At 38.6% G+C, this 72,089-nt stretch overlaps 1 protein-coding gene across 1 annotated transcript; it reads right to left on the minus strand.

Moving 5' to 3' along the window:
* Nucleotides 1–25,268: 25,268 nt before the first annotated feature.
* Nucleotides 25,269–32,188, minus strand: LOC134806429 (seminal metalloprotease 1-like). The gene is made up of 6 exons (XM_063779707.1): nt 32,048–32,188; nt 31,190–31,414; nt 28,458–28,567; nt 27,483–27,693; nt 26,751–26,887; nt 25,269–25,442 (listed from the first exon to the last, which is right to left on the minus strand). The coding sequence occupies exons 1-6, from the start codon at nt 32,163–32,165 to the stop codon at nt 25,347–25,349; spliced, it is 897 nt and encodes a 298-aa protein (XP_063635777.1). The 5' UTR covers nt 32,166–32,188; the 3' UTR covers nt 25,269–25,346.
* Nucleotides 32,189–72,089: the final 39,901 nt, after the last annotated feature.

Below are 72,089 nucleotides of genomic sequence, written 5' to 3' on the forward strand. Positions count from 1 at the left end.
ATCTATACGAATTTATATTATGATCGTCAAATAGGAAAATAACAATTGATTATAATTATACAAATGTCAAGCAATACACAATTTAAAAACCATTATAAGCAATCGATTAATTAACTAAATTATTAACAATGCTAAATTATTATTAATTTTATATTATTAACTATATAGTGTAGTCGTTTTTCATATTGGTGAGCAATAAATAATATTTGTATTTGTCGTATAGATGGCAGCACTTTCTCTCTCGCTTTATCTTAATCCCGTAGTGTCGTGGAAGATAAATAAAATTGATTTAATATGACAGGGTTCTAAGTAGCCTGAGAATCAAATTGGTGAACTGTAGGTACATACTTCGTTTTAGGTTTTATCATGATTATGTAAAACTAATATCATTCGTTTGACACATTTATTGCCACCCAGCCATACGACATCCGCACCAGGCCACAAAAATTTAGTCATATATAGCTGTAGTACCACGATCCCGACTATCCCCGATAATTTGGAAAATACCCGATAGTCGGGTTTTCGACAATGAATGTGTTAACTTGACTGATCACTGATCAGTACGTTTTTTCCGTTATTAATAAAAAAGTGAACCTTCTTTCCATTTTGTCTGCAATCGCATTTTGCTTATGGAGCTAAATAGCCCCAGTTTCCCCACTAGTGCAGCGAACCGAAACGAATGTTGCTGTAAATAGGCATATTTAGCGATGATTCACGCTGATGCGGACCCGGTGTGTGTGTATTTGTGTAAGCAAGACAGCGTTATGCATTATAACGATGTCCTGCTCGCACACAGGAGCGGAGTGCCGAAAATGCAGTGAAATTGTCACTTCGCCTTCGCCAAATCTTGCAATTAAACTGTTACCTAAGAGAAGTAACTCCTCAGATTCCCATATGAGTCGTGGTGAAAACTAGGACCACGCAGATGATGATGATGATCATAGAACAATAATACACATGAAGACCGTTATCGATTACACATACACACCAAGGCTAGCGTGCATCGACCGTGAAACTGTCCATCTATTGTATATTGCTGGCGCGAGGTATTTCTTGGCCGCCAGCGTAATGTGACCTCGAGATTTGTAACTTGACCATGATAATTGTGACGTGCCTTAGGTTTGTGGCGTGATATTGAGATTTATGACGTATACCTTGATATCTTACACGCTTCAGACTTTTACTTAGCACTTTAGATATGTTCATTTAACAAATCAATCAAAACAAAGGAATAAGGCTGAAACAAAAACTAAACAGTGGCACGTCAAATTTTGTACGTACGTTTCGATAAAATTACCTTTTTGACCTTTCTTGCAGTAATGCAACTGACAGTATTACTTCAGCAGTATTGCAGAATGACACTACTCTGCCGACTGCATTTCTGCCGCAAGTGTCAAAATCGATGTTTCTACCCGGATGTTTGATAATGGCGGCAGCAATGCAGTCGGCAGCAGTAACGCTGGTGTAGTCAGAATTCGAACGGTACCTTTAGGCAACTTTAGGATAATCATATTACTCGTACATTATGATACAAGTGTGCTACATTGGTCATTACACACGCACGAGGCGATATGTGCGCGCGAACTGAAAGCGAGCGACCAATGCACACGTCTTCATACTACGTTTCAACACACTTGCGAGGAAAAGAACGAAACTTACATAGGTATTCATCAAATTTTAATTGTTAACCCTTAAATGCATAGTGTTGCCAAATGTCCACAACGCATTAGACAGCTCACAGATTTTAAAAAAAGGCTTACGTTCTTGAACGCACCTTTATACCAAGCGTCAAGTAGTAGGGTGATGATTTAAGGGTTAAATTTACGCAATCTTTTTAATTTATAAAAATTACATTCGTTTTAAGACGGAAAGTCGGAAAGCTTGGAAAAATCCAGAAGTTGATAATTTTTAGTATGTGATTTTGAACGGTGTTTTCGGGGTTTGTAATTATTTTATATTTAAAAACTTTATCATAAGTATATCACAAATAGTGTACCTTTCTAATGGTAGTAAAAAAAATCATATATCTATTACTGAAAATTACATATTTACATAAATATGAACTTCAAACTTCAAAAAATAATTTATTTAAGTAGGCTTAATAATAAATTAATAAGCACTTTTGACATGTCATACAAAGTATACGTAAATATTACAATCATTGTTTAAAACACAAATAATAATAATAAAAAACAATACAATTGGTAACAATTAACAATAAATAAAAAGACAATGTCAAACACAAAAAAAAATATAAAAGTCAGCGGAAACAATATAAATAATAGGAGTGCGTAAGTCAACTCAGTCCCAGGCATTTTTGTCATTTACATAATCCTTGATATTATAATAGGCTTTACAAATTAATCTATTCTTAATATGTTTCTTGAATCTATTCAATGGAAGTTCAGTTACACTACTTGGCAGTTTATTGTAGAACCGCACACAGTTACCCTTAAAAGAGTTTTTAATCTTTTGCAGACGTGTTGCAGGCACTGCCAGTTTGTCCTTGTTTCTGGTATTAATGTTATGTATGTCACAATTCCTTTTGAAGTCATCTATATGTTTATGGACATATACAATATTTTCATAAATGTATTGGGAGTATACGGTCAATATATTAATCTCCTTGAACTTATTTCTAAGCGAATCCCTAGCACTCATTTTATAGATCGAACGTATGGCGCGCTTTTGCAGAACAAAAATGGCATTGACATTAGCAGCACTACCCCAAAGCAAGATGCCGTATGACATGATGCTGTGAAAGTAGGCAAAGTAAACCAATCTAGCTGTCTTTTCGTCTGTTAGGTGGCGTATTTTACATACTGCAAACGCTGCAGAACTGAGCTTGTTTGCGAGAACATTTAGGTGGGAACCCCATTGCAGCTTGGCATCTAATGTTAAACCCAGGAACACTGTATTGCTGGTTGGTTCTAGTTCCTCATCTTTGACGGTGACAGTCGTTTGTGTAGTTTTGACATTGGTAGTTACGAACCTTATATATTTAGTTTTCTTCCCATTCAACAATAGGTTATTGATGCTGAACCATTGTACTACATTTGATATAGCACTGTTTACGTGAACGTTGGCATCTTCGTGTCGTTTGACCTTAAAGATGAGGGAAGTATCGTCAGCAAACAGTACTATATCATGGTGATCCTTCACTAAATACGGTAAATCATTTATATAAATGAGAAACAGGAAGGGCCCCAATATGGAGCCCTGGGGTACGCCCATCGAAACCAGTGACCCAGGGGACCGTTTTCCATTCACGTCCACTCTTTGGATCCTCCCATCCAAATAGGATTTTAACAAATTCAGCGCTTTTCCTCTAACTCCGTAGAAATAAAGTTTCCTAACGAGTGTTTCGTGACTAACGCAGTCGAACGCCTTAGATAAGTCACAAAAAATGCCAATGGCATCATGTGACTCCTCCCAGGCTTCGAAAATATTTTTAACTAATTCTATTCCAGCGTCAATTGTCGATCGACCGCGAGTGAATCCAAATTGCTTATTGTGCATCAAATTGTTATTGTTAAAATGACTAAGTAACTGTGACAATATTAATTTCTCAAAAATTTTGCTTAGTGTAGGCAGAACTGAAATGGGCATGTAGTTAGTGGGATCAGTGGTAATACCCGTCTTAAATATAGGAGTAATTTTACTCTGCTTCATCAGGTCTGGAAACTCGCCACAGTCGACGCAATTGTTGAATATTTCTACTAAGTGAGGCACTAATAATTCAATTAGGGATTTAATTATGTGAACAGAAACCCCCCAAAGATCACTAGCTTTTTTGACATTAATAGAGCGAAATGCCTTAAGTACTTCTAGGTTAGTCACATGATCAAACTTAAATTCTATTAATCACTTTGGCAAATTTTTTTCTAACATTTCAGCGGCAGAAAAACTTGATGAGTTAAGATGCTTAGTCGTGGTAACTGGTACATTAGTAAAGAAAGTTTCAAATTCAGTGGCGACATCTGTACTAGATTCTATCAATTTCCCGTTTACGTTTAACCGGTATGTGGTATTTGTCCTGTTTTTACGACCAGTTTCCTCATTTATTATTTTCCATGTCGTTTTAATGACGTTAGTACTGTTTTTTATCTTATTGCTCAAAGAATTACATTTAGCTATACGACAATTCAATTTGAAGCTTTTAGAAAACTGTTTTACATATTCTTTAAATTCGTCACCCGTTCTATGATTTTGATATGATTCAGCTAATTCAATTTCTAACACTGATTTCGCAGTGAAAATCGAAGTTATATGTTTTTTTACTATTTTTCCTAGAATCGGCAAACAATTATGTGATACATATATTAATTTCGGGCAAAAAGAAAAAATCATGCATTTAAGGGTTAAAACAGTTAGTTTCCACACATATTATTAGCAATATGATACCTTATTGCTAATAATATGTGTGGAAACTTAAGTCAGTCGGATTTTCATACATTACCGCACAAGTGCTAATATAATGAAAAAGCACGCGTGTTTCTATCTAGGATTTTAGTTTATCTAATATCTAGGATTATGAGCCTCAAAACGGTTCAATAACTTCCACGTTACGAGCAAGTGTGTTGAAAAGTGATTTATTTACCCTTGCTCGTCTACCAACTAGAACTACACTTTTGTTAACTGCGAGCTATCACAGCAGATGACCGGCAAACGATACTGGACCTTCTTAAGTCGTAACAGGGTCTACAATCAATTGTTGATTCGATACACTAATAGGTGAGCCGCGAAATGCTAAGGTCACCAGTCTTATGGAAAATTGATAGGCGGTATATTTATCATTATCTATGGCAAGCCTTTTCTCGTTTTTTTTTTATCTGTCGTTTGTATAATAAATTGTTTGTTTATATACAGTCTGACAAAAAGAGTAGAAATTAAAAAGTGGCAACACCGCATGTAGTGTCGTCCCGTTTTCTTATATAAATTGGTTTGAAAGGGACGACACTACAGTGTTGCCACTTTTTAATATCTACTCTTTTTTGTCAGAATGTACCTACATACAATTTATAGTTAAACCAGTGCAATTAAAAAAAAATTTCGTTAAAAATATTTCAAGACACTATTATCTAAAATAACTTGGCAACAAACTATGTAGTCATAGTTTGTTGCCAAGTAATTTTACGCTTCATAAGAAATTTAAAAATACATAATAATATATATCTAACACATAATATAATTGTTGGCTCATAAAATGATAAAATGGTTACCCCAATATCGTTATTTTCCTTATATTCCAAAAGGATTCGATCAAAGGAATACCGGAATCGAAAATTACCAATTTACCATAAATCGGCTTACGATTATTTTGCCTTAAATTAATTTGAGAAAGTTAAAATTTCAAGAGTTTACTCAAGTTAGAATAATTACCACACAATTTGCGGATCTACGACTTTTGATCATTACATTCATTACACAGACTCTTCCTTCTTTAATTAAAATTAATTCATTCGTTAAAGTTTCATTCGTTCATTTTTCAGTTCAATATTAAGAAAATGAAGAAGAGCTAATTAGACTACAAGAATATTACACTGAAGTTAATTCTGATTTAACAATTTGTTATGATTTAGATTGATACGACCTTCTTCTCGATCTATCGCTGATTCTTATTTATAGTCTGTCAAGCAAACTATTATATGTCAGTAGCAATGTAAGTAGGGCCACACTCAAAGAGCAGTATTGCGCTAAGAAAAGCAGCAATGTATATCGAACCAAAACATGTAATTATCATAACCTCAAATTTTACAAATATTTACGATCAACAAGCATGATTGTACATTGTAGGCACCTTGACTTTGCTTAAGTTCATGCACAATCTTATTTAATATATTGGTATTTAATGGTGACGGCAGAAATTTCTTTTGCAACGATTCAGAATGTAAACAAACAAGATGGCTGTCTTTCACGATCCACATTCCAGAGATAAAACATAGATCACACTCGATTTTGGAATTAATTCGAAAACAGTGTTGCTAACCCGCGATTTTTCAAATTTGCCGACTTTTGCTACTGACAAGATTTACAGCTGCAGCTTGCTGCAGATATATCAATCTGTTATTGTTTTGATACGACCTTGATGATCGTCTCGGTGATTGGCACGCATCTCATGCACGACTTTCAGTTCATTTCGTATGCAATTTATGCCTAATCGTTTGATTTTTCGATGTTTTAATTATTATAAGAATTAGGAGCGAAAAATAAAACCCCTAATATTTTTTAGAGAAAAGGTTTGAATAACCTTTTTTGTAGGAAATTTTATGCAAATTATTCATGTAATAAAACATTTTTTGCTATTGGCCATCGTTTACGAGGTATTTACGAATGACTAAAAAAGGGGACCTTAGAATTTATTTTCTCCCTTCCATATTTTTTTGAATATTGATCCTATCGAAAAAAAGTAGCACTTATTTTATAAGAAATCTGTAACAGATTATTTACGTTTTTGCTGTGCGCTACCGTTTACGAGTTATTTACGAAAAACTAAAAAAAAAAGATTGTAGAACAAATTATAAGTAACTCTCCCACCTTAATATGAGATCACTCTGACCCACGCTTAATATTATTTTTTATCTCCCATTTATCAACAGATTTGTATAATAAACTATATATTTTTTAAACGTAATAAGTGTAGTTTTACGACTATATTTTTTTATTTCAGATTCCTGCTACACTTTAAAAAAAATGGTAATTATAAAATAATCAAAAATACGTTTTATAGTCTTTTCTACTTTATTCTTTTTTTTTTGTTAGAAAGTGCATTGTTATTGTTCATCATCATCTTCAATTTATCCGAAACTGATATATTACATGCCCTAATAGGTATCGTTTTAGAGAAATGTTGCTCCAAGTGATGCGCCGCAGCGTCGAACTTCCCCCCTCCCCTGTTGGCTCTCGACGGCTCCCGGTCTGCCTGTATCTGCTCAAGACCAGCTAAGAATCAACGGAGCCAAGTTTCAGCGCATAGTCACAAAGTGCAAGGTCCCCATACAACGGTGTGCACTAACAAACCAGTACGGTTACCATCAGTTTGTCACTGACATAAACGCCGTCGAGAACGTAATTTACTTTCTATACATCCCGTTTGCACTAATATGCGAGTGCGAGCGAGATGTATAGAAAGTAAATTACGTTCTCGATGGCGTTTATGTCAGTGATAAACTGATGGTAACCGCACAGGTATTATAATAATTAACAAATCTAACAAAGACTTCAATGACTTGATATAAATCTAATCGTGTCAAAATATTTTCATTACCTAACGTTATTTTCCAGAGAGCAAAATAAGGACTAAGTATTTACGTTTGTACGAAATGGCGATTTTGTGCGGTCGTCCCCTTTCGTTATAATATGTGTTTCTATAATGTTTTCTTTATTGAGGTGCGTAATAAAACAAAATTGTATTGTATTCTTTTTTACCCTAATAATTGTTATCATCATTCATTAGATCGTAGCTGTATTTCTACAGGGAAGTAAAAAGACTCACGCAAAGCTTGCATTAGCAAGACAAATCGACGGTTATTTTGGTATACTATACAACTATAGGGACCTGTTCACATTGGCTACGCGAGCTCGATTCGAGTTCTCGGATGCCAGTATAACGTGACCTTGGTATTAGCAACTCCCTTTTATTGCCGGTGTAGCGCAATCTTTATACTTAATAACAACTGGCGACTGAGATCGTAATGCTATCTACTTTACCCTTGTTAAGTCCAACCAAAGAGTGAAAGAGATGGCATTATGACATGACTCGCCACTTAGTTTTGCGGCAAGTATAGTGTCACCGGTTAGCCCGGCCTCGACATTGCGCGATCGGCGGCGATGGCGGCGGCAACCATAGGTGGAACGAAAGGTCCGATCGCTGGGTCTCGCTCTAACCTCCGCTGCCGGCTCATTGGAAAAATCCTAAATAAAATTTTCCGAGAACTTTTTCAACTTTTCGGAAACTTTTCGCTACTTGTAAATTATTTAAAGATATTATTTTACATTAGTAAAGATCTGTTCTAACCTACGGCGGCCAAACTTGGTCACTCACAGAGATTCAGAAGTCCAAAGTGAAGGTTTGCCAACGCGCCATGGAGCGCAGTATTCTAGGTGTCGTGTACTCTACAACCCGTATTGCTGACGTAGGCGAGAAAACCCCTAGGCTAAAATGGGACTGGGCCGGTCACGTCTACCGCATGCATCCGGAGAGGTGGTCTAGCTTAGCCACCAAATGGATGCCGGTAGGCGGACGTGGACGCGGCAGGCCCACACGGAGATGCGGGTTATTCCCACTAGTTCCTACTAGTTAGTTACTAGTGGGATTAACACGAGATGGCGAGATGACCTGGACAGCTTCCTGAACAACTGGCCGGAGGAAGCACTACATCGGGAGTCGTGGAAATTAAGGGGAGAGGTCTTTGCCCAGCAGTGGGACACTCAAATAGGCTAGAAAAAAATAAAAACCAGTCAAGTGCGAGTCAGACTCGCGTTCCAAGGGTTCCGTACATTAAGTCCGACTCACGCTTGACTGCACATTTTTAATAGGTTTTCCTGTCATATATAGATAAAGAACTATGTTGTGTATTTTTTTCAAAATTTTAGACCCAGTAGTTTCGGAGATAAAGGGGGGAATGGTCAATTTTCGTCTAGTTTCTAAATATATATTTGAAATTCTCAAAATTAGTTCATTCATTTGATATGTAACACGATATAGTTTGTAAATCTTTATTTTTTAACTTTCTCCTTTACCCCCCCAAAGTGGCCCCCATGTTTAAAATTCATTTGTTTACGTTAGATGTCCATCTTTGGGTCACTAATTTACATATTTTTTTTTTTGTTTTTTTTTTTATTTTTTTTCGTAAGCACAAACAAACAATCGGAACAGTACATAGTATAAAAGAAAACACAAAATAAGATTAAAGTGCCACGAAATGGCCCCATCTCAGCATGTTGCTGGTGGCTTCCAGCGCTGATCTTCCGATGAGACCATCAAGTGAGAAGAATCACGGAAGGTAACAGACAAGAAGAAAAAAGACAGAAATAACATACAGTAAACAGTTAGTTAAATAAGAAAAAAAGTTACACAGCAAGAAGATACAACATAACGACTATTTACAATTAAGATTAATTAATACAAAAACAAGCATCGTGCTCTAAATCGCTGTATCGATCCGGTCCGACCATATCTTGGCTGAGCATTACAGCTGTATATACTACTAGCGCCAACGGTGGCTACACTAACTAAAAAGCAATGTCAGACCAAACCAATATCGAGCGTTCATGAAATCTACGTTAAAAAATCTTGTAAGATTAGCTTATTAGCAAAACAGCAGCAAAACAGCAAAGCAGCAACAGGATGACGAATTTACGAAAATGTACGAAATACTAACATAACAGCACTCTACTAAGTATGGCGTAAAGGAATGATGAACCCTTGTCAGGCCAAAGGAACAAAAGTGGAACAAAAGGAACATATGTGTTGTGTACCAAATTTCAACTTAATTGGTCCAGTAGTTTCCAAGAAAATAGGCTGTGACAGACGGACAGACAGACAGACGCACGAGTGATCCTATTGAGGTACGGGTTTTGAGGTACGGAACCCTAAAAAGATCCATGAGTAATCCCTATTTTCGCTGATACTCTGTAAGCGATAGTAATAATAATATTGCGTGATGCGTAACGAAATAATCGTTACATTTCGTTTGTGTTACACCCATTAAACGTACACACCCATAAGTACTTGTTGAATTGTATCAATATGAGTACCCGTACCATGAGTCACTGACATAATTATACGCTAACATCTACGTAATTTACTTTCTATACATTTCGCTCGCACTAATATTTATGTCAGGTGCGAGCGAGATGCATAGAAAGTAAGTTACGCTCACGCTAGCGTTTATGTTACTGCCAAAGTACCCGAATGCATTCGAGAGCGTGACGTGACGTACGCGTTTGCGTTAAGTGTCATTTTGTATGGGATTTTGAGTTTCCAAAACGTCCCGCTTGGCGCGCTGTTTAAAATCCCATACAAAAATAGACATAACGCCAACGCGAACGCACGTCACGCTATCGAATAAAATTAATACTAGGGGTTCTGGTGGTAGCCGCAGTAGGTATATCTTAATCTTTAGGGTTCCGTACCCAAATGGTAAAAAATGGGACCCTATTACTCCGCTATCCGTCTGTCTGTCTGTATGTCTGTCTGTCTGTCTGTCTGTCCGTCTGTCTGTCCGTCTGTCTGTCCGTCGTCTGTCTGTCCGTCTGTCTGTCCGTCTGTCTGTCCGTCTGTCTGTCCGTCTGTCTGTCTGCCAGGCTGTATCTCATGAACCGTGATAGCTAGGCAGTTGAAATTTTCACAGATGATGTATTTCTGTTGCCGCTATAACAACAAATACAAAAAACAGAATATAATAAATATTAAAATGGGGCTCCAATACAAGAAACGTGATTTTTTTGCCGTTTTTTGTGTAATGGTACGGAACCCTTCGTGCGCTAGTCTGACTCGAACTTGGCCGGTTTTTTATTATTAAGGCGTGCTTTTCCCGTACGAGCTAAGCGAACCAGTTTTTTGAATCCATCGGAAATATAAGAAACAATGTTTTAAAATTGTGAAAAAAATATATCTTATACTTAAGGATCTGGCAGATATGTTTTGGATCTCAAAAACATGATTAGATAAACTTTGCTCGATAGAAAAAAATTCCAAAGTTACGCCTTTTTTTAACAATAAATCAATCTCAGAGCTACAATACAAACTTTTTTGACTTGTTTTTTACATAAATGTATAGGTAATAAGATAATCTAGATGATTTGGATCACTTTGTCTCGGTAACATCATTAAAATAATTTCTATGTTTCAATACCTACTAAATCCGCAACCGCCATCACTCGCGAACGCACTTACGCCCTCTTCAGTCGCGCGGCAGCGCTTGTAGAGGACGGACCTGCGTTAGTGTGTTCCGCGCGGTCACGTGATTTTACCATTTACAAACAATGGGAAACAAAGCATATGAAACGTAAGAAAAAGTCACTAAGTGCTATAAAAACACACTTTCTGATAACAGAAGCATCTAATACTTTACGAGGTGCTTGAAAGCGCCTAGCTTTCCTACATCAACAGTTAAAATATTTCAGTATTTTCACTAGGTCAGCAACCAATTTCAATGTAGGTAAATAATATTATATTCCTAGATAATATAATTGTGAGTATGTAAGTATGCTATATTTACAGTATTTCACCTTTACTGATATACCTACGTCCGATCTGCAAAATGATTACATTCCTTCGTGCTCTTTGACTCCTTTGAAAATCAGAAATTATTTATTTGGATTGATACAGTATGGGGATGTTACAATATATGTATAGTGTTACGCTTTTAGTATGAGGGTGCTGATGGCGCCCGGCTTTGGATCGCATGCAACGCGCCACGCCCGTCAAGCGTGCAAATTCATCATCATAATCATAAATTTAAATAAATATAAAATGTCAAATTGAAATAATTGAAAAAATTACCCTAATAGGCATATCGCAATACAATTATTTAAGAACTAAATACATATCACTAATTTTAATATTTGACCACGGTCGACATGAATTAAATATAATTGAGAGTTCAAGGTACAGGCAGTTCATCTTGCGCTTGGTTGTATTAGTCTTGTTCGAGAAACTGAACACGGTGAAAAATAGAGATAATACTCCTAAAAATACGTGTGATACCTCATTAGATTCGTCATAATGCCTAGAAAAATGCATTCGAAGCGTGTAGTAGCACACACAAAATATCAAAAGTTATAAGCAAAAAAAGGGGGAAAAAGTAGAGATCTTTAATTTCCCCAATATCTCAAAAAGTATTCATATTACGGTGCGAGATGGGTGGGGGGTGCTCGACCAAATGTCATAGAGGGCCCCAAGACAAAACAAACTGCATTTAAATTTTTTCAAAATGGCGTACTTTTTTTTTAATTTTTTTCAAGTTGGTCCGAGCGCGCTGAGATTTGACATGCGGCGAGCTTGGGGGCCCAAGATTACCATGTGAAAAAAAATTTTAGGAAAAATCCAAAATGGCGGCGGACACGGGCCAAATTCAAATTTCCAAGTAGGTTAGGCGAGCCCGAAGGGCGAGCTTCAGGCTGGGAGGCCGAAGACCGACCCCGCGGAGGGCCGTCAGGCCCGGAGCTTTATCTTGAATGTCCAAGCATGCTCCACCCCCAATAATTTTGGGCGAGGCCGAAGGCCGAGCTGCGGGAATGACGAACAAAGCAAAATCCTATACAAAAAGTGTGTTAAGCGAGCCCGAAGGGCGAGCTTCAGGCAGGGAGGCCAAAGGCCGACCCCAGTGGATGGCCGAAGGCCCGGAGCCTCCACCCCGACTCCCAAAACGCGAGGCCGAAAGCCGAGCTGCGTGAATGCAGTTCCTCCAAACGTCCTACAAAGTCAACTTTCTTGATAAGCGGAGCCGGCGGGCCGAAGGCCCGACAGCGAAGCGTCAAGGCTCGCGAAGGCCGAAGGCCGAGCTCCGCGTTGGGCCGAAGGCCCGAAGCGTCACACGTGAGGAGGAAGTTGGAGCTGAAACACGACCCAATAGGAAAAGTTACGATTTCCCAAGCACGCGAGGCCGAAGGCCGAGCTGCGGGAATGAAGTTCTCGCATGCGGATCTTTTCTTTCTATCAAAAGTACAACTTTATTTATTTCTCCCTTTGGAAAACAAACTACTACACAACAATAACAACAGCAGGAATGGACTGCTACCAACAATGTGGGTTAGGTTAGGTTAGAACTGCGACCCTCACAGGAACAGACTGCTACCAGAAAAGTGGGTTAGGTTAGGTTACAAATGCGACCCTCACAGAAACGGACTGCTACCAGAAAAGTGGGTTAGGTTAGGTTAGGTTAGAACCACGACCCTCACAGAAACGGACTGCTACCAGAAAAGTGGGTTAGGTTAGGTTAGAACTGCGACCCTCACATAACCAAGCAAGCGCAGCGTAGGACGTCCACCCACAAGATGGACAGACGACCTTGTTAAGGCCGTCGGAAGACGCTGGATGCGGGTCGCTTCCGACCGGAATGGAGGTCCAAGGGGAAGGCCTATGTTCAGCAGTGGACGTCTTATGGCTGAGATGATGATGATGAGTCAGTTACAACTTAATTAAAAAAAATATATATAATGTACTTAATAAAATGTAGGTACCATCGGTGCGCGAGTTTGACTCGCACTTAATTGAATTATTTTCTTGAAAACATTGTTTCGTTAAAATTGTGTGATCATTAAAGTAGGTATAAAGTCGATAGGTATTGTAAACAATAATTTATTAAGTTAGGCAACAAAAGTATTGGAAATTGTGATAATGAGACCCACCAAAAACATTTTCATGTAAAATGTTGCCAAGACGAAACCATAAGGCTTGCACTGACAAAAAGTTATCAGAAATATACTTTGAAACTGTTTTTTTTTAAGTACTACTGATCAGTAACAAGTAACAACGTTTTAATTTCACGGCAGCGTTATTGAGTTAAAGGAATCTGTAAAGTAAAATTATTGATTAAGGTTAATATTCTTTATAAATAGAACCCTTAATTGACCGTCTCCTTTAAAATTGTTACTTTCCTTTAGGTACTTTAACTCGAACACGCTGCCATGAAATTAAAACGTTCTTTACTGATCAATAATAAGTACACATGTCTATATACAAATAATAATTCTACATGAAATGATCAGAAATACGTAATGCAAAAAATACATACGTACATATACAATAAAAACTCTAAATGGTGACCATTTTCCGGTCTAGTTAAAATACTGCCATCATAAGATCATTATACTGTGACCCGTCTGCTATGTTTACCGTGCGCGGCGCGCGCTCACGATCTCGGCGAGCGGGTCGCGGGACGCGCGGGCGGGGCTTCACGGTTTGCCGCGCACCTCACCCCCTCAGATTCGTTGATGAGTCGAATCATATCGCCTTAATACATACCATAGTTAGGTAGTTAGTTAGGTATAGTGGGCATTTTCCGCAAGTCGACAACCATTGTGCCTATATTGCGTGATACATAATACATATCATATAGGTATAGGTGAGCATTTCTCATAAAGTTTGTACATTTCGATCACATCTTAGATTTCTATAAAAATTGGTATGCTGGTAAAGTACATGAAGCTGAACAACTTCCACCATATTTCCCAAAATGTCCCAGAAAGTTTCTATGAAACATTCCTTTTTTGTTACCAGATTTCCTTACACATTTGTGTTCAGCTTCATGTACTTTACCAGCATACCAATTTTTATAGAAATCTAAGAGGTGATCGAAATGTACAAACTTTTTGAGAAATGATCAGGTATGACATGGATTTGGTCACGGATTATTCTCGATATAGCAAAGGAATACCTCGAGCGACTTTACGAAATTACGTTTTTGGTATAAAAGTTAATCTAGCGGATAAGTAATATCCATCCATCAGATAACTCGAAATGTAGACTACTTGACATAGACTCCTTCATTACCCCGAGTTTGAAACTGACATATTCATTAAAACAAAAATATTACTATAAATCAAAAATATAACGTGCTAGTCAATTAGTGCTAACCCGTTAACTTACTTGCGTATTTTATGCAACTAATATTCCCACCGTCCGACAGCAAAAATAAATACGCAAATAAATATAACACATCAGTAATGAAATTGCGCTTATGCTTTACAGAACATGGAACTCTATCTATCGAAAAAACTTTATCAAAATCTGAGAAAAATTTAAAAACGACAGCAAAATAATAATAGCACAAGAACCAGTTTTTTACGAAAGTGACTCATCTGATCTAACCCAAAGGGGAAACTAAGCCATATTGTGATTATTCCGGTTTCCTCCAGAATCTCCAGATGTTTTCTTTCACCGACAAGTGATCTGTGAACCGAAAAGATATTAAATGTTTGGGCACTTAAATATGACTTTATCGAGAACGTGGCATCGTTCATAAAATGAGTAACTATAATCGGCTTTGCAAAAAAGGAATATATCTTTACGAGAATCTTGTTATATTTTTCACCGAACGAAAGCGATGGTTACCGTTTCATGTAAAGGAGCCCATAGATTACTAGTTCGCCGAACGATATCAGTTATAGTGTTATATATAGTTTGAGTGAGCCACTGTTCCCGGCCTCTTTCTACCGAGACACTGTTCCCTCTTTGACCCTACTGTAAAATGTGCCTATTTTATTCCCCACTCGCTAATTGTGTTCCAATAGTTGTTATAAAAGAAAACTATAGGTAATCACAATCAAAATTTAAATAATAGAATATATTTCAGTGTATTTCAGTCTAAGATAATATTATAAAATACAATTTGCGTTTATTTATACAAAAAGTTAATGGTACTTTTATAAAAAAACATACATAAATAACTTAAATATATCTAAATAATAAGGTATTTTAATCTAAAAAACCTCCGCGGGTTTCACCGGGTGCAAAGGTGCCCATCATACTTGCGGCGTTACCACGTTGGATAGCGATGGCCAGCCTTTGCACCAGGTACGAACCCGCGCGAGCATCAGAGGTCCTCCCTAATTCTACGTCCCACCTCCCTTATAAAACCTATGGCGTCAGACTTATCATTTAAATAAGTTTTGTGCTCATGATTTATGAGTACAAGTATCATAAAATAAAAAACCGGGCAAGTGCGAGTCGGACTCGCGCACGAAGGGTTCCGTACCATAATGCAAAAAAAAAAAACGAAAAAAAAGCAAAAAAAAAAAAGGTCACCCATCCAAGTACTGACCACTCCCGACGTTGCTTAACTTTGGTCAAAAATCACGTTTGTTGTATGGGAGCCCCATTTAAATCTTTATTTTATTCTGTTTTTAGTATTTGTTGTTATAGCGGCAACAGAAATACATCATCTGTGAAAATTTCAACTGTCTAGCTATCACGGTTCGTGAGATACAGCCTGGTGACAGACGGACGGACGGACGGACGGACGGACGGACGGACGGACGGACGGACGGACAGCGTAGTCTTAGTAATAGGGTCCCGTTTTACCCTTTGGGTACGGAACCCTAAAAAAGACGTCTATTCAATCATAAATAAAATGCCAGAATCATAAAATATGTCGCCGAAAGAATTAACCTATATACGTATATACAAGCACAATTCATACATAAATCAACCTTTACAATAAATCACTTTCGAGCCGTAAATCTGAATATTTCAACCCGAAGGGAGTCATCGATTCCATTTCTGGATGATCTATCTGGGGTAGGATGTATTCGACCTTGTTATGTGTGTACTAGTAACAGCCATATTTTAAAATCGGTTTTTCGTTTGAATTCTAAATATTCTCATACACACTCAGAACTTTACTAAAGTTATTGCGTAACCCTGTCCTCTGATAGCTCAGTTAAAAAACATGGAAATGTCGGGACGTGCCCCAAGCCAGCCGTGTGTTCCAAGTTGAATGTAAAGGTGACATTCCATTTCCAACTGCAGCTGCAATACTGTCAATTTTACTATGGAAATTGACAATGACAGCGACGCGTTCAGTACCGGTAGTGGCACGCTGCGGTTAGAAATGGAATGTTACCATAAGAACTTGGCTTTTGCGTCGTTCGCTCTTTCAAATATAGTTATTGCATGTTTATTTGTAGTTTTTAGTTTTAAAATATACTGTTGTAATATTTATGTTAGTTTTAAGGTATTTATCTATGGGCCAATAGTTGCCCGCAGTTATTTATTACAACTCAAGATATGTTATAGCCGTTATAGGCGTTCCAAAATTGAAGCGCTTACCTTGTGACAAATTGTACAAGTTGTCTTTAGTCGCACCTGGGCAAGCGAGAAATGTGCACGTGCTGACGAGCTCACCGAAAGAGAAAGAGACAAGCTCATGTTTAACGACGAGTATGACAAAGATGAATGAAGCGAAAATTAATAAAAAAATAACAGATTTCTTCTTAGGTATAAAAATAAATATGGAAGTATTTTTTGTGTTCCTTATGTATGAGTATAACATATCTATAGTTATATAATATCATTGGAAATTAATAAAAACCGGCCAAGTGCGAGTCGGACTCGCGTTCCAAGGGTTCCGTACATTACCCAACTTTTAACATTGTTTTTTATTGACGTCCAAATTTTTTTAGATTCCTCACGTCGTGGGCTATCAGAATATACCCCATGTACGTCAGCCGATTTTTCATAGTTTTCGAGTTATGATTTTTTAAAGTTTTAACTTTTGTTAAGAAATTCCGGGATGAAGCAATTAATTTATATAAAAAAAAACTTGAAGTTTTTTGAATGTTTCTTTTTGTAACATAATCCTTGACAAGCGGCGCAGTTGCTAAAAAATCAGCAACTTCACTTGGCTGTTGTGAGTTGGAAAAAAAAGGAAACGACAAAATTTTACGTTCAAGCATGTCAAGCTTAGACTTTGCGCTTACCTAAATAAATAAAAAATACAAGCAATTTCAAGGACTTATGGTTATTGTAGAAACTGCTAGACCCTAAGTTTTTAAAAAGGTAAAATAGTGATACTTAATAGTCTAATTTGACAGAGTCGCCGGTCAAAGGAACTGAGGTGGAAAGTTTCCAAATTAGTAATTCACTAAATAAAATCCTCTTGTTATTCCTAACGTTAATCAAACAGAAATTACCACGAGAAATTAATATTGTGCCATGTGATTGCATCTAAATGCAGAAATTAATATTGTGATGTCATTGCGTGAAGCATCATTTTGCTTAACTTATTCATTATCTTAACTGGACCCGCGTCGCGACGGGTTGTTATCTACAAAGGGTTAATTTTTACCTGCTCCAATACCTACTGTTATTTTATGGGGTCACTTCCCCATCGCTATTTCGTGTTATCAGTGCAAATACCACCAACAATAATTACCTAGTAGGCATAAAAGCAAAGCAAAGCTTCACCCCGGAATTTCTTAACAAAAGTTAAAAAATTCATAACTCGAAAACTGCTTCTTCTTCTTCTCTCGTGTCGAGGTTCCTCTTAAATTTAAACAGTGGATGCCCAGAAAGCAGCGGTGCTGACAGCCCTGACCGTCGCGTCCCTCAGGTCAGATTCCGAGCAGGAGTACGGGCACGCGGGGCACGCCAGCAGGTGAAAATTGCTAAATATCGGCTAACATACATGGGGTATATTCTGATAGCCCACGACGTGACGAATCTAAAAAAAATTTTGTACGTCAAGGTTTGGACCATCTTGTATGTGAAACGCGATTGAATTGCCTTTAATAAACCCGTAGGGGTCGGATCAAAAACTAAGTAATTAGTCCGACTCACGCTTGACTGCATATTTCTAATAGGTTTTCCTGTCATCTATAGGTAAAGAAGTATTTTGTATATTTTTTTCAAAATTTTAGACCCAGTAGATTCAGAGATAAAGGGGGGGGAATGGTCATTTTTTGGCTATTTTCTTAAATAATTTCTAAACTATTTATTTTAAAATTACAAAAAATATATATTTGAGCTTCTCAAAATGAGCTCTTTCATTTGATATGTAACACGATATAGTTTAAAAAACATTATTTTTAAATTTTCTCATTTACCCCCCAAAAGTGGCCTCCGTGTTTAAAATTAATTTGTTTACGTAAGATGTCCGTCTTTGGGTCACGAATTTACATGTGTGTACCAAATTTCAACTTAATTGGTCCAGTACTTTTGGAGAAAATGGGCTATGACAGACGGACAGACAGACAGACAGACGCACGAGTGATCCTATAAGGGTTCCGTTTTTTCCTTTTGAGGTACGGAACCCTAAAAAAATAACAGATTTCTTCTTAGGTATAAAAATAAATATGGAAGTATTTTTTGTGTTCCTTATGTATTAGTATAACATATCTATAGTTATATAATATCATTGGTTGCCTGAAATAAAGTTTTTGATTTCATTACATTTTCATAGCGAACCAAAGGTTAAAATGTCGAATACTGCCTCCAGGTGGGTAAGCACAATCCTGCACTCTATTTCCTGTCTCTGGCAGTGAAATATTAGCTTTCCAGACGAACAAATAGTTTATTGCTTGATCTTATATTGTGCGATGAATTGAAAATTATTTGTATGACTAGTGTAAGAGGGCAATAATTCGCATCAATGGTTCGCAATACGGATGATGACACATATTCAATTTCACAAAATCTAGTATAGATAGAAAATGAGCAATTTATTGAAACTGTAACTGTAACAATATGATGAAACTGTTGAAACTGTAACAATATTTTTTGTATGACCGTTTGTTTCATATTTAAATAAATAAATCACAATTTTGCGTTAGCCTTAGGAGGAAAGGGGGACGACCACTGCTCCATACAAACGTAGTCCTCATATGTCTCTCTGGATATTAGCATTATTTGTTGTAGGTAGGTAGGTAGGAGAAGGCAGAGGACCGACATGCATGGAAATCGCTCCACCGACAAGAGTCTTACCCCGACTCTTAAACTCTTTAACTCTTAAATAAATGTTTAGTTTAGTTTAGTTTAGTTTATTTATTTCATAATGATAAATTACAGTATAAATTATTCTTACGCTAATCTATATGAATTTACATTATGATCGTCAATAATTTAGCATGCAAACGTAATTATACAATGTCAACAATGATAATCAAATTACAAATTTATAATTTAAAAAGAAATTTGAGAACTATCGTCAAATTGAAAAAAACTCAATAAATAACAAAATACATGTCTAATATCTCATAATGATCGTCATACTAAAACTAAGAGCGGTAATCATAGGTAAGTAATAAGTTCAGAACGAATGTTAATCAATTTTACATAAGCTAAGTATAATGTCAAATAGTTATTTCAATTTTAATTCCATGTATTCGTCCACTGAATATAATGGGTTATTCAATAAAAAGTTCCTCAGTTGACGTTCAAATGCTTCCTCAGATATTTCAGTTCTTAATTCGGCGGGTAGACGTTGATGATGTTGTAGGTATATCAACCACAGCCTATGCCCCAACGTTTGATTTTGAAGCATTTAAAAATTTGTATGAAATCAATTTCGCTCTTAATTTTTACAATAACCAAAAAATCGAAAAAAGTCAAACGTAGGGCCATAGCTATGGTTAATATACATCAAATTGTGCCAAAATATTTTCAATAATGTGAATATCCAGAAAGGATAATGAGGACTACGTTTGTATGAAAAGGAGATTTTGCACGGTTCCTCCACTTTCGTCTTTAGTCTATCGGCACGGCCACGACTTTGCGCGACCGGCGACGGCGGCGGCGGCAACTATAAGTGGGAAGGAAAGGTCCGATCGATGTGTCTCGCTCCAACCTATGGTTGCCGCCGCCGCCGCCGCCTGTCGCGCAAAGTCGTGGCCAAGCCGTTAGGCTTTAGAACACTACGCATTTTCTGACGTTACAAGGATATTAAAAACAACATGTGACTTTTCCCGATGTCCCCTTTGGCCAACCTGCCACGCTTCTAACAACCATAAGCGACATTCGAAAGCCAGTTTCAATATGGAATCTATTCAGCGGTAATACAGTGCATATTTGAATGTCACTTACGGTTGTGGCAGTAATGTAGCATCAGTTCAGTTTACATAAATGTGGGTCGTTTCGGCATCAATTAGGGTAATTGATGCTTTCACGGGCTTCATTTTATTGATCTGCTCGTGTGGCCGTAATCACGATATTATTGTGAATTATTTAAAATTAAAGCCAACGTGTTTTTTCTTATAAATTAACGGGTATAGTAAATCTCACTTTCTAGAGATGGTTCGGAAACTAATTAATAACATATTGAAACCCGTGGTTTAGCTTGTTAAGGGTGCAGGGTGTTTGCTCGTGCATACTTTTTGTGAGTCTACACTTTTATGTACATGAACTACTGTGTTGCCTTTTTTGTGTACTTCTACCAAGACTGATAAAATCAGCCAAATTAAAAATAAAATACTTATCGTCAACTACTAGGTACCGTAAAATGGGGTGAGTAGGTGCAAAACTGACATTCAAACCTCGATAACATTTTATTTTTACATATGCAAACTGAATGGTGTATATAATAAGTGTTCCGGACGTTTGTATTTTAGTTTTTATTTTATTTTGGGTGGTTCCATTTCATAATTTTGACGATAAACGGGAAATCCCACCTAACCCCGTGGTCCCTCGTATTTGGGGTGAGTTGGGTTTTCATACAAAGGTGATTTTTTTTATTATGAGTAGTTCCATTTTAAATTGGAATACATTATTTTTGTAGCAGTAGCCTTAAAATCCCACCTCACCCCCCTTTCATTCCTTCTCTCCCCATTCATAACCCAACTCTCCCCGCGAACCATAGTCACCCCATTTTACGGTCGCTTGCAAAACTACTGGCCTGATTCGAACTTTAATATACCTACGTCAAATATTAGATACGATACGGATAGCATAAGTCTTTCTTCAAATAAAAACGTCACTTTTGACACTGCCATGTATGATCCATGTCGTATCTTTAGCAATTTTTTGACGTATCTTAATGTTCGAATCAGGCCGCTTTACTAGTTAACTATCTAGTTCTAACCTCTAGCAAAGAGAATAGATAGTATAGAGGGGTCCTCTCATAGTAAATTTTGTAGTCACAGTAAATTTACTGCCATCTATCGACACACGACTAAAACTCAAAATGAAAACGTATAAAATTATCAAAAAAATGTCTGTATATGGATAAATGATTTTATTCTTTTTATAACATTTTGATCCATGTTCATTCTCTGATATCTATGTGTTAAAATTGTTAAATATGAAACGGTGTCGTCACGCCATCTAGCCGAGCATAGGCCAAAGGTGTGTGCGCCATCTATCCGAGAATGACTTTTTCTTGATTTCCGAGGCACGTTTTTTCCTTAGACTTTTTTCATCTTATACGAAGTTACATATGTCTTTGCCTCTAGAGAGGTATCTAACATAATTATGTAGGTATAATATCGTATAATATATTGCAGTTTGTTTTATTTTCTAACTTGTTTAGGAAAAATCAATTATGTATGTTGGCGTTCAAAAACCAGTTATTGGTGCCAAGAAATAATTTTACTACTAAGAGATTCCATTGCCAATAACTGGCGGGGTGCCAATATTTGGCAATTTTATCAGACAAAATTCTACTTTTCAATAAAAATGTAAATAAATGAAATGCGTTTGTGAAATATCTGGAATAAACTGTAAATATTATGATTTGATACGGAATACTGTATCACGATTTATGTTACATGTCACATGTCCGATGTTCGCATCAGATTGATGATCAGGTTGAGTATCGTATTGAGTAAAAATATTTATCACCTTTTCTACATAATACTTATTACCAAAATATTACAAATTGGGTGACAATCTAAACATAGATGACGAATTAGCTCCGCATTACCTATCCGCAAGTGTAATACACTTAATAGGTAATGCAAAGCACGTTTTACAATACATATGGTCATTTTAAATTTACGTAGTTACGTAATGTGCTGATTATAATACACGATGACTTAATGTAGCACCAGATGTACTGTAAATAAACAAATATGCCTTTTTGCTCAGCGAGTCGTTCCCAAAAACTGATGGAACTACCTCAAGTACCTATAGTTTAGCTGGCATCATAGTTATTTCAATTATTTTGATTTATAGGGCGTTGTAGGGCTAAGATAGTCGGCTCTTTATCATTTGTCAATTGTCACCATGCCTGTCACGTTGAACAAAGTGCGTGCGAAAGTGACGCATGGCATGACAGGTGATAAAAATGCGACCATGATACCGCTTCTGAACTGGTTTCTTTTTATCTTTTTTAAAAATGTTATGTGATTATTGACTTTTCGTCACGTTTTTACTTTTCCTTCTTACTCCAAATTACCTCCAATTTAACTGAGAACCAGCTACTCAAATTCAATTGAATTCAATTTTACTCAACATTAAACATTTTCTTGTCGTAAAGCTCTTTAATGTAGCGTAAAATATACAGTGGCAAAGGTCGGGGTAAAAATATCAGGCCATTTGTCCTCGGCTATATTATTAACATCGCTAACTGGGGGCGAGCTTTCGCCGTAGTCATTCAATCTTTAAATATTATTGGTATTGTTAAACCAAACAATATTTTTTTCATTAAGTACTCGCATTGCAACTTACAAATATATTGTTGATGGAAAAAAACAACGCGACTATCAATGAAATCATTACAAACCTAAGTAAAGCTGACGAAATATAAAGTGAGCCGATCTTGTTCAAACTTGTTCCAGACTTCGGCTGACTTTTATATTTGGTCAACCTTACAGGCCTATTCGAATTTCGAGATAATCACAAGAACTTGAGACGATTTAGAGATCAACTAGATCTATGTACATTAGATATCGACTAGATGTGACTTGGATATCTAAGTCATACCTTGTCGAAATCGTTCAAGAGGACCTCCAGAATCGCGGAAACGTCAAATTTGACATATCTATCTTACAAATATCTTTAAATTATCCGTATCGTAACTTGTTGAAGTCTAGTAGAAATCTAATTCATTTTCCGAATCGAGCCGTTACATTATTTAAAAAGTGCGAGTGCAAGTGAAATTTAGTCGATGTTATGAAATTATGACGTAAGACTATAGTTGTGCTCTTCTCGAGAATGTTCTCCGTTTACTATGGGAAGTATTCTCGAACGAGAACATTCCCTATAGAAAACGGAGCATAACCATTGACATAGATATCTAGGGACTGGCTTTACGGACAATAATAATGAGGCATGACAGGGGCCAGTACAGCGGTGTGACACCGGTACAACGCGATTGGTTGATGAGTTCGCATCACGCGCGCGATTGGTTGATGAGTTCGCATCACGCGCGCTATTGGTCGCAACTAGTTGCGTTAGACTGCACGATTGGCTGGAATTCGTGAGTCACACCGCTAAACTAGTACCATTTTTAGGGTTCCGTACCCAAAGGGTAAAACGGGACCCTATTACTAAGACTCCGCTGTCCGTCCGTCCGTCCGTCCGTCCGTCTGTCACCAGGCTGTATCTCACGAACCGTGATAGCTAGACAGTTGAAATTTTCACAGATGATGTATTTCTGTTGCCGCTATAACAACAAATACTAAAAAGTACGGAACCCTCGGTGGGCGAGTCCGACTCGCACTTGTCCGGTTTTTTAGTGCCCGTAAGGCCCGTCCATAGATATATACGTTAATGAGCATAATTCAAAGAACAGCATTATTCAGCAGCATCCTGTGGCTATGTCATTTTTAAATATTAGGTAAGTATAATCGCTTGTACAAATAAAATTAACTGAATTATTATTCGATGTGGTTTTGCTTACCTATCAATAATCAACGGACATTATGACAGTTGTCATAATGTCCGTCCGTGTGTCGTCACCATCCATTCATCGTTTACAATATTTTTTAACATTTTCTTTAATACAATTTGAATAAAAGTTTTACACTAGTCCTTCCGAGGCGAAAGCTCGCTTTCGGCAAGTAATAAACATTTCAACTCTGCACGTGAACAGGGGTTTGCAGTGAACCTTCACGTTTCTGCTGCGGGTAAATAAATGGACAAGTTCACGAGGGACATTTCATTTACGTGGACGTTTTGTGTCGACATGTGTGGATAATAGTTAGAGTCGGACCACGCTGTTTTCATGTCAAGTGCTACATCAAGTACCGTAAAAGTATAAAACTTTGCCCTTTAACATAACTTTGCCCACCGCGTCACATATCAGTAATAGCGAAATAACTTAAAAGTACTTTTTTTACAGGTAGAGGTGCGGTTTTACTTAACAATAGACAAAGGATTAGCGGTTCGGGTCCAGTTACAAATCGACAGACTATACCTATATGCATTCTAACTGTCAAGTTTGTGCAAAGATAGGTTGCTGGAGCATGATTCTGATTTTAATTTGTTGTTATGTAACTATTTGGATTTGATCTGTCAGCTGTCAACTTGTCCAGAAATTAAACAACTTAAACAACAACAACTCTGTGAGCTGTAGATTTCGCGAAACCCCACATGGCTCCGCCATTTTGTAAAAATTCTTCGCGGATTATAACGTCGGGATATAGGTATTTTAAATTCATAATACGCGATATAATCCGTTTCCTTAGTTTTATTTCACTATCGCGGTAACCGAATATAATATTATGAATCGACAAAACAAAATCTATTGATTCATCAAATCTGCTCACAAAAATTCACGAGAATCGGTTTATTAATGATGAAGTGGAGAAAATATCAAACAGTAATTTTTAAGTTTTAAAATTTTTAATAGAATCTGGTATGTAGATGTAGTCTTTATACCCGCGACATAAATTAGACACTGAGATCATATCTCTTTCATTCTTGCGTTAACATGGTAAGTGTAAAGGAGATAGCTATAGTCTGATTAGTCCCATGCGCCGGGGCAATCGTAATGACGGTTGATGCGAGCCCAATCCATATCGGTGATGTAATCACGCTGGCCCATCACACCATCATGCTCCTGGGGACAAAATAGGACATTACTTCAAAGACCGGGAAATATAAACTTGCTGGAATGAATGAATGAATGAATGAATGAAAGAATGAATGTTTATTTGCATCAATCAAGCATATATATATATAGATAGGTGTTACATTTTTGTGATTTTTGGATTGTGATATATAAAGGGCCGAAAAAAGCGAGGCCATTTTTACAGGCTCTTAATTAACTCGCAATGTTTGTGTGTCAGTATGTAATTATGTATGTTCGGGTTAAATATTGCAAGCTATATAAATTATCCAAACATTCTATTATTCGACTGAGCTGAACCTTTGCATATATACCTATACGTACAGTCATTTGCAATAATATGTTATGTGTAACATATCTGACAAAAATATCTGACACGATCTTATTCGTAGAGCCATAAGAGCGTGTCACATATTTTTGCGGCCTTCGAAGAGTAACATATTATTGCAGGTGATTGTACTTAACTATCAGCCACGGACGTCAATCAATCAATACATCATTTATTTATTTCTGGTAGTCCACTGCTGGCCATAGGCCTCCCCCATAGGCCGCGACCGGGAGCGATCTCTAGCACACTGCAGCCACCAGCTCCCAGCGACGCGAACGAGATCATCCGTCCACCTACTTTCGGCTCGATTCGGAAAATGAATTAGATTTCTACTAGACTTCAACAAGTTACGATACGGATAATTTAAAGATATTTGTAAGATAGATATGTCAAATTTGACGTTTCCGCAATTCTGGAGGTCCTCTTGAACGATTTCGACAAGTTATGACTTAGATATCCAAGCCACATCTAGTCGATATCTAATGTAAATCTAGTTGATCTCTAAATCGTTTCAAGATCATGTGATTATCTCCAAATCCGAATAGGCCTGTTTGTGGGTGTCCGGCACTGCGCTTACCCATCTGTGGCCGCCACTCTAGGACTTTTCTGCCCCTTTTATGTGAGTTACTTTGCATACATATGCAATATATTATGGTACGAGGACCATCGAGCTGATCTGATGAATGGATACAGGGGGTGAACATAGGAACAGTGCTACAGTCAGTGATAAAAGCTTTCTGAACGTTGGCCGGTAATTCCTATCCAAGCTTTTTTTTTATTTAAAACCTAAAGGGGCCCACAGATTACCAGTTCGCCGGACGATATTAGCCTGTCAGTTGCTCAGAACCTTTTGCGTTTAACTGACAGGCTGATATCGTCCGGCGAACTGGTAATCTGTGGGCCCCTTTAAGGTTGGTTTATGGCGGGCAACTTCAGATCCGTTACTCAAGGTTAATAAGGTTGGTGATTACCCGAAGAGCCACAATGGTGGGGAGACCGTTGATGGAGAACCCATAGGCACTGTATTGCAGACAGCTCACGTAGTCATACGGTAATCCATAGTTGGAGACGAGGTCAGAGCCGTGGATGTTAAAGTTGTGCTCCGTACCTAAAAAAATAGTAAAATGTACCATCACGCTCCGCGATTGTTGCGCCATTTAGGTGAAGGGGGTAGTAATAATTTCTGGTTCTATAGCAGTCGATAAACGTATTTCAAATACCACCTATTGGTTCATACTGTTGAACACTGAGAGAAAAGGATAACAAAAACACACTTAGAATAACAAAAATAAACTTCAAAAAAAGAAGAGTCGACTAATAGGAACAAATTGACTTTTGCAATTTCTATTAGTTCTTGCAATTTCTATTAGTTCTTGCAATTTCTATTATCTGTTTGTTGAAATTAGATTTAGGATTACTGAGCTGTTTGTAGAAATAAATAAACTTTACAGAAATAGTGAAACGTCTATAATTATTACTAAACTTAATTTTTTTCCCCCAGTACAGAACTGTTTTTTAATTCCTGGTTTAGTTTACTAATGATTTTTCTCTCAGTGAAGCTTTTTGCACCAATGTTAGTACGAGGGAAATGCATTGTGAGTTAGTTTACACATTCGCGACCAAACTCGTGGTAATGATATAGGATTATTTTGATAGGGGATTACAGCAATATTAAATAGAACATAAAGGATTATGGCACTAACCAGGCTGAAGGTTCTCGAAGGCAATCCTGACATAGTCATCCCTGTCATGAGTGGAGTGCATGTGGAAGAAGCCAAGGATGTGCATCCATTCATGCACGATGGTGGCGTGGCGGAAGCAGCCCACGCCAGGCGTGTTGCGGGCCACGTTGTAGATGTGAACGCCTCGGGTGGCCCAGTAGCCCACGTGCGCGTAGCAACCGCTCGGCTCACCCTGGAAGATAAGATAAGAAAAACCTTATTCGGTAACACAGACGTAAGAAAAGAAACGAGAAAGTGTCACGAAATGACCTCATCTCAACATAATGCTGGCGACTTCAAGATGTAATCTTCCATCTCATCGGAATCGGATCAAAAAAAATAACTGATTTGCAAGACCGAAGTGATCCCATAAGTGTTCCGTCAACAAAGTTTTGTACGGAACACTAAAAATATCATCAACATGAGCTGGTGATTTGGATGAAGTTAAGATAAAAAAATTGCAGATCTAGTAGCAATTAAACACGAAAGGCTTGAAGTGATCAAAATATTAATTATATACTGGCTGATTTAAGTTACTGAAAAATATATTTTATTGTGAAAGTAAAACAATTTCAAGATCATTGGTGCCGCTTCAACTACTACTACTACTACTTTTAAATTTAACTGAGCGATGCCGTATTTATAAAGTTTAATATTCATTATGGCAGTGTGTGAGACACAGGGTACTGAAGGTGAGGACAGGCAGTTGTAGTGGTAATAATTTTAAAGTGTGGGTTTACATTTTAATCCTAACCTAATTAAGTTACGTTACGTTAAATTATATGTAGTCGCTATTACCAACGACTATTGCATCTAGCTTCCTCTGCTTCCTCTAACGAAACTTGCAGCGTGGTGGGGCGTGCGGCATTCATAACAAACAAATGCAAGCGTATGCGAGCCGTCACACTGCACGCTACCCGCCTCGCCGAACGCTCCGCTGGACGCTCGAACACTTACAGTCAAATGGACGTAAGCGGTGTCGCTCGGCTCGCGGTAGCGGAACCTGATGCAAGTATGACGCTCAATGTCTGCGATACCCTCTTCGATGGCGGCTGACTGCAGGGGTCCTGGATACAGACAAATTCATATTTTATTGTAGTTTATCCATATTAGTGCCGGCATCTTAAAGCATAGCAGATTTTGAAATCTGTACCTAAGAATTATCACAGGCACCGCTTTTGATGAAAGCGGCAGATATAAGTAATTTATTATTAACAAGTTAATAATAAGTTCGATACCAGATGGGACACATTTTTTTATTGAGATTGGACCAGTTTATTTAGTAGAACAATTATAGGTAAAAATGATAATTCAAGCATAATTCTGAGAAAATCATAGGTTGCATCTATTGGGTTTGGAATCCACATGCCCTTACTGTTAGGTAAACCTTATGACATTTTTTAAATTATTGTATAGGTTTTAGTAGCAGTAAAAGGCTTTTTTATTTTAAGATACTTGGAAACTTCAGAACTTGAAAGAAAAACACGTGACTTATTTGGGATGTATTTCAGATTCAGATTTTTTAAATACTTATTTCGGTATAGTATAGGTACTTTTAGAATTATTGATCAATACTCAAACCGCAAATTTGACAAGGAAATTCACTCGGGTCTCTATTGTTTCCCAAAAAGTTTTAAGTCATAATGTATTGTTTGTCCGAATATTCGTCGCTAGTCATAATTTGTTTGGTTTAGAAACGCGTACCTTTTCAGGATTGCCATAAAACAAATCTAACCTAACCTAACCTATCTATAGGATAACCTTACGAAAATCTTGAAAAGTTAACGGTTTCAGTTTTAGGACTAATGATAATATAACAAACAATACATTATTTGATGGATAAACAAGAATAATCATAATACAATGACTTTAAACTTTATGAGAAACAACACGAATTAATTGATAAACATATTAAATTTCATATAATCAATATCATTAATCTGGTTATCAGTTGACGATGTGTAAAATTGAATCACTATAAAATTTACAGGTTATATTTATACACAGATTACAATATTATCAACAAAATATAGCTGAATCATCGCAAATAATTACTTATTAGGCTGATACATAGATAAATTAGTCTTGTTTCGAATTAGGTACCTTGATTAGTTAGTAAAAACAATACGTCAGGATTTGTCATGATACTAATGATTTATGTAGTTTAGTGATTTATGTAGTTTAGTGATTTATGTTTAATCAATATATACGCTCTTGTACAGTTCGATCTATTTGTTCCTGTAGGCCTAGCCACAGAACGGGCTAGGCCTACAGGAACTCTAATTATACAGTAAAAAAAAACGGGTAGTTTATCTCGCGGGCTAGATACTGTCGCCCGTTTTGTGACTAGGCCAACAGGAACAAATAGATCGAACTGTACAAGAGCACTTCTTCTTCTTCTTCAGTCGGTCCCTCAATACTGAGGATCGTGACATCATATCCTTCTGTTGAAGACCAGGTTCCTCCATAGGGTTCTGTTCCCCGCCAAGCGCATGACCTCGTGCAGTTTTAATTGCATAGGTGCACAATTTGAGCACACCATCTAGTAGGAGGAGGGCCCTGAGGTCTCGTGCCTTCAACTTTGCCCGTCATTATTACTCTTTCCAGGCTCACAAGAGCACATATATTGATTAAACATAAATCACTATACGACATAAATCATTAGTATCATGACAAATCCTGACGTATTGTGTTTACTAAACAAGGTAATTCGAAACAAGACCATTTACTAATTTACTAGTTCTGTACTAAGTCTATCTACTGCTTCCCATTTCCTATTTTTCACTTGGTTTTATATAACTAGTCATATGTACTCAAGCCTAATAGCGTACTCTTTCGACTTGTTTCAAGGTACACGTTGTTTTGTTTCGTCATCGTTTCTTTCAAATAAACCAGATAACGTTAAGACCATACAGGTCCTAAGATGAATAAAAATGAACTTACTAAACTCTCCATCTACATAATTCCACATCACGCTCTCATTGAGCCACTTGGTGTTAGATCAGTGATAAGCATTGTGTTCGATGACATTTTTTTACACATTTTCATGAAGTCAGGCAGATCAACACAGTTTTTAAGACCTCTTGAAGCCAGTTCTTTATCCTATCTCGTAATTAGGTACCAATCAATTTTCGAATTCTTTTAGCGTTAAGTATATCATTTGCCACTAGCTGAATTGAAGGTAAACATCGCGACATTCAAAAGAGGACCTACATAATCAAGCGTAGCGTGGGGACTATCAGGCTAAAGGATGACTCACATAAGACCGGGCCGTGTCCGGGCCGGAGCTTCCGGCGCTTACTTTTCTATGACATGACAGGTGATCACGTGATGCTTCCCATAGAAAACGATGCGCCGAAAGCTCCCGGCCCGGAAGGACATGGCCCGGTCTAACGTGAGTCATCCCTAATTCGAACGTGTACCCGACATCAAACCGACATGAAGATGATATTAGAATCATATCAGTTAGTTCGCGCGTTCACTTCGCTCATATTTGTCCGCACATGTATTAATGCGAGCGAGACGCGCGAATTACAGCTAACTGATATGATTCCAATATCATTCTAATATCGGTTTGATCTCAGGTGCACGTTCGAATTAGTCTGTATAGCCCAATCCCTAAGGGCCTGTAGCCAGCAATGAGGCGTTCACATTCTTAATTAATAATGGCCATGAAACGAAATACTCACCAAACTCTCCCTCCCCGAATTCCCATATCACGGTGTTATTCGGCCACTTAGTGTTAGGCCAGAGGTACCCATTGCGGCCCATCGCGTACTCTTGCACCATGGCCTCGATCTGCCAGTCGTCCAGCACGATGTCGCCTTCGAACTTGCCGCTGTTTTCCTCGGGATTAGCCAGGGGAGAGACCCCATCCATGGGAGAGGTCATGCGGGAGACGCCATCGGGTTTCTCTGTAAATTAATCATTGCGTCAAAAATTTGAGAAAAAGGTCACCTGTGAACAAAACATGAAAACTTAACGACGCGAGTACATAAAATTTATCACGTTTTTCTTATTTGTGTCTCAAATACTGAAATAATGGATTCAGCTCGTAAGGGTGCAATAATTCAAAGAATAGCTTTTTCAAGTCACGCAATCGGATAATAGCTTTTTGTTCCCTGCTTGGAGGGATTATAGTGGCACTTTTCTTCTTTGCTAGGAAGGATCAAAGTAGCTCTTTTCTATTGTAGGATATGTATTGCCAGTATAAAATATTAACACAATGAAATATGAAAATAGTATGCATATAATCGATTACGTGTATACTTTTATTTTAGCTTAAGATAATATTTATAAATATATTAATTTCCTCGAAATTGTTGTGAAAACCAGTATGTGCCACATGATAGCAAAAGTATTTCCACCTTGGGCGTTAACACTTGAATCCTTCACTACGCTTAGGATTCTACTATATATAAAGGATTCATTGTAAATTTTATTTTAAACTAATTAAGATGTCACGAATCGACTGGTCCTTTGGTCTCTGAAATTTTAATCGGTTCACTATTACGTGTATTGGTCCAAAGTACATAAATATTACTTACCCTTCTGGGTGTTTTCCAGGAAACTCCTAAAATCCTGGATTTCTTCCCTAGACTTGGCCAAAGGGGGGGTAGCCAGGGCTACCCCTAAGCAGCAAAGAACGGCAGTAACTCGCAGCATTTCGTCTACATACTAACAACTGTCTCCTGAACTATATATATGTTTAATACTCATCATTATCAAACATTACACTGAAGTATTTGTAGATAAAGTATACTAATTAATTATGTTTGACACCTATAAATCGGTTTTGCGTAGATATGCAGATATAGAGCAACCGTCGTGAAGATAGGACACTAGTTTGCGAACGAGCTCAGTTTTCCTTAAGCTCGGACTTTGGCCTGCAAAACAAGAACTATCCCGTACGTACTCCACTTTCACTGCATCCCACATTCAGTACAGTCCACCAGGTTTGACTGCAACCCATACACAGCCTACTTGCTTTGACTGCATCCCACATTCAGTACAGTCCACCAGGTTTGACTGCAACCCATACACAGCCTACTTGCTTTGACTGCATCCCACATTCAGTACAGTCCACCAGCTTTGACTGCAACCCATACACAGCCTACTTGCTTTGACTGTGCCCCACATACAGCCTACCGGCTTTGACTGTGTCCCACATGTGTGTGACTACACATGTATAATACTGGTAGACTGTAGTCTACCAGCTTAGACTGTATTCCACATACAGCTTCCAGCTTTGACTGCGTCCCACATACAGCCTACCATGCAGCTTTGACTGTGTCCCACATACAGTCTACCAGCTTTAACTGTGTTCCATATACAGCTTCCGGCTTTGACTGTGCCCCGCATACAGCCTATCAGCTTTGACTGCGTTCCACATACAGCCTACCATCTTTGACTGCGTTCCACATACAGCCTACCAGCTTTGACTATAGCTCACATACAGGCTACCAGGTTTGACTGTGCCCCGCATACAGCCTACCGGATTTGATTGTGTCCCACATACAGTCTACCAGCTTTGACTGTGTTCCACATACCTACATCCTTCCAGCTTTGACTACAAACAAGCTACAAAGTTCCAAAGTTCCAACCACCAGTTTGGCACTGACATAAACGCTATCGAGAACGTAACTTACTTTTTATGCATCTCGCTCGTACTCGCGTATTAGTGCGGGCGAGATGTATAGAAAGTAAATTACGTAGATGTTAGCGTATATGTCAGTTTTGACACTGTTGGTGACTCATGGTACTGTTCGACAGTAGATGTTAAGTGACAATGAAGATAATAAATTTCTTCAATAAAAGTATTAATCACTGAAAGAGTGTTTAAATATATTCGCTTTCACTGCCCTTCCCCATTTTAACGATAACGATTAAGATTTTATCGAATATGTTAGCTGTGCATTAATAATGTTTTGTACCAAGTTCAGGTACTTATTAATTATCATGACTGATCACAATTGAAATCATCGTTATCCATCGATAACCTGTTTTGATGTGATACAAACTTGTTTACCAAGGCGTAAAAGGGTCATACTTACACATTTCATTGTATACCTACTTTAACTCCGCGTTTTTCCTGTAGGCATCGCGAAATTAAGAGAATTAAAAGCTGATTTTTGAGTTACAGTCAGGATACATTTTGACGTGGTAACGTCATAAATCGATGAACACCGGTAGCATGCACGAAAAAGTGTCACGTTGTGGACAGATCCATGGTAACATTGTGGACAGATCTCCATGGTAACGTTACGTATGTAATGGTAATGTTTTCTTATGACGTTATCACGCAAAATTATCTTCCGTAAACCGACTTTAAAGACAACCATATTTTTTTACTTGAGACTCAAGCCAGAAAACTTGATGTCACCCGAGTCATTAACTTTCGATGTGTTGTCCACAGAAACATATACTATATGGACTATATCTACAAATATTATACCTACTCGTACATGCATATTTTTGTATAAAAAGAGAAGCTGTTAATAGTAACTGAACTTACGTAAATGGTGCAATTTTTAAACAAATCTCATTGCAGCATTAACCTTATTTCACTGTTCATTCAATTAAATGATTCAATATTAAAGTTCATAGTTGAATACGATTTATATAAATTAGTTAAGTTCTTTCTCAAGCGTCAGCTGTAGATAATTAAAACAAATACGGGGGAATGAACAGTATTTTATTGTTTTGATGTAGTTACAAGTTACAAGTCAAAACCGGCCATGTCAATACCCCTAGCTAGGGTTTGCAATCCGGATCCGAAATGTATGAAATTATCCGGATCTGGATCCGGATCCGCGGATCTTCCCATACATTTCGGATCCGTCGTGCAAACCCTACCCCTAGCACAGAATAAATAATAGTACTAGGTACAGAGGGTTCACCTCCTAACAAAACGCGTCTATTACGACAGATATGACCGCAAGGTGGCGCAAGCGCGAGCAGGCGTCCGTTACGTAGCGGTGCGCAGCAACTGCTACTGCTAGACACCAAAATTGGTATGGGCCGCATGTACTTGTAGCGACGCGACGAAAACGGAGTGAGCCACGCCTGCCCCTAGTATAAATTTCATTCGATAGCATAACGTGACGTACTCGTTTGCGTTGTCATTTTGTATGGGATTTTGAGTTTCTGAAACGTCCCGTTTGGCGCGCTGTTGAAAATCCCATACAAAATGAGACTTAACTCAAACGCGTACGTCCGTCTCGCTATCGAATGTAATTTACACTAGGAGTTCAGAGTATTTTATTGTTTTTATGTAGTTACAATTTACGGCAAAAGTCCAAACCGGCCATGTCGGGTCATTCTCAGTTTAGGTTTCGTAGTTACCTTTCCGTCACGATAAGCTGCCTTGAACGGATTGTGGTCTCGATGTCCATTTTCCTCGAATGTCCAATTCTAGTAAGTATCGTGTAAGCAAACGGGAGTACCTTCGCAGCGCTTTTTAGGTAGGTACGACTTTACTTTACTAAGATGGGAAGGCTTTTTGCGATAACTCAAAGTCAGGCTTGACTGATCATGTTCGTTAATGATTTCATAAATGACTTTATTAACCTCCTTTGACTTTTTTTCATGTTTTCTGAGCCCATAGTCATAAGTAAGAGGGGGCACATATTTTTACTTTCCTCACACGGACAGTCGGAGACAGACAGAGAACATGGCTAAACTATTATAAAGATTCCTAGTTGACTGCGGGACCCTATAAATAAGTAAATTTCAATAAATGTATTAACCAATAACCATGTATACTTATAGGTACAGTTTCACTAAGCGATAGCAGCCAGGCAGGCGACACGTTCGCGCATACAGACAACATATATGTATTTTTTTTTATGTAATAGTCAGCAAACGAGCAGACGAGCCGCCTGATGGGAAGCGGTCATCGTCGCCCATGGACATAAGCAACATCACAGGAGCCACTTAAGCGTTGCCGACCCTTGAGAACCCTAAATACCCGCTTCTTGAAGAATCCCATGTCGTAACGCAAAGGAAATACCTCAGGAAGCAAGTCATTCCACATTCTGCACGTTCTGGGAAGAAACGAGCGAGATGCCCGCTTATTTTTGGTGTGCCATGTATCTAAGAAGTGGGGATGAACTTTGCTCCTTTGGCGGGAGGTGCGGTGATAGAAACGTGACGATGACACCAAATCAAAAAGTTCTTCCGAGCACTCCCCATTGTACAGACGGTATATGATAATGTTTTAAAATAAATGATTAATTTAATGTAAATTTTCCTTAACAATAAACTGGTAATAACTCAAAGTGACTTTCCTTAAATTAAATCATTGTGGTTGCATGTTTGACGCAAGTTAATACCTAATTAATAATCAACATTCAGTCAGAATGTTGGAAATACATATTGATAGTCTGGTTCTCAGTGACAGTGTAATAACCCGATAAAAGTGAGTTTTTAAATCGCCAGACAAACATTGTTTTTAAATAATTGACGGAAGTACTTATTTATCTTATTTAATTACGAGTACTTACCTCCTAGTGTTTTCATTACTTATTTACTTTACATTACTTACTTACGAGACATGTGGAATTTCAGTTTGGTATCTATATTTTGAACTAAACATTAGAACGGTGAGTCCCAAAAAAAGTTTCCTGTTGTCCACGATTTTAACCGGCTGCTAACTAGTCATCAGGCGACCAGTATCTCGTCAGATGACAACCAAAACTCACCAATTACTACCACAAGTTAATAGAGTCAGTCCATGAAAAGTCTGCAGCGGATTTGATAGTCCACGCAGTGCACGTGTTATTTTAAACGTCAAACTTCTATGAAATTATAATGTACTTATAAATGACACTTGCACTGCGTGGGCTATCAAATCCGCTGCAGACTATTCTTGGTCCGACTCTAGCCATAGTGAACCATATTAATAGGTACCTAATTAAGGTTATCAGTGAGTTTTGCTTGTCACCAGACGATTTGTGTATTGTAGTTTATTATGTTTTTCAGTTATTTGCAATAGTTCCTCATTATGATTTATTAACCGAATTCCAAATCTCAGAAGGAGGTTATCAATTGAGTTATATGTTTTTTCAGTTTTTTCCTTCCACTATTTTACGTCTCTGTTTAGCCATATGGCTGACAGGTAGAAAATTCACTAAGCATTAAGTTTGTATTTATGTATGTATTTTGTGTAATAAAGTTTAAATAAATAAATGTTCCGTAGAGGAACAGATTAGTATTAATTACTTTCTATGCATATGTAAATAGGTATTTTTCTTACATACAAAGCAACACAATTAGGAAAGAATATATTTTCGTGTAGTAGATATTTGAACTGGCAACTGCATTTATCTCAAAAGCCCTTCCGGCGCGACACAACCGCGCCACCTAGCGAGGATAAAGAAACCTCTTCTTCGCCTGCCGTTAAAACTAAATAGCCGCGTTCGATCCGCGCTCCGATTAAAATAATTCATATTTCGGTTCCCGTCGCTGCGATCTAAGTGAAAATCAACCAGAGACTAATTAGTGACCCAGTGCCCCTTATGGATATATGCAGCTGTCGATAAAGCAGAGGATTTCCCAATCATCATACATAGACCACCACGTGGTACGCCAAGGTGCTGCTGGATTTATGTAAGTTGCTCTCAATTTATCTCGGCTACATAGTTTTTTGATCCGTTCGAACCAGATTTTTCTTTCTCTGGTTGTGTTGCTCTTGTATTTTGCGATTTTTGCGGTATTTCGTACCCAGTTTTTTCGTTTAGACACGTTTGTAGTTCAATTTAGTATTGTCATTGTCGCCATCTTTGTCTCGCAAAATGGTTCCTAACCCTACAGACGGCAATACTGAAGCCGACACATCGTGTATTACACAAGACATATTCGAACGAGATCTAATTCTCGACGAATTAAAGAGAACGTTACAGTTCGCAGCGACAAATACAGATCAATTTCGTTCAAGAACGACAGATGTAACAGTGCATCAGCGAAAGTTTACTAAGATTCAAACTAAAATCGAAAAAGCGTTAATTAAATTGCAAAGCTTCAACAAAGAAGCCAATATTAAGATTCGTAACGATTTTAATGACTTGTATTACGCGATAGTTACACATTTAAATAACCTAAAGGAGGTAGACGTAGAAAGGCGTCGCGCGAGCCGCGCGCTTACCCCCAACGAAACGCTTAGCAACGATCGTCGAAATTTACCAAAATTATCGCTTCCCGAATTTCACGGCGAACCGACTGGTTGGCCTGCCTTTTTCGATTTATTTCAATCGCTGGTACACAATAACAATGCCTACACGGATGCGGAGAAGTTTAGGTATTTGCTCCTTTCTGTCAAAAACGAGCCACATAATTTAATTAAGTCAATTCCTATAACGGAAAGTAATTATGCAATTGCGCTCGATATTCTAAAATCCCGTTATGACAATAAACGCATTATTGCATCACAACATCTAGATAAGTTGTTCGATATAGATATTTGTTCCGCGCGATCAGCTGTTGCCATGAGAAATTTACTTAATGTTTATCACGAAAATATAAAGGCGCTCGAAGTCATGGATTTTCCGGTTAAGGAATGGGATTTCGTTCTGTTAAATTTATTATTACGTAAGATTCCCGTGAATACGCGAAAAGAATATGAACGTTCCTTAACCAACCCGGGCGAAATACCTAAAGTTCAGGGCCTAATTACTTTCCTCGAACGCGAACTTTCAGCGGAACAGATGATTTCAGTTTCCCATACACAGTCCACTCGAAACAATTCCTTAAGTAGTAAAAATAATACAAATATAAATTCAAATCAAATAACACCCAAGCGTGTTTTTGCAACAAGTACGGCGTCAGCCCAAAATCGACCTTACGACGATACAAATAAGGTTCGATCTTGCTTGAAGTGTAAAGGAATGCATTCCCTCAATAAATGTTTAGAATTTTTAGACCTATCGGTGAAAGATAGATTTGCATTTGTTAAAACAAATAATGTATGTTACAATTGTTTATGCCCCGGGCACGACTTAAGGAATTGTAAATCAAGTTTTAAATGTCGTAAGTGTAATAAACGACATCATACTTTAATTCATTTAGAATCAAACATTCCGCAGCCGATTATCAAGGAAGCTACGGAATCAGTTGCCGTCTCGCTCGCTCTTACGGAGCAGCCCGGCCCTAGCAGCCCGTCAGCAGTTCACGGCGTGAATGAACAGAGTTTAGGTAGTTTAGGGAAACAACCTAGCACGGTTTTATTATCAACGGCGTTGGTTGACCTTTATTACGAAGGCAACAAAGTTGCGACGATTCGATGTATGGTAGATGGGGGTTCACAATCAGCTCTGATTACAGAATCGTGTATGCAACGACTCAATTTACCGCGACAACATGTTAGTGAACCGCTGGTCGGTGTCGGCGACTTGCCGCTGGAACCTAGGGGTACCTTCGTGTGCTCAATTTCGCCTAAGGGCAAACAAAATCCAATCATTCCGTTAGAGGCGTCTATTCTGGCGAAGTTAACCCGTCAAATGCCTAGTGTACCACTAGCACCTCTCGCTGATTGGCCTCATTTGCAGGGACTCGCTTTAGCCGACCCTGAATTTCACAAACCTCAGCCGGTCGACATGATACTCGGCGAGGACATTTTCATGGATATTGTTCGCGATGGCATTGTCAGAGGTAAACCTGGCACGCCCACCGCAATTAATAGTGTGTTTGGTTATTTGCTAGGAGGTAAAGTGAACTTTACTTCCAATGTTTCGACTCCACGCCATACTTGCTTTACGTCGTTTGACAACGACAATCTTCAGAAGTTTTGGGAGCTGGAGTCAGTACCAGAGTTGCGGAGTTACACTCCCGAAGAAAAGCTATGCGAATCCTTTTTTCAAAAGACGCATACGCGTGATGAAACAGGGCGATACGTGGTCGCTCTGCCATTCAAGCCCGATGCACCGCCGCTCGGCGAGTCTCGGCAAATTGCCCTAGCACGATTCCATAAATTGGAATACCGTCTAGAACGTAACCCCCAGTTGAAGGCGGATTATCACGCTTGCCTCCAGGAGTACGTGGATCTCAACCACATGGAGCTCGCGGACGATAACCCCCCCGCTGGCGCGAGTTATTACATACCCCACCATTGTGTGTCAAAAATTTCCGAAACTACACGCACACGCGTAGTTTACGACGCTGGGTGTCGCACGACAAGTGGACACGCGTTAAATGACACTTTGTTAACAGGTCCTAAGTTACACTTAGACATTGTTGACGTTCTTCTAAAATTCAGAGTGCATAACATTGCATTTTGTTCCGACATCAAACAGATGTATCGCAATATTCTTGTGCGTGAAAGTGATAAGGATTTTCAGCGCATCCTTTGGCGCCAATCGCCCGAGGAGCCTCTGCGCGATTATAGGCTTCGTACCGTTACCTTCGGTATAAGTAGTTCCCCTTATCTCGCCTTGCGCACAATTAAACAGCTAGCTCACGACGAAGGTGAGCGTTTCCCGCGCGCCTCCCCAGTCTTACTCAATGACGTCTTTGTTGACGATGTGGTAACCGGTGCAGATACCACAGCCGAGGCTCTCGCTCTGCAGCAGGAGCTGATAGGTATTTGTGCCACGGCCGGGTTCGAATTACGTAAATGGCAAAGTAACTCGCCAGCTATTCTCGCTGTTACGCGATCCCCAGATTCTCATGGTGAGCGGCGCGAAAATGTTCATTTTGCCGAAATGGAAAATGACAAAGGGGTCAAAGTCCTTGGACTTCAATGGAATCCGGGATCAGACTCATTTAGTTTCAAAGTACAAAGTACTTCTCGGGCCTGTACGAAGCGGGCTATTCTCTCGGAAATTGCAAAAATTTACGACCCACTCGGGTTATTATCTCCGGTGACATTGTTTGCCAAACATTTAATTCAATTGCTATGGTTAGCAAAGGTTCCTTGGGACTCCGAAGCCCCTATCGATATAGTTAACTCATGGACGAGTTTTGTTAGCGAGCTCCCGCTCTTATCTCAAATTTCATTTCCTCGTCATATTTTTAATACTGACGACTTCGATTCAATCGAAATTCACGGATTTGCAGACGCAAGTCAAATTGCGTATGCCGCCTGTGTTTATATACGTCTTACGGAAAATACCGGTAAGTTTCAAACTTATTTAGTCATAGCTCGAACCCGCGTAGCTCCACTTCGGATTTGCCTTACTATTCCGAAAATGGAATTAATGGGATGCGTGATCCTGTCAAAATTGATAGAAAGAGTAATGCGCATTTACGGTGATCGCATTCGCCCCGATCAAGTGTACGCGTGGTCAGATAGTTCCGTCGCGCTCGCGTGGCTTAAGTCACCCCCGCACGAATGGAAAACGTTTGTCTCTAACCGCACCAGTGAAATTTTGTCCCGTTTCCCGGCGAGCTGCTGGCGTCACGTCCCGTCAGCTGACAACAGCGCTGACCCGGCGTCGCGCGGTCTGCTGCCCGCCGCGCTCGTACAAAATGACTTGTGGTTCCATGGTCCTACATGGCTCCAACAAAGTCACGACTCCTGGCCTATACAAAAACCGGTAGTAAACACAACGGAAGAAAAACGTAATAAAATTGAATTAACAAATATTAATTGCGCATGTGTGTCCACATTGCCTACTTTCCCGGACGATGATACTCTTATTACCCGATTTTCGTCGCTAGGTAAATTAGTTCGCGTCACGGCATTAATACTTCGTTTTTACCACAAATGTAGAAAACATAAACAAACGCTCCCGGAGTACATCACCGTACCAGAGTACCACTTTGCATTAAAGCGACTTATATTGATTACGCAACAACAAGTGTTCGAAGACGACATAAAAAATATCTCGTCAAATAAATCCCCTTCCTTACGTTTGCGGCGTCTCGCGCCTATTCTAGATAGTGAGGGATTATTACGCGTCGGCGGACGTATTCATAAATCATTTTTACCTTATGAATCAAAACATCAATTAATTTTACCTAAAAGACATCCTCTTACAAATCTTATTATTGACGATACTCATATACACGAATTGCATGCCGGTCCGCAGTGCGTGCAAAACTCGCTCTTACAGCGATATTGGCCCCGCGCGCGTATTTAGTAAAACTTCGTGCGATTTTTGCGGGCCATTTTACGTTCGCGCTAATAAAGTTCGTAATGCAAAAATAATAAAATGTTATGTTGCGGTTTTCGTATGTATGAGCGTTAAGGCTGTACATCTTGAATTAGTTTCCGAACTTTCCACAGAAGGTTTTTTAGCTGCGTTGCGACGTTTCACGTCCCGCCGAGGATATTGTACAGATATATATACCGATTGCGGACGTAACTTTGTTGGTTGCAATAATTACCTTAAAGAATTATACACGTTCTTACGTAACGATTCGGTCATGAGTGCTCTCAACCAACAAACTTTAAAACAAGGATTAACTTGGCATTTTCAGCCACCGTATGCTAGCCATTTCGGTGGACTATTCGAAGCGGCTGTTAAGAGTTTCAAAACCCATTTATACCGCGTAATAGGTACACAGACGCAAACATATGATTCTATGCACACGCTAACCTGTCAAATCGAAGCGGTACTTAACAGTCGTCCTCTCTGCGTGTTAAGTTCAGACTCTTCCGATCCGTTACCTCTTACGCCGGCTCATTTCTTAATCGGCGAGCCCTTAACGGCCCTACCGGACGTTTCTTTGATCGACGAAAACCCTAGTCGTCTTACGCGCTGGCGCTGGGTACAACAAGCTGTCCAGCATTTCTGGCGTAGATGGAGTCGTGAATATCTCCATCAACTGCAGCAGAGTACAAAGTGGCTTCAAGATCGCGGTCCCGCCATCCGTGAAGGCACTGTTGTTGTGGTATGCGATGACCACTTGCCGCCGTTACAGTGGAAACTCGCGCGCGTTCATGCTGTCCATCCGGGCACTGATCAAGTTATTCGCGTCGTAACTTTAAAAAGTGGGAACACATTGTTCAAACGACCCGTAGTTAAGGTCTGTCCCTTACCCTTAGAATAATTTCTACAATCGTTACGACTTTTAATGTTAGCATTTAAGTTAGGTATAAGTTTCTTTATCTTGTTGAACTTTCGCATGTTCTTTTAAAAGACACTACGTGTTTTTAAGGTGAGCGGCATGTTCCGTAGAGGAACAGATTAGTATTAATTACTTTCTATGCATATGTAAATAGGTATTTTTCTTACATACAAAGCAACACAATTAGGAAAGAATATATTTTCGTGTAGTAGCTAGATATTTGAACTGGCAACTGCATTTATCTCAAAAGCCCTTCCGGCGCGACACAACCGCGCCACCTAGCGAGGATAAAGAAACCTCTTCTTCGCCTGCCGTTAAAACTAAATAGCCGCGTTCGATCCGCGCTCCGATTAAAATAATTCATATTTCGGTTCCCGTCGCTGCGATCTAAGTGAAAATCAACCAGAGACTAATTAGTGACCCAGTGCCCCTTATGGATATATGCAGCTGTCGATAAAGCAGAGGATTTCCCAACCATCATACATAGACCACCACGTGGTACGCCAAGGTGCTGCTGGATTTATGTAAGTTGCTCTCAATTTATCTCGGCTACAATAAATATTCTATACTATTTTCAGGTCATAGCGTGTCAACAATGCTGCTGAAAAAAGTCCTCGTTCTGTGCATGTGTGTAGTCGGCACACTGTCAGATGTTCAGACATCTAAAATCGACCTAAAAACAACCACAGAACCAATTCTGACAACAAGCACTAAACGACCAGCACTGACGGATACCAGCACTATAAAAACAACTATGACTACAACAGACTTAACTACAAATAATGCTGTAACAGAAACGCCAACATTGCATGCAGCAGCACGCACAACTGAGAGTAGAACTCGATTATCTAATACAGATTCTATTACAACTGATGAAAGATCAATTTTGACTACAAAGTCTAGCGCTACTGTGACTACAAATTCTAGTACCTTATACAAAATTACAAAAAAATTAACTAACGAAATAACGGATGCCTCTACTGTGACTTTAAATTCCAGCTCAATTAAGACTACAGAAGATGCAAACTTTGCAACAGATGCTACAACAGATAATACCACTCTGACTACGCCCAGTACCACGGAGATAGATTCCACTTCTACTGAGAATACAGAAGTATCTACTTCTACTACAGAATACACTACAGAAACTAGAAGAGGATCAACCCTCGCAACAAGATACATTACCAGAATAAATACAGACACGTCAACAATTACAATTGACACTAAGACGGGGTCAAAAATTACTACAGATCCCAGGACAATAGAAACCATTGGATTATCAACTCCAGATTACAGCACTACAAAGAGTAGGTTAAAAGTAACTACAAATGATAACGACACTGACACTACGGGTACAAATTTGACTACGAATCCCAGTTTGACAAAGATAAATAAACCAGCTACCACTGCAGGTACGATTATAAGTAAAATTGGGTACTCAACTACTGATTATAGCACAGGGACTGCGTCAACTACGACTATATCAAACACAATTAAGTCTAGTAGAAAATCAATGTATACCACAGATTTCAGTACGACAGAGACTTCAGATACATCAACTATAACTGATAGCGTAAAGGGTGCATCAACTTTATCAACGGCTAATGAAGTATCAATTTCAACTACGGTTGAGTCCACTAATGCAATAAGTTCTAGTCCCACTAAGCCAACTCTGACTTTGAATTTTAATCCAACGAAGAATGAGAATCCGAATCTGACTCAGGCTACTTACTCGTACATTACTAAAAGCATTCCGACTACATCTTATAACGCCTCAGAAACTACAAACTCGTCTACTCTGACTTTTGATACCAGTACGGTTGAGACTGCAAAAGCTTTTGTTGCGATAGATTTTAGTACCTTGAGGACAACTGAAATGTCCAAACTGACTAAATATTCCGGCGCCAAGAATTTTAAGACCCCTGAAAGTACAAAAGGATCTGTAGCGACAGATTTTAGTTCAATGAAGACTACGGATGCATCAACTCCTGCTATGGAATCAATTACAAATATAACATCAAGTCTAACTACAATATTTAACACCAATAATATTGCTGGATTATCTACTACTACAGATACGACGAAAACTATAGAAGTTTCAATTCTGACTACGAATTTCAATACCACAAATACAACTATGTCTACCAAATTGGCACCACTCTCGACTTTTTCCATCATATTTATAGCCATAATATCAACTTTAATTATATTGTTGTTAGTATCTGTATTGATACGTATATAGAATCCGACAGCGTGTTGGCATCAAACTGTCTGAGTCAGAACAGGAATATGTACTGAACTCGTACAATCTATACTTCAGTCCAAATACAAGTGTACCTGACGTTTATGGTAATCGTTTTGGAACTATCACGCCGATCAGTAGAATAAAGAGATTACCAAAACAACAGGATCTTGACTCGTTAGAACGATTTCATTTTTACGGATAAACGTTAAATATGGCGGCAGTAGCTGACACCGAAGAACTGACAAGATTTTAACTCAATCAAATTTTAGTGAATATAAAATCATAAACTGAAATTGATGTCACATACTAAAGAAACATTGACGAAGCCGTCCAGTGGCGGAGGCCGGATTCGAACCGGCGTCTTCAGACATCCCGGCTTACGCCATTAACCCCTCTAGGCTACCTCGTTATGCCGGAACACGTCCCAATTCCTAGACTATACAGGGTGAAATTTAATTCACTGGCCAAATTGAAACACCCGAAAGAACTCGAAAAAATATTAAACACGTGTTTTTTCTTTTAATACCGCTCAGTACATTTTTTTCGAAATAACTCATCATCAAGTTGTCCTAAAAACCTCGTACGTTATGGTGAACCGACAACTACCCACTACACCCGCTTCTCTCTTATCAGTTAAGGTCATTGACACCCCGCCCCTCCCGCTGTTTGCAATCGCGTCACCAATTATGAACCCTATTGCAGCGAGATAAGACGCTTACCTACATAAGTTGCTAATTTTTCCTTCATACTTTAACGGGCTTAGAGCCGTCAAAATGCAAAGGCAACCCATTTTTAATCTAAAATATTATTTCTGACTAATGATTATTAACAAAACGCCCGTGGCTTAAAAACAATGAGTAAAAACTAGGTCAGGAATCTTGGCATTCAGGCGTATTTAAAAAATTGCATCATCTTATGTACTTACATTTGATTAAAAGTCGACGCAATTAACGAAAGTCCCACGAGATGGTACTCTTGGATTCAATCCTTGTCTGCGAAGGCGTGGAACGGATTCCATTTCGTATAATCTTTGTGCACCACGTAAACACTGACCACTTAATAAATAACACCGTACCATTTCCTAATATTCCCGGTTCGAAAACATTTTTTTAAACCTTAGTAGCGCGCGATTATTATTTTAAGGTTGGCGAGTGACGAGTGACTAATCATTTATGCTTACCGTTATGTTTACCGCTAGCGCGGAATGGTTTAGACTACCCTCGAAATTGATAAACCTGCCTACCATCGCCAACACTAACTGGGTGGACCCTATTGCAACGATTATAAGGTTTAGTGAAGGTCAGGTAAGGGTTTTGCTGATGTTGTTGTTAAAACCTACTATTAGGTTTGTTTACATTTGTGGTAATAGGGTGACCACGACTCGTAGAAAGTATTTAAAAATTGAAAAATGAAAATTAAAAAAAAATGTACTCTTTTTTTTCGCTAAATAGATTCCTTAAGTGTAACCTAGTGCCTGGAATGAATATGGCCAGTGATTTAAATTTCACCCTGTATATCATATTTCTTATATGCGTGTTTCGCTGCGACGGGGTAGCCTAGAGGTACATGGTGTTAGTTAACCATATAAATATTGGAGCTACAAACAGACTCTCTCGGCCTGATTCGAACTTTAAGATACGACAGTTAATAGATCTAGAAACGATATGGATTAGATATGTCAATGTCAAATGTGACGTTTCTTCATACAAAAACGTCACTTTTGACACTTACACATCTAATCCATATCGTATCTAGATCTATTAATTGACGTATCTTAAAGTGCGAATCGGGCAGTCTCTTGTCCAATTTTTTACCAAAACTTTATTAATACTTTAAGCTGTTTAGTCACAGGTAAATAAATATCGGATTTAATTAAAAGTTTAACTTTTTATGAATTCAGTAATTAGTTAAGTTTTAATTGGATTCTCAAAGCAACTTATTATTTTTTTATAAGTTTCAGATCTCATTTCTAACTTAATTCTTGTTAATACTATAATGTTATGATGAGAATGAAAATAACTTTCCGAAACTTGCACATTTGTAAAATATGACTCATCAGAATGAGTGACTGCAACAGCTTTTTCATTAAAATACACTTGGAATCACAGACAAAACATCCTCTAGACTGAGCATAGTCGCGCTACCCCCGCTGCCACGCATACGGTAAATTTACTCCATGTTCGAGTCGAAAGTGTCTTTGTGTGACGTCCGTCAACTCGTTCGTCGTTTTAACGGACCAATCACGGCACGGGATTTCGCTCACCTCGTCCCGCGCACCCCCGCATTTTTGGCAGCATCGGTTGCATGAAATAATTGCTCTAAACTCCGTCTAGAGCGGCGGTCGGCAACCTGCGGCCCGCGGGCCGCATGCGGCTAGTGAAACTGTCACTTGCGGCCTGCGAGCCTCTCTGGCTATGTAATATTGAGAAACGACAATGTCTGATAAAGTCATAAATATTAACAAAGTGCGGCCCGCGTCAACTTACTCATCGTTAACTACGCTACTAAAACTACGCAAAAAAAGGTTGCCGACCGCTGGTCTAGAGCGGCGGTCGGCAACCTGCGGCCCGCGGGCCGCATTCGGCTCGTGAAACTGTCACTTGCAGCCTACGAGCCCTTCTGGCTATGTAATATTGAGAAACGACAATGTCTGATAAAGTCATAAATATTAACAAAGTGCGGCCCGCGTCACCTTACTCATCGTTAACTACGCTACTAAAACTACGCAAAAAAAGGTTGCCGACCGCTGGTCTAGAGGATTCCTAGTCTATGCTTGGAATAAACTAAAGCGATAAGCAATGTAGGATTTTAAATAACAAATGCCAAGCAAATGAAAGTATAACTATGCTTAATATAATTTTAAGTTAAAATGACTTTGTATTGCAATTCACTAACTGCAAAAATGTGTTTTCTTAGGTTTATGTAAATAGTTTTTATTATGGAAAAAAACATTTAGAAAAGTCAATCTGAAACTACGTAAACTAATAAATTAACACTAATAGAGATGGAATTCTGTGATGAATTTTGAAAAATTTAATACGTAACTTAACATTTAGAATATAAAAATAAGTAAGATATAAATATTAAGTATAAACTATATGTACGTACTCGGAGATCACACATATACTGGTAGACTTAAACTAATAACGCATAGACGGATAGTCTCCATACGGCTAACCTGCCAAAACTGAAGCCGAAACACGATCGATGTGTGCGTGGAACGCTCATGTTTTACGCTCAGCAAACACACACATATATACAAAATATGTTGCCAGTATTCATTTACTTCTCTCAAAGTAGGGGAATTTTAACAACATCACACTTGGTTATTAATAATTTGGAAGTGTGTAGATTCGATTTTGTAGCAAAAGCTTTTTGTTTATTTTGGGATTTGTTGCATTTCTGTACTTTGTGAAATAAGGATTAAATAAATAGCTGATAAGTTTTTACTATTTTTATTTATTTAACAAATGTGCATAAAATAATAAGAATAAATTTAAATAGGACAGAGCATATTCGACTGTGTTTAGTCCGTTTCCAATGTTTCCATATTGCGTCATTCCGATTTAGTCTATTTTTTTCCTTCCATCTCGCAGACAGAAGTAGATCAGTCAGAAAACTGAAACGAACATGACACAAAATAAAAATAAGAAAAAAGTAAATACTTACCTAAATAATTAACTTAATTATAATTTTCTATAATTATACAATGAAATTTAATGGAGCGTATTTATTTTAGAATGTAGACGTCATGTCCCATTTGGAGGAAAAAATATTCACTACACTGGCAACATTTAGAAGAAATGGCGGCTGACGAAAATTTGGATTTTTGTATTTACGATTATGTAAAAATATCACATTAAACTCGATACTTACGCGTGAAATGTAATATTAAGCGGTTTGTATTTATTATATGATGTGTTGTGACACCCATTCACTGTACAAACAACCATCTTTCCTGTAGTTTTTGATTTTTAAACGGGAGGTGTACACACACCGATTTGACTTTGAGTACTGCGAGGGCCGTTCGAATACGATGATGCGAGTGTGACGTGACGTCGCACTTGAAATGGCTTCACTGGGGGTGTACGAACTAGGAATCTATGCCTTATAAATCTATGCTGGTAGATTGTAGTGATGCGCTTGGTTCAATTTACTACTTATATTTTTATCAGACTTATAATTTTTGGGGTAGAGATATTATTGCTCTTTCTAATTACTTTGACGCTTTGTCAGAGATTTTCGTGATTCAGCGAGATAGTATACTGAAATTTTGGATAATCCTTTTTAACCACATCACGGTCATTTAGCAATTTACTTAAATGACACAATAATTTTAAAAAATGTGAACTTTTCCAAGTAAACTAAGTAGAAGACCTCGGGTTTGTCTGGTCCAGCCAAAGAGCTGTTTGAAATCCTACATTGGTGATGCAGTCGATGTCAAAGATATGTTTACACTACAATTTATGCCTTATAATTATAATTCAAACGGAATCATTTATATACAAGATATATACAGTGGTACTACTAAACGAAATTAATAACTAGCTTAAATCTAAAATAGGCCCTTGAGGCATAGTACCAAGGATGCTGGCGCCATTTCCTTGCTCACTCGATACGTCGAGGTAGCCGCCAGCTCTTTGGTCACCAGTTACGTCAACCAGACGCATCGCGATTTCTGCAAACAACTTGTGCGCGCTGGGTCCCCATGGACCTAGAGTTTCAACTCAAAATGGTACAAAATGGTACTCTCTACAGAGGCTCTTATATTTATTACGTTTTAAAATTTCGGCGCTTTCCGCCGCTCCGCCCGCTTTTACATTAGTCCGTTTGAGGTGGGACGGTGCCAGTGCCAGTGTGTCTACGCAGGTAGCATCCCACATTAACATCCGTCCCAAGCTCCATGGATGATTCCCGCACGTCACTTTAGTAGTGAGGAAGCCTAAACCAAAGTACGAGAAATACTTATAGAGTTCATTCCCACCAATCACCGATGAACCCGTCTTTAAATTATCAAAATTGAACAACTAAGTCAAGAGGTCGGTACAAATTCAATACTGGCTTAATATAAATGCAAATTAAATTTATTTCTGAACTGTCAAATGCATTTTGAATCACAAGGAGTTGTTGTGAAGTCAATTAACCAACTTTATATTCATCCCCTTATTTTGGGGAGAAAGGGTGAAATTGTATTAGCATACTTATTAGACTTTTTTGGTCTTATACTTACTTGCTTTGATCGTGTGATATTGCGTGAAACTTCGCTTATTTTGGCTAAATTCTTTGGGAAAGTTACTTTATATTAAAATTTTCGTCATAATGTTGCCGACAAAAATCGTTTCTATTATACAATTTAAAAAGTTTGCTGACTTTACCCCGCGCCTTATTGGAGTTGTCAGATACGGTTAACTTTTTTGCAAAAATATATTTTTAATAACTTACCTGCATTTATTTAATTACACAAACGGGTCTACCGCGATATAATTTAATTGTATCCTGCATTTACCTGCATTTTAATGAAATTGGAATGTTGTGGTTCTTAAACTTTTTTATATTTCACAAAGTTTCACAATCGGAAACCAAAATGCAACATTGACATCAAGAGGTTTTGACCACGATTTAGACTACATTTTGCAAAACACCAACTCACAATTTTTGTATTTATTGCAAGTTACATATTGCCGAGACCAACTTCAAAATACAGCTAAAAACATGTTCTATGTAATAATATGTTACACTTGGAAGGTCACAAAAATATGTGACACGCTCTTATAGCTCTACAAATAAGACCGTGTCAGATATTTTTGCGGCCTTAGTTGTGTGCTGTACTCGTATTAACCAAGACAAACAGGCAGGTAATACCACTAGCATATCTAATTAACCAGCGTTCATTAATACTAGATTAACACTACAACTGGAATTAGACTCTATATCCTCTTACCAAGTGCTATTTTACATTGCACTACTATATCTAATTATAAAGCTGTGTTTACACATGCAACCTCGGCAAGGATACTTAAACTAGCACAAATGACATCACAAATTAAGCGCAACTTTATTATTAGAGATGCCACGAATATTCGGCAACTATTCGGTATTCGGCCTATTCGGCCACTTTGCCGAATATTCGGTATTAGGCCGAATGTTGCCTACTATTCGGCCGAATACCTAATATCTCTTAAACCTACCTAAAAAGATAAATTACGCAATAAAATAGCCGCAAACCACTAAATTAAACTTTTAAAATGTATTCTTGGAAAGTTGTTAAATACGAAGACTGTTTTTTGAGCCATTTGTTGGTTAATGGGTTCGATTTTATTGACTCTGACTACATTCACTAGTTCTGAGCAACAAAAATTACATCTTAGCAAACCTTGTGCTTTTTTGGCGAACAGTTTTCATAATTAATGCGACTCAAATTGTACAAATGTTATGCCGATTATTCGGCAGAGAGAGTGGCCGAATATTCGGTATGCGGTATTCGGCCAAAACCACTATTCGGGGCATCTCTATTTATTATAGCTCGACTAACTTGAGAGCTCAGAAATTGCATGCGCTTATGCATAATGTACACTTACCTTAAGTCTTATTACTTCAAGTACTTAGGGAACTTGGCGCCAATTCTCTTTTAACAATTCGATAAGGTTTTGATCTTATACGACCTTCAAAAGTGTCAATAGGCATTCGCACCATTATAGGGAGTGTGCATGAATTGTAGGGGGCAGCACAGGAGCCGCCTGTTTATTGGCGTGAAGCGTAAATGTCAAGCTTACAATGTAGCCCACAAGATGGCAGAACCTACAATGGACTAGAAAACGTACGTGATCTATAGAGGGCAGCACTTTGCTTTCGCGTGAAGTGTCAATGTACAGTTTATGTTTCGGATTCCGACCACAAGATAGCAGACCCTATATACAATCAGGGGCGTCGCCAAGATAATAATCGTAAATCGACATACGCCAAACGACAAGTAAAAATTTATCGAGATGACAGATACTACGAAAAGTCAAGTGACTATTTCCATACATTATTTAAGTATGAAATAGTTAAGTATGGTGAGTAAAGTTGCCAGAGCTCAAGGAGCCTGCGGAATATTAGGGTCGGCAACGAGCATGTAACACCTCTGGAGTTTCAAGCGTGCATTGACTACGGAGATTGCTTACCTTACTTCAATATGAAAATGGCGTACGCTGACTCAAGATCGTATCAAAATAATATTAAAACAATATCAATACGAACGATAAAGTGAGAAGGAACCTGTATTTGGCTCTGTAAATCTATTGTATTTTTTAGACATGTTTATAGCTGTTGGTTTTCCATGTATTATACAGGGTGAAATTTAATTCACTGGCCAAATTGAAACACCCGAAAGAACTCGAAAAAATATTAAACACGTGTTTTTTCTTTTAATACCGCTCAGTACATTTTTTTCGAAATAACTCATCATCAAGTTGTCCTAAAAACCTCGTACGTTATGGTGAACCGACAACTACCCACTACACCCGCTTCTCTCTTATCAGTTAAGGTCATTGACACCCCGCCCCTCCCGCTGTTTGCAATCGCGTCACCAATTATGAACCCTATTGCAGCGAGATAAGACGCTTACCTACATAAGTTGCTAATTTTTCCTTCATACTTTAACGGGCTTAGAGCCGTCAAAATGCAAAGGCAACCCATTTTTAATCTAAAATATTATTTCTGACTAATGATTATTAACAAAACGCCCGTGGCTTAAAAACAATGAGTAAAAACTAGGTCAGGAATCTTGGCATTCAGGCGTATTTAAAAAATTGCATCATCTTATGTACTTACATTTGATTAAAAGTCGACGCAATTAACGAAAGTCCCACGAGATGGTACTCTTGGATTCAATCCTTGTCTGCGAAGGCGTGGAACGGATTCCATTTCGTATAATCTTTGTGCACCACGTAAACACTGACCACTTAATAAATAACACCGTACCATTTCCTAATATTCCCGGTTCGAAAACATTTTTTTAAACCTTAGTAGCGCGCGATTATTATTTTAAGGTTGGCGAGTGACGAGTGACTAATCATTTATGCTTACCGTTATGTTTACCGCTAGCGCGGAATGGTTTAGACTACCCTCGAAATTGATAAACCTGCCTACCATCGCCAACACTAACTGGGTGGACCCTATTGCAACGATTATAAGGTTTAGTGAAGGTCAGGTAAGGGTTTTGCTGATGTTGTTGTTAAAACCTACTATTAGGTTTGTTTACATTTGTGGTAATAGGGTGACCACGACTCGTAGAAAGTATTTAAAAATTGAAAAATGAAAATTAAAAAAAAATGTACTCTTTTTTTTCGCTAAATAGATTCCTTAAGTGTAACCTAGTGCCTGGAATGAATATGGCCAGTGATTTAAATTTCACCCTGTATAATAATAAAAAAAAAAAATATCAGATTGTTAGAATAGAATCAGCCTCCTCGACTATGAAGACACAGTTGATGGAATCCTTCGGAATTTGAAATTAGTTCCAAATTGTCTTTGACGTGGTTTCAGATTTCGAGGAGAAATCATTTTGATTGTGAAAATCAGTTTAATATTTCGCGTAATAAGCTATTTATATTCAATATTCAACCTTGCTTATCAATGTGCTAATTTTACTAATTAACTAGTAGGAAATTCACAGCGAGTGGCGATAAATTAAAACACGATGGAGACACGACGAGGGAGTGTTCGCCACTCGTTTTTCGCACTTGTAGTGTAAATAACTATTCCAGTACATTATCGGTAAAGTAGCACCATTTTGCGCTCGAAAAAAGCAAAACTTTAAGGAATAAAATATCTAATACCTTTAAACGAGTAATTCTTGTTTTAAATATAAATTCAAAAATTCAAAATATATTTATTTCATAACTTGATATTACAGAGGGGCAGTACAGTGATCCCCACACTAGGCTTAGCCTGTGATGTGGGGATCTAAGCGGAATACAAATTATTATTAAAGCTAATACATTAAAATTAAAAGGAAAGGTTTCATATATTTCTTTTATTCATATATTTCGGGGATCTCGGAAACAGCTCTAACGATTTCGATGAAATTAGCTATATGGGGGTTTTCGGTGGCGATAAATCGATGTAGTTAGGTCTTTTTTGAGTTTTTATATGTTTTCCGAGCGAAGCTCGGTCTCCCAGATATTTATTGGTAAAGTAACACCATATTACTGTAAAAGTACATTTTGCGCTCGAAAAAAGCACAACTTTAAGGAATACAATATGATGGTATTATCCGTGAATGACGGCTCAAATCGAATCCCATAGTTATCGGAAAACATTTAACACTATCCAGAGGCAGCTCACGTCTGCGCTGTTAATGTGATCGGCCGTTGTCACACCGAAGCGAATCTAGCTATGTGCAATATTCTCATAATTTCCAAAATCTCTTGAAACTTTCATGAGAAAATTCTCATGCAAATTACCACTTAAAAAGTTCCCGTTCAGATTAAAGTAATAACTCATGTTCTTAAGCTTAACTGTTGATAACTATTTCATTTAACATTTACGTCACTCATTGGTGTCTACTTTCAACTTTCAAGTGTCATACTCATAAAAATAGAAAATTTAAATTAAGTTAACCCAGGGCGGAGCAAAGTAAGCATCGTGTCATAAAAATAGAAAATTTGAATTTAAATTAAGTTAACCCCGTGGGAAGCAAAGTAGGTACATTTTACAGTTCTTAAGTATATGTTTTTCTGTCACTTTATGATTTCACTGTAATGTTGTATTGACTTACAAAAGTGCTCTTGAGGCCTACTTGCAGAACATTTTGATTTTTTTGTCACCCAAATTACCGAACGGTGTGACCAGTCATTACAATTCGGAACTAAAGGGTGACGGTAATGTCATTCGAAAACATTGTACGGGAAAGCCACAAAGCTTTGCATTATTCTATCCTTTTCTGTTTCACTTGTTTTTACTTTTTTCTGTCATTATAATAGGTACCTAGTTAGGTAAATCGTACATATACTACTACGCGTTAAGGATGACTCACGTTAGACCGGGCCGTGTCCGGACCAGAGCTTCCAGCGCTCACTTTTCTATGACTTGACAGGCGTTCACGTGATGCTTTCCATAGACAACGATGCGCCGGAAGCTCCGGCCCGGACACGGCCCGGTCTAACGTGAGTCATCCTTTACGTTTGCGTAAATGCCGACACCGCACAAGAGCTCAGTAGGGTTGTTACAGACTTTTACACACCAAACATTTCAAATAAGACACGCTAGCTCTGTAAGTAGTACCGAGCTACTAACAATGGCGATGTATGCAGCTCGGGTGCGCGCGACCTATCCCTCGCCCCGCGCACCCAGCACTATTGCCCCGTCTAGACGGCTTCGTCGAATGACTGATGTATTGTTTTATAGACTGTGCTACTGGCCATCTTCCATCAATAACTGGAAACCTCGCACTGCATGATAAAGCAGCAAAAGCAAAAAATTAGAAAAAGTCAAACACAGGGGCATTGCTATGATTATATACCTACAACAATAAATTGTATGAAAATATTTTCTTTAATGTCATTATTTAGGGAGGAAAATGGGGACTACGTTTGTATGAAGAAGCGGTCATCCGCTATCGTCTTAAGGGGCCCACAGATAACCAGTTCGCCGGACGATATTAGCCTGTCAGTCGTTCGGAACTGTCACCTTTTGCGTTTAACTGACAGGCTGATATATCGTCCGGCGAACTGGTAATCCCACAGAAGATCCCCCTTTAGTTAAGCGCAAAAGGTGACAGTTCCGAACAACTGACAGGCTGATATCATCCGGCGAACGGTAAACTGTTGGCCCCTTTAAGCCGACCACTGACTAACAGGCCGCCGGACGATATCGTCCTGTCAGTTAGAACAAAAATTTGACAGCTCCGAACAACTGACAGGCCGATATCGTCCGGCGGACTGGTAATCAGTGGGACCCTTTAAGCATGCTGCGATTCTCTCAGCCGCGCAGCAGTAATTCCCAAAGTGTTTTGAAGTAGGTACTTACATTTTTTTTTACTCAGTTACCTATTTAATGGCAGCTCAAGCCACGACCGAGATACGAGTGATAAATGACTCCGACTCCGTCCGTTTCACGATAAATTTGTTCCCAACTCGGAACCGAAGGGTTAAAGATTCGAATACTTAGAGCAAGTTTCAAACGAGGACGAAAAGCTTTAGACAATCTCGAGTAGACTCCGTATTATGAAGTTTTAAAGACATTAACGCCCTGTGGGAAGGGGGGGAGGTATTCCACACTAGCGTCTTTTGAGCATCGGCGTCAAGTCAGCGTTATGGAAAATGGCGTCGCTGCACAGTTGCGCCCACGTTGCGTCGAGCAGCACTACAGCGATAACTAGACGCGTACGCTCGGAAGACGCTAGAGGTAGACCAAGACAAGTCTGCAACGATTTTGATAGCACACACAGTGAAGTTGTACTTGGGTATACGTCATAATTTCATAGAGGTAGAATTTAAAATAACACTTGCACTTCGTGTGCTATCAATATTGTTGCAGAATTTTCTTGGTCTAACTCTATTAAAATTAAATTTTAACCATTAGCGTGTAAATGGCTAAAATACACAAAATATTAATTATACTGTGGTAAAAACTCTAGTACATGCTTTCAGAGCGCGCCACGACTAAAATTTATTAACTTTGTTAACTAAAGGTTAAACCAACAAAATGCTTTGTTCATTAAGTTTAGTGTTTAACGAGGTTTACGAGGACTTAATTATTATTTTAAATCTTAAAGTTACCATACAGCCTTTGTGGGTAATACCTAATTGATTGTCCTAATTGTAATGTTACGCATAAAACTTATTTCGCATTTCTGAAAAATTATAAAACAAACCTAACCTAATCTACCCTATTCTACATAACCTATGCAAAATATTTTCGTTGATTCAGCTACAGAAAAATTATGAGAAAAGAGTTTTATGCGTAACATTACATTATTAGGACAATCAATTTTATTATTATGCGACGAGGTAAAGCACCGAGCGTTACTATATCCCCTACCGATGGTCTACACTACCCTACCAGAACCGCAAGTGACATTATTAAAAAACTCATTCATTGATTACAGAACCCCTAGTTTAAATAGCGTGACGTATGGTGCCGTGTGGTGCCGGCATCAGAAAAGAATAGCACCACCCCATCTCGTCCCGTAGGTGTCGTATAAGGCGACTAAGGGGAAACTGGCGACAGATATGCATATGAGCAAGGCTCGCCCGTATCCTTAGCGGGGTCCTTGCTCACAAAAGCTGTGCGGGCGCCACATCGAAAAAAAAAATAGAGTGACGTGACGTACACGTTTGCGTTAAGTCTAATTTGGAATGGGATTTTGAACAGCACGCCATGCGGAACGTTTTGGAAACTCATCATCCCATACAAATTGAGACTTAACGCAAACGCGTACGTCACGTCACGCTATCGAATGAAATTTACACTAGGGGTAATACTTCTTTAGGCTTCTCTTCTACTATTTTTAGGCTTCTCGGCTGAAGAACCCTAAAAATATTTCCACACATTTCTTTCTCGCAACCTTTTCTATGTATTGTGTTCAATATTTTTGTGTCGAACTAAGATTTCAATGGAACAATAAGACATAGGATAAATATTTATGAGTTGTAACCAGGCTCAAGAAACTAGGTATATTTTCGAAATTCTGATGTATTATTTTATTAATAAAAATAAGTTTCTGCCAAAAACTTCAGTCTTAAAAACACCTTTATATAAATAAAAACAAATTTGTAAGTATATCTTTTATAGCATGTAACAATGTAAAGAATACTTTTGCTAGGTATCTTTTAATTATTTCTCGAGATTAAGTGGGCGAGATCCCTCATAGGGGTAAATTCTCATTTGTACTTCAAACTTCAAACTCCAACATTTATTCAGCAAATAGGCCACAAGGGCACTTTTACACGTCATCATTGAATTTATATATAAGCAAAAACAATAATATAAAACACAACTAACTGCAACTACCAGTTCAAAGTAACGTAACTAACGTATTACAATTACTTAGAGATGTATATGGTCTCTTAATGTTGAATTACATAAAAAACTATAATTGAATTTAAACTGTTGTGAGACATACTAACATTGAAACATGTCGCGCGAGTGACTAAAAACAAGTGAGTCTAAACCGTAAAATTATTCAAAAAACTATAATAATAATTTAAACAAATACAGATACAAAAACCTCTTTAATATTTAGAGGTGTAAATGTCTCCTACTGCCCTATTCGAACTTTAAGATACGTCAGTTAATAGATCTAGAAACGATATGGATTAGATGTGTCAGTGTCAAAAGTGACGTTTTTGTTCGAAGAAAAACAAAAAACAAATCCACTCACATGATTTATATTTTTCAGTGACCTCTATTATTATGACAGCTGGCAACTACATTTGCCGAAAGCATGTGAGTGGTTAGAGATGTATAGGATCTCCAAGAGTCAAAATCCTGTATATGTACTTTCAAATTACATATCTGCTCTTAACTATCCTTATCGTTTATTACTTATTTACAAACATATATACATCGAGTCGCAAAACATTGTCCTCTCCGTCCCTCGTTGTCTATCGAGGGACATTGAAATAGGTGCCCTTTCGTGCCAATTGCCCTGCATAGTATTCGGAAAATTACCTCCCTTGCAAAATCCAAATAAATATTAGTAGATTCAATAGAACGCCTCCCGTTTGACAGGGGTTCAGTGTTATTCCTACCGTTTGGAGAAATTAGGCGAGGCAATGGCTTAGCGGGCTATTCGGAAAGAGAAGAGTCATGAAATGTATTGGGCCTTGAGCCCCATACATTCCACGATTCTTCTCTTTCCGCACAGACTCTAGAGTCTGAAAGAAATTATTCTTAAAAAATAATAATAAAAAGAATTATTTTAAATTTTAATTTTAAATCATTTTAATTTTAAAGTCAAGAGGCAATCTTTTATCGCCAAATACGACTCGAAAATAAAAATGAACCATTATTAAGGATGACTCACGCTAGACCGGGCCGGGGCCGGGCCGGAGCTTCCGGCGCTTCGTTTTCTATGGAATGCATCACGTGATCATCGATTAGCCGTCATAGAAAATGACATATCGGACGCCTCGGGAGTCATCTTTAGCAATGTGCCAAAATTGCAAAGTTCCCATGAAATGTCGGATTTTTTTTTTCGCGTCTATTGCCACAATGTCTTTCTGTTAAGTAGTTTCGATTTTTATGACACTTGAAATAGAAGTCAATGATTAACGTAGGTACTATTTTTTGTCAGACTATAGCGGTGCGCGGCAGCTACTACTGCTAGACACCAATTTTGGTGTGGGCCGCATGTACCTAAGGTCCTTGTAGCGACGCAACGAAATCGCGGAGTGAGCCACGCCAGGTTCGGCATAACGCAAAGACGCGTTAACGCGTGAGAATATCCAACTAAGTATCTATTTCCATAGCAACCTACATTGTTGTACACGCTCCACATAAATTCTTTCATATTGACACTTAAGCGGGCCCTTACGGGGGAATTCTCGTATTTTTGCCCGTTGCCGAATATTGGCGAAAACCCTTGGACCAAGATTCAATATCGGGGTAAAGGGTCAGTTTAAGAGTACAATGTATCTGGGAATATTGCGGTGTTTGATGACGGTCCGATTTTATTTATAGTTGTTTATGGTTTTTATGTTCGCATATGTTCTTGTAGGGATATACCGTAAAATGGGGTGAGTAGGGTCAAAACTGAAATTCAAACCTCGATAACATTTTATTTTTACATATGAACACTGAATGGTGTATATAATAAGTGTTCCGGACGTTTGTATTTTAGTTTTTATTTTATTTTGGGTAGTTACATTTCATAACTTTGACGATAAAGAGGAAAACCCACCTCACCCCGTAGTGCCTCGTATTTGGGGTGAGAGGGGTTTTCATACAAAGGTGATTTTGGAATGTTGATGGATCGATTTTTTTTTATTATGCGTATTACTACCTACATTATTTTTGTAGCAGTAGCCTTAAAATCCCTTCTCACCCTCCTCTCAAGCCTTCTCTCCCCATTCATAACCCACCTCTCCCCGTGAAACCTACTCACCCCGTTTTACGGTACTTACTTAATAAATCCCTCTATAGCAGTGGTTCCTAACCTTTTCAGTCCGGTCACCCCTATGACTAACTAGTGAACCTGATTTTACCCCTCCTCCCAGTGGTAATAAAAAATAAAACGTGTACGTTTGTTGTATTGTTGTATATTAGGTTAGCTTATTTCCCCCGTAAAATACCAGTTTTACCCCCACGGGGGTAATCACCCCCAGGTTAGGAACCACTGCTCTATAGTAGGGTTAAGCCATGAGTTTAATTGTGTCTTAACTCCTTTTTCTTAAATTTAGTTCCTTTTTCTTCTTCCTACCCTTATCCCACGTTATATGTGGTCGGCACAACATGTTTTTCTCTTCCATTCTCCTCTCTTTCGTCACCTCAGCACTCACTCCTTTCTTTCTCATATCCTCTTTCACACAGTCCATCAATCACTAAGCTAACAGTTTTGATGACTGTCAACTCTGTATATAGTCTGAATTATTTCAACGTTAGCTGTTACTTGTAAAACCGCCAGAGTCTCGTGGTTTCTAATTAAGGAGGGGTTAATTAAAGTAAGTAAAGGTTGTAGACTCATTATTTTAGAACGTCTCGCGTGGTTAACGATATTTATAGCTTTCAGGGTTGGAAGTTGGAATGTTCTAAGAAATCCCTATCTACCAAGATGACCCGATCGAAGCGTAAGGGCACTACGCACTGCGTACCTTTTCTAGAAGCGCTTCATCGCTTTTTTGAACCCTTATAACTTGTATATTTCGATTTTAGGGGATGAAAGTTTGTATATTTCCGCATATTTTGATAATAGAGGTCTAAAAATTGATATAAGGTAAACGTACTAGTGCTCGACATGCTAATGCCTAATAGATGACACCTTGCTGTCATCTCTATTGACAATGACTTAAGTTTCAAGATGACATGTACTGGGACCGCGTCAAGCACCAGTACGTTTACCTTAGAGACTTCTTGTTATATATAATAATTTCAGGGTTCTTAGAATTCTTAGTAAATCACCCCCCGACCTTTAAATTAGGGGATGGAAGTTTGTATATATAGGTTCCATACAAACTTAATTTCATATTAGATAAAATAGGTAATAGATTAGATGCAAAGATAGAGAGTGTAAGTGTGAGGTGTGAGTCTGTGAGATGTAAAATTAATTTGAAATAATATTTGGATGCTGTTTAGCAAAAATGTGTCAACCCACAATCATTTGGCAATAAGATGTCAACTTTAAGCGTCAATTTTTTGAGTTGACATCATAATATTGCAAAATGAATGTGGGTTGACACATTTTTGCTACCATCATCCATTTCATATAGCATAGCTTAAATTATACCTCATTTCTGACTCAGAACATACTCTTATAAGAAAAGTTTACAGCCAAAGAACGGTTGAACAAATTCGTAAAGTAACCGTTCGAAGGGGAAAACCGGGATACCTGCCCAGGTGAGTTGCATCTGTAAGCATTACAGAAGTCAATAACATGTATGTGGCTTTATACTGTTGGAAGGTCAGATGGCAGTCGCTGTCAAGAAAACTAGTGCCTACGTCAAATCATGGGCTTAGTTGTCAAGCGGACACAGGCTCACATGAGCCGTGGCAAAATGGGCGGATAACGCGAGAAAGAAGAAGACGTAATTTAATATTCATTTTATAAGTATTTTTATAACCGCTTACATTAAGTTGATTTGTACGCTTGTTTTCCATCCTTGTCATATAAAACAATCCCCAACATAGGCATGTCTCCCGAGTCACCCTACCTCATACATTTAATCGTGAATGAAACAATTAAACAACAAGTTTAACGGCTCAAAACTTTCCGTACGTGTAACAAATTACACATAAGTAATTACTTTCCACGGTGTTGGCAATCCAGTAAGTACGTTCAATAGAGACCAGTACGGTTACCATCAGTTTGTCACTGACGTAAACGCCGTCGAGAACGTAATTTACTTTCTATACATCCCGTTTGCACTAATATGCGAGTGCGAGCGAGATGTATAGAAAGTAAATTACGTTCTCGACGGCGTTTATGTCAGTGACAAACTGATGGTAACCGTACAGGTGAGGAATTAAGGCTCATTTAGACGATGCGAGAACTCGCATGCGAGTTTCATTACATTGCGGGTTTTGATCGGTCGGTTGAATTGGACATGGCCAACAGTCCGCAATGTAGGTAACTAAAATCGCATGCGAGTTCGCGCGCCGTCTAAATCAGCCCTTATGTATTATCAATTCTTAGAGCGGTTTCAGACTAGCGTATTTTTATGCGCGTATTCTGACGTTTCGTCATTACGAGCTTACACGCGCTTTACATTTACGAATAATGGAGACTTGCAATCTTTATTAATAACTCGTCTCCTGTTACACGCTCTTTAAGGAGTATATTTAAATCCTTAAACAAACATGTTTGGCTTATACTTTCTTATGCTTTCAATTCGATACTTGGTAACTGTTTATAGGTAACTAGCGACCCGCCCCGGCTTCGCACGGGTTACGCAAAACCTTAATAAATTAGGTATACTTACACCTAAAACCTTCCTCAAGAATCACACTATTGATAGGTAAAAACTACATGGAAATCCGTTCAGTAGTTTTTGAGTTTATCGCGAACATACATACAGACAGACGCGGCGGGGAACTTTGTTTTATAAGGTGTAATCCCCTTATTCATAAACGCGCCACAAACCTCAATTAGCTAATAATCGTTTGTCTTTATCTGTCATTTTGACTTATGTATTTGTAAGAAAGGGACAAAACATAATTTAACTAAATCAGGCCCGTAAAGTTTTATGAATAAGGGGGTTAGTGTTTTATTTTTATAAAGTTAAATTTTTGCCATTGATACACAACTCTAAAAAATTGTACAGGCATTCAGCCTTACTAAACTGAAGTTCACCCGTAAAATCCTGAAACGGCTCGTTAGAATCATGAAAGCGGTAAATAAAGAGACCTGAAGAGACTGAAATCCTGTAACTCGAGTACAAGTTAACGATGCCATTCATATCAAAACTGAAAGGCAGCTTGATGTATTTTCAAATGAAGCAGGGAAGGAAATGAGTAATTATTAAACCTTTAATTATAAATTAATAAATATTTGGGGACACAGATCAACCTAGCCCCAAACTAAGCAAAGCTTGTACTATGGGTGCTAGGCGACGATATACATGTTTACTATGTACCTACCTACGTAGAAAACACCCATGACTCAGGAACAAACTTTTGTGTTCATCACACAAATAAATGCCCTTACCGGGATTCAAACCCAGGACCATCGGGTTCACAGGCAGTCACTATAATAGTGTCACTACCCACTAGGCCAGACCGGTCGTCTCAAAAACAAGACCTGAATTAATTAATAATAATAATGATGCAATATGCCTAAGACGTGAGTTGGCACAGTGGCTGGTAACAGCCACTGGGTAGAAAGCGGCGCACGCCTCTCGACACCCCTGAGCCGCTCACACCGATGTTGCTCCTGGTCGTCTTCACGACGGCAGTTTCAGGGGCCCATCTAGTCAGCGGCAAGTCACCACCTGCCTCGATAACATGTGTTAGCATTGTTATGGCAGGTGTCCGGACTTCTCTACAATAGCCCAGTCTCTTTCTCCACCCAAACTTCAATCCATAGACCGGTATACTATTCACTCTTTCTACAATTAGTCCCAATGCCTGCTGAGACCGGTTCATGGGTGTTTATTGTTGCGCCTGTGAACGGGTTCCAGCAGGCGTTCTACATGACATTAAAGCTCTTCAAGGGGCCTCTACGTATTGGATCTGGACCCACGCAAGCCTATCAAAAGACCGGGATTTATAGGCCCGTGAAATCCAAAATGGAGAAACATAATTAATTAATAGTAATTTTATCAGAGAATGATGTACTCGGCTGAGCACAAAAATACTCAAATATAGCTATAAAATATAATAAACATAAGTACCTATGTACCTACCTACAAGTATCGGAACTAGGCCTCGGCTTGCCAGAACAATACAATAAAACGACTCGAAGCAACGTGTTTCCAATAAACGAAGTTAATAATCAAGGTATTATTGCAGACTTCAGAAGGAAATTATTTTTTCTTGGAAAAACAATGTAACTGTTGACTTTTACGGTCCGACGAAGATAGGAATGTTTCCGAGTGTGTTTGTATATTGTTATTATAGTTAGAGTTAGACCAAGACGAGTCTGCAAAGATTTTGATAGCACACGCAGTGCAAGTGTTATTTTAAACATCAACTTCTATGAAATCATGACGTATAAATAACACTTACACTGCGTGTGCTATCAAAATCGCTAGACTTGTCTTGGTATGACTCAATGTACGTATATAAGAATTGATTTTTGACAGTTATGAATTGACCCATAATTGGCTAGGCCTTCTGATTTTACCTACACTCGGTAAGTAAGTCGTTTTATAATACACTCTCTCACGGTAATCTGTAAAAGACTTGAACCTTGTTAGTCGTTGTTTGCCTCTCTTTCTAACAACTAATTTTATTAGAAACAACGACAAAGAGTGGATTAAAGGCGACTACTTAATTCGGATTTAACATTTGTTAGGGTTTTGATTTTAATTTGATATGACCTTGAAGATCCCTCACGCTGATTGGTGCATGCTATAGTAGACCCAAACCAAACGGACGACCGGGGTCGTAAATTTTCTCATTCACGCTCGCATGGTTGAAGGTGGGGTGAAAGAGATAGAGATATGATCCCAGTCGTCCGTTTGGTTTGGGTCTACTATAAGAAGTGAAAGTCGTGCGTGAGATGCGCGTCAATCACCAAGCTGATCGTCAAGATTAGGGACGCAACGGATAGTTGTTTGGCCGGATACCGGATGTTAGGCCTGATCAAGTGATTATCGACCGAATATTCGGTATCCAGCCGCCGAATATTCGGCCGGAGGAACTATATATTCATTTCGGTTTTTCAGGTGCGCATTGTGCAGGTTTTGGTCTGTTTTGTAGTGAGCCGCGCGGACTCATTTCTAGGTTCGAAATGAGTGCGCGTGCAAGTAAGTGGAATGTTTAAATTGTTTTAAAATAATAAACGAGTAGGATTATGAGCGTGACTGTTCTTAAATCCAATTTCTTTACTCCGAAATCAAGCAAAGTTACTATATGGTATCCGGCCGGATAGTGTAGGTCGTATCAAAACCAGTTAATAACCAGTTTACAATTATCTTATTAAACCCAAATCAGGGGTTTGTACTAGAGATGCCACGAAAATTCGGCAACTATTCGGTATTCGGCCTATTCGGCCACTTTGCCGGACATTCGGTATTCGGCCGAATGTTGCTTACTATTCGGCCGAATACCGAATATCTGTTGCACCTGCCTAAAAAGATATTTAATATGTATTCTTGGAAAGTAGTCAAATACGAAGGCACGTTTTTGAGCATTTGTTGATTCCAAAATATTTTATTTTTAACATGGGTCTGATTTGATTGACTCTAATTACATTAATTGATTCTGTTCAACATAAAAATATATCTTAGCAAACGTTGTGCTTTGTTGGCGAACAGTTTTCATTATAATTGTGACTTAAAATGTTCGCATGTCATGCCGAATATTCGGTATTCGGCAAAGAGGGGGGCCGAATATTCGGTATTCGGTATTCGGCCAAATTCACTATTCGGGGCATCTCTAGTTTGTACTTTACAAAGCCAATTTAGTACTCGTACCTAATGGGTCGTAGCTGTTACAACATATAGTGCGGCTTTAACGAAGTTATATGTGAATAATTGGAGTGCAAATTTGAACTTATGGCCTTGTAAATTACTGCTCTTTCGTAAACTTGTCCCATTTGTGGCAAACGCGTAAGTAGGCGTATCAGATGGCCAGTAATGCCAGTATTAGGCAGCGTATCCACCAGAGATGTGCGCGGATGTGTTTATCATGAACCACTTAAATGAGTGGTGGAATGAACGGCATAATCACGGCAGCGAATGTCACTCATTTCATCAACATACCGAACAACATACGAACCGACAGACGCCGCAACAGTACCTAGAGTTAGACCAAGAAAAGTCTGCAGTACAGTGACTTTGATAGCACACGCAGTACAGTCGCCATCAGATATATCGGAGCGGCCGAGGCGCTCAAAAATATCTAAACACGCACTCTAACGTCCTGACAATAGATGCGTGTTCAGATATTTGTGAGCACCTTAGCCGCTCCGATATATCTGATGGCGACTGTACAAGTGTTATTTTAAACGGTAAACTTCTATGAAATTATGACGTATAAATGATACTTGCACTGCGTATGGTATCAAAATCGCTGCAGACTATTCTTGGTCTAACTCTAGCAGCAGCTGCATTTAAGAAGAAATACGAACGAAGTTTTCAATGTAATTTTAAGGGGCCCACTGATTAACAGTCCGGACTACTTTAAAACTTCAAAATGCGTATTTCTGAATACGGCCCTGACTGGCATATTTACATGTTCTGTGGTTTTATATGTACGTTAATAAATTTGGAGTTAACTCTTTGTTGTAGAATGTATTTTTCACCTCAGCAGCTCGAACAAGGGTACTTTGCTTCTTAAAAACAGTGAGCAAAATGCGATTTTGCTCACTGAGTCATTTTGTCTCACTCAGTGAGCAAAATCGCATTTTGCTCACTGAGTGAGACAAAATGACATTCAAGTGACCTTTATAGTCAAATGTCATTTCAACATGCGGGGTCTAATACAAGTTCGATATACTTGGGTTCTATTATCTCTGTCCCTCTAGGTACGAGTATGTTCTCACTGCTTAGGGTGAAAAATTTTGTGTACTACACGAGATCAAAGTTATTTACATCTCGTGCGCTTTTGAATCCCTTACTACGCTCAAGATTCTAAATTAGATTCACTCGCTACGCTCGTGAATCTATTATAGAATCTTTCGCTTGCACGGGACTCAAAATCAGCACTCGAAAAAATATCAAACTTTGATCTCTTGTTGTACAAATAACTATTGTTAAGTCATTGACTCCTTTAACAATGCGTCTAGCAGCTATTTATTTTGGTATGCCAGATTAAATGGGTACTTACTGAGCTTTTGTTATACTAGGTACAAAATGTATATACGTTTAGGTAAATAATCGCATTATCTCTTTGTTTTCGGCATTAAATCGACTACGTTATGAAAGCTTTAGAATTATGGTCATAATCAGTCATCGAACTATTATTATTAAGTATAGAACAGGCAAAGAGAATAGTTAATGTTGTTTTGACAACAAACCATAGAAGCTAAGCGTGTATACGTACGTACGATATGAGAAACATACCGCTGAGGCCATTAGGAGTTGCTTTTATAAACTTAAGGTACTATATAAAATTCGGCCATATTTAAGTGAAAACCTGCGCATTCAATTAATTGAATCACTCGTCCTATCAAAGCTGAACTACGTGGATGTTGTGTTTGGGCCAAGACTTCTTGCAAAAACTAAACGACTCATACAGCGTGTTCAAAATGCCTGTGCTCGCTTCTGTTTCGATATTCCGTTGAGAGCTCACGTGACCCCATATCTGAATAGCCATAGCATCCTCAAAATGCAACACCGCCGTAAACTACACTTGGCTTGTTTGCTCTTTGGCGTACTGAACTATATAACTCCTTCATATCTCTTCAACAAGCTATCTTGCATCAAGCTCCGCGAACGCCGTGATTGTGGGATTCATCTGTTGACGCCGCGTCATGCCTCAGCCGCTTTCCGAGGAAGCTTTAAATATTCTGCGTCCCGCTGTTGGAACAACATTCCGCCCCCAGTGAGAAACCTGCAAAGTATATATAGTTTTAAAACAAATCTCAAACAGTATATGCTCAATCACCAGCTTAACCAGGAAACCTGCAGATTAGAAACCAGCTGCCTGTAGTCAAGACTCTTGCTATTGTTGTATTGTATTGTAAATTTTGTTACTTACCACAATGTTCTTGTTCCTTCCGCATAGGAGTCGACACCATTCCCGACACGCCATCCTTTTTATCTGTGTCATTTCATTATGTTTAACTTTGGTGTTGTTTTTGTTTATGTATTTTAGCCAACTTTGTAACATTGTTTTCATGACTAAAAAGTTAAAACTGATTGAGATTTTACATAATATTATATTAGATTCACTCACTTTATTGTTTGTCAAATCTGTCATCGAATTTAATTTCGTGTAGCTACCGCTGGCGCTAGTTATGCGCGCCTAATGCCGCGCCACGATGTGACCCGACCGGATGGTACAAGTTCGATCGGTTAATCCGTGTACTTAATTCATCTCTTTTTTGTATTAGCTGTGTAAAATGTGTGTAAGGGGCTATTCATAAATTACGTCATTTCAAATTAGGGGGGGGGGGGTCTGGACATCGGATGACGGTAACATGAAGTAGGAGGAAATGGGGTCATTTGAAGCATGATTTTTGGATGATTATAGGGGGGGGGGGTCCAAAATCGTCAAAAATCGATGACGTAATTTATGGACAGCCCCTAATCTATTTTTCGGTTTATTTTATGTTTCTTTACTTATTTTTTTGTCTGTTACCTTCCGTGATTATTTCTCACTTGATGGTCTAATCGGAAGATCAGCGCTGGAAGTCGCCAGCAACATGCTGAGATGGGACCATTTCGTGACACTTTATTTTTCACTATGTTTTTTCAATGTATGTCTGTTGTCTGTGTGTTTACGAATAAAAAACTATTCTATTCTATTCTATTCTATTCTGTATTTATCGATCTAAACGCGCTTACAGTAAGCGCCATGAATTTTACAGCGCTTGGGACGTTTTGTTCGCGTGGTCAGGGGTGCGAAACTCCTGACTTCGGCCAAACTCGGCTCCGCTCGGCTCAGCATTGCTCCGAGGAATTATTAGGGTTGACACAACTTGACGTCCCTTTGCGTGCACGACCACAGATAACATAATGGCTTGAATTTTGACAACCCTAAATAGCCGAAAGGGGTAGTGCCATATATTAGAAAGGGACAGCATGATTCGAACCCGAACCGCTGTCAAACTTCGGTTTTGTGGGAAGTTTCCTTTCTGTACGGTAGTACTATTATTTATTCTGTGGCGTGGTACAGGTTGCGATTGGGACAATTTCATTGTTTGGTATGGCTTCCTATAGTAATAATAACTCAATGTAATCAGTGTATTATTATAAATAGAACTATTCGCTGCGTGCAAAGCGGGTGGTGGGGGAAGCCGAAACGATTACAGCGCTCGTTACGGCTAAATGTGAAACCATTTAGCCTACCGCGAAAAACGACAAAATTTCACTATCTACCTCTCTATCGCTCTTGCATATTCTAGCGATGGAGAGAGATGGATTGGCAGTGTGTACCAAATTTCGTCCAGGTCCAGCAGTTTCGGAGCAAATAGGCTGCGGCAGACGAACAGTCAGACGCACGAGTGACCATATAAAGGTTGTGTTTTTTTCCTTTAATCCTTTCCTTTCCTCCTTTATTTTGCCGAGGTACAGAACCCTAGAATACTTAGTCTGTTTTTGCCCTAACTCGAAAACGCATGTTCAAGCAGTCAAAAACAAATTCACATTACACTCTCATAAATTTTAGATCAGGCTCTTGTAATAATTTGTTGCGTGAACGCAGTTGCCTCCAGATCATTCGAGGACCAGCGTTGCAAGACCTATAGGACTATAAGAACTTAAAAGAATTGGAGATCTATTTAAATTGGTATGAGCCACAAATTCGCTTGCCCTCCACGATCAAATAAATTTCTTGAGGCTATAACTTAACACAATGACTTGGAACAGAAAAAAACATAATTTTCTTTTATTGCGCTAATTTATTGGGAAAGTTCACTGTTCATTAAGAGCGCTATTACATTTCGGCGTTGAGCGAGTTTAGGTATTTTACGCGCTGCGGCAGGCCGTGCGAGCTCAGTACGCCGATCCCTTCTACCACACTCGCACTACAATGATGGATTAAACATTCTTGATCCTTCGCGAAGCATATTGAAATCAACCATAACAACACTAACTGTACTTAACTTTTAAAGTTCTAAAACTGTTATTTGGTAAGTACGAAAATACTAAATGCAGTGCAAATGTACATAGGGGCTGTTCATAAATTACGTCATCTATTTTTGACGATTTTTGACCCCCCCCCCACCCCTCAAATCATCCAAAAATCAAGCTTCGGATGAATCTGTTTCCTCCTACGTCATGTTACCATCATCCGATGTCCAGACCCCCCCCCCCACTCCTCCCATTTGAAACGACGTAATTTATGAATAGCCCCATACTCGTACTTATGAAGGTATATTACTCGTAAGAAATTATAGGTACCTACTCGCTTATTTACATGTTTCGTCATTGCATTTGGTACCTATAGGTTGTAAAGTTTGTATCAACGAGGGTTTAAAAACGAACTTGTACTGAGGATCTGATGATGATTAAGGTGGTCACGGATACCAATCAACCATGTAGTAACATGATTAGGCTCGTTTGATTCGTCTCAACAAGATCTTTGACACTGAAGATAGGCCACGGGTACCAGTCTATCATGTAACTAAACAACTTCGTGTTTGGGCTCGTTTGATTCGTCTCAACAAGATCTTTGAGACAAGACAGTACTCAGGGTCTGATGATGGAGCTGGAAGGTACCATTACCAATCAACCATGCAACTAAACCACATCGTGTTTAGGATCGTTTGATTCGTCTCAACAAGATCTTTGACACTAGGTGATACTCAGAGTCTGATGATGGAGCTGGAAGGTGGTCACCGGTACCAATCAACCATGCAACTAAACCACTTCGTGTTTAGGCTCGTTTTATTCGTTTCAACAAGATCTTTGACACAAGATAGTACTCAGGGTCTGATGTTGGAGCCGGAAGGTGGTCACCGGTACCAATCAACCATGCAACTAAACCATTTCGTGTTTAGGCACGTTTTATTCATCTCAACAAGATCTTTGACACAAGGTAGTACTCAGGGTCTGATGATGGAGCGCGAAGGTGGCGACGGGTACCTGTCAATCATCATCAGCTCCATCATCAGACCCTGAGTAGTATCTTGTCTCAAACATCTTATTGCGAGGAATCACGATTGGTACCGGTGACCACCTTCCGGCTCCATCATCAGACCCTGAGTACTATCTTAAGTCAAAGATCTTGTTGAGACGAATAAAACGAGCCTAAACACGAAGTGGTTTAGTTGCATGGTTGATTGGTACCGGTGACCACCTTCCGGCTCCATCATCAGACCCTGAGTACTATCTTGAGTCAAATAAATACATATAGAATGTCAGGTCGTTTCAAATATTTTTAATCCTGTCCGGTAGTTTATTAAACTGTACCATTATAAATTATAATACTATAAAAACAGTGCTAGGATCAAAGTCTCTCGTTGCGGTTTACACGCACACAGTATAGCGTTTTACACGGCGCCCGCCGCACACAATGATAAAAAACCTCGTCGTCGCCGTTGAAAATGTGCGGAGCCGACCGACACACGCCCTGCCTCTACAAGCTCTGCCGCGGCACTGAGCTGGCGCAGCGCGCGTCATCGGTAATATAGAGTAGTTTTCAAAAAATTGCCAAAAAATTATAGTAGAATTTCATAAACACTAATGTATACCAACAGTATAAGCAAACGTTGCAGATTGCTTGAGTATGAAAATGACTTCGATATTAAGTAGATTTTCGTAGGAATTGACACTTGTTTCGGAGAGAAAATCGAGTTCGTTTTACTTTGATTTTCTCTTTCTCAAAGGTATGTAGGAAAAATATAGTTTGATATGCCTAAAGTACAGGGTATTAGTAATACAAAATAGCCAGGTTTAGCAGAGTAAAATTCTCAACATTTCCAAATAAGAGCTCGCCATTCAGTGCTTCACGGGGTTTTTCGGAAACGACCATCAGAAAAAAAATCATTACTAATTTAATAAGTCCTTTTTCTAATATTTACAACGATATTTATAAAGATAAGAAGACGCTTTTACTGGAACAAGTACTCATTGTTTCTAATAATGAGCGCAAAGTCCTGAATTTCGTCGACTAGTATCATCAATTTTGCATTATTTCGACTTTTCTTGTAAGAGCGCTCTTAACGCACCTCAGAATGAGGCGGGCAAAATTGAAGGAAAATCCACAACTTTGGGCAAAAGTGCGTTTGCTGACTAGGAGTTGTGCACAAATCACGCGAGGTGTTATCGGCCACTTTTTGACCCCCCCTCCCCCTTGGTGATATTTAGTGAGGTTTTTGGCTACCCCCCTCTCCCACACAACCTCACGTGTATTTTTTGATTTTTTTT

This window comes from Cydia splendana, chromosome 3, assembly GCF_910591565.1.
Source record: "Cydia splendana chromosome 3, ilCydSple1.2, whole genome shotgun sequence".
NCBI classification, from domain to species: domain Eukaryota; kingdom Metazoa; phylum Arthropoda; class Insecta; order Lepidoptera; family Tortricidae; genus Cydia; species Cydia splendana.

Bases quoted from the DNA above. Each gene is read 5' to 3' on its own strand.
- LOC134806429 (XM_063779707.1), bottom strand. From the start codon at position 32,165: ATGCTGCGAGTTACTGCCGTTCTTTGCTGCTTAGGGGTAGCCCTGGCT. The intron at 31,415-32,047 runs GTAAGTAATATT...ATTAATTTACAG, and splicing joins CCTGGAAAACACCCAGAAGG to AGAAACCCGATGGCGTCTCC. The intron at 28,568-31,189 runs GTGAGTATTTCG...GTCTGTATCCAG, and splicing joins ATTCGGGGAGGGAGAGTTTG to GACCCCTGCAGTCAGCCGCC.